This window comes from Antechinus flavipes, chromosome 3, assembly GCF_016432865.1.
Source record: "Antechinus flavipes isolate AdamAnt ecotype Samford, QLD, Australia chromosome 3, AdamAnt_v2, whole genome shotgun sequence".
In the NCBI taxonomy this organism is placed as follows: Eukaryota; Metazoa; Chordata; class Mammalia; order Dasyuromorphia; family Dasyuridae; genus Antechinus; species Antechinus flavipes.
In genome coordinates, this window is record NC_067400.1 from 208,379,282 (window position 1) to 208,451,370 (window position 72,089).

The window sequence follows — 72,089 nt, forward strand, 5'->3', positions numbered from 1 at the left end:
TTCAACAGGGTAGTAAAATATATAACATACATTATATTTATAATATATAATAGTAGTATATGATAGACTATTCTTAAAAGAAGTAGTCTAGAGTAACATAATATAGAATGTGAACATATTATACATAATATTAATATATAACAATATATAATAATTAATATAATGTTATATATTATGTAAACATGTTATATATTTGTATATATCATGTTTATATCAACATCAATGTATATTTGATACCAATATTTAATGTTTATTTACTTTTGAAGTATATATGTATATGTGATAGCTTAAAACTTCACTAAGAGTTGGAAAACCATATTTACATACACATATATCCATATATATATAAATATACCAATTTTTTGAAACAACAAATTCTACATAACAGAAATTTAGTTCATTATATATGTTCTTTTTTGTATTTTAAAATATGTATGCTCATTGATGATTTATTTCTCAATCAAAATTTAAAATATTATGAATACTTTATTCCTTTATGGGCCAGCAAGGTGGTGTAGTGGTTAAAACAGTAAGCTTGAAAATCAGGGACACTCATCTTCCTAAGTTTAAATCTGGCATCAGAAAGTTAATAGCTGTATGATCCTGTGCAAATCACTTTATCCTGTTTGCCTCAGTTTTCTTATCTATAAAATGAGCTGGAAAAGGAAATAAATAGTAAACCACTCCAGTATTTCTGCCAAGAAAATCCCAAATGGAGTAATGAAGAATCAAACTCTACTGAAAAACTACCCAACAAAAATTGTTTCCTTGTAATAATAATTTAATTATCTGAGGGCTGAAACACCTATGGTGATCATGAAGGAAAGCATGAGGGGTGAGCAAAGTTAAAAACAATAAGAAGATGGACATGTATACATATATTGTATTTAACATATACGTTATCATATTTAACATGTATTGGTCTTTCCCAACAGCCTCTTCTAATGATGAAGAAGAAAAGTATAATCCTTGTGAGATTTCCTAACAGAAATATTACAGCAGTGATCCAGAACAGCTCTTTTAAGAGATAACCATTAGAGTACATCAGTTTTTTTAAAAGTCTCAAATTATGACCAGAAACAAAGGAAGAAAATATGACCTTTGTTTAATTATTACATGAAATCACATTACTAAATGAAGTATATTGAACCTGAGGAGGTAAAGGTACTCTTTGGTTTGAGTTGTCTGGTCACCATTATTTGATTTATGTTTAAATAACAGTGTTTAATAAAACCCAGATCATTAAAAATGGGCTTGGTTGAAAGAAATATAGCCACTATTAGAATACTGAACTTATTCCCTCTGTCATTTCCCTAACCTATCTAAAGTATATCCAAACATATAACTTTCTCAATAGATCTATTTTTCTATGCTCTATCTAAAAATTGGTTACTGGTGGTCATGTTCTAAAAGTTGAAAACAGGCAAAAAAATTCATCATCATCATTAGTATTTTATATAATATTTAAGACTTACAATTACATAAATGAAGAATATATATATGTGTGTGTACATATATATATATACACATATGTGTATAAAAATGTATATACATATACATTTACATATATGCATTTATACTTATACGTGTATGTGCATATACACATTTATGTGAACGTGTGTGTATATACATATATGCAGAGAGAGACAGAGAAAGAGAGAGAGAAGAGAGACAGAGAGAGAGAGAGAGAGAGAGAGAGAGAGTGTGAAATAGAGAGAATATGTGTGTACAAATATAAGTTAATTTTGTGGAGGGAGATACTAGTAGTTAAGGGAAGGTTAGTAAAGCCTTCCGGTAGAAACTGAGCTGGTCGGAGGATACCTAAAGGGAAACAGGAGAGGAAAACTGAGTCATGATTCCAATCTTACTTGAATTCTGGGATTTGTAATTCAAAAGGACAGCATCCCTTCCTAGCCCTGAAAGAGTCACAATGATTAGATGAGAAAATATTTGTAAAGCACTTAGAATAATGTCTGGCATTCAGTAGGCACTATATAAATGCTTGTTCCCTTCCTCTCCTTATTGGTGTCTTTGACCAGGAGACAGACATCAGTCACTGTTGTGGATTTTATAAAAAGGCCACTCAATCTGTGACAAGACAGATGAGACAAATGGATCAGAGATGATTCATGTAGACAGTCATCCTGCTTATGAGAGATATTGGGAGAACAGTAGTGTGAACAGTGAAGGGATGATTGTGAAAGAAAATGGGATGGCAGTGATATAGCATCTAAGTAGAACTAAGAACTCAGATGATGATAGATGTTTGCTGTAATTGCTATTTCAAGGATCTAAGAAAGGTCTGAAAGGTTCCTTCCTCAAATTTTCTTCTTCATTTAAAAATATTTTATTGATGTTTTTTGTTTCCTATATTATCATAATTTTCTCCAGCATTCCTACTCACCCCCTTCCAAAAAGCCATCCCATATAACAATAATATTTTTTTTAAGTTAAAAAAAGAATATAGGGGAAAATATTGCTCTTCATTAATTTGCATATTATCCTTGCTAATCTCTGTAACATTTCAATTTTATTATATATGCTGCAGAAGTGAGAACATAGGCGTTCATATAATTTTTGGCTTTTCTTCTTTCTAATCCAAGTGGTTAATTCATCTTAATATTTGCTTTGAATAAATATCTATAGTCTATTGTGAAGTCTTATATTGCATGTCTGTACATTTAGGCCACACTGAACAAAGGGGAATGGAGAAAACTAAGGCCTAAATGGAAATTTGGCTATTCAGTCATTTAAGTCATGAAGTGGTTTAGTCATTTTTCAGCTGTTTCCAACTCTTCATGACCCCATTTGGAGTTTTCTTGGCAAAGATACTAGAGTGGTTTGCCATTTCCTTCTCCAATTCATTTTACAGATGAGGAAACTGAGGCAAACAGGACTAAGTGACTTGTCCAGGATTGCAAAGCTAGTGTCTGAAGCTGGATCTGAACTTAAGAAGAGGAATTTCCCTGACTCCAAGCTTGGCATTCTATCCACTGTACTACTAGCTGGAAATAAGCAGAATTCAAATAGAGCAGGGATCCAAATGTCTGTCTGAATGTTAGGAATTTTCTGGAAGACGCTGAATTATTGTCACTTTAAAGTAACTTTTTTTATATAAATTCTATAACTTAGTAGAGAAAGTGACCCATCTGGATTGTGAAGCTATTTTGTCCTTAGGCTAAATAAACTCAACTGCTGCTGCATTTATTACATGTTTATTATGTCCTAAGTATATTGTGCTATTAACTCCACATACAAAGAAAGGGGAAAAAAACAGGCTAGTTCATATTCTAATAAATGATAAAAAATGCAAATTTTGGGTTGTTTAGGGATTTTTAAATTGTGTCCAACTCTTCATGACTCCATTTGGGGTTTTTTTGGCAAGGATATTGGAGTAAAGGATACTATTTCCTTCTCCAGCTCATTTAATGGATGAGAAAATGGAGGCCAATTGAGTTAAGTGACTTATTCAGAGTCATAACAATTATTAAGTGTCTAAGGATTTCAAGATAAGTCTCCCTGACTCCAGGTCCAGCACTCTATCCACTGTACTACTTAGCTGCCCCATATGCAGGTAACTAACGAGAGAGAGAGAAAGAGAAAGAAAAAGAGAGGGGGGGGGAGATCAGGGGGAGACAGAGAGAGGGAGAGAAACAGAGAGAGAGAGTGGGGGGAGAGATCGGGGGGGAGGGAGGACAGAGAGAGGGAGAGAGACAGAGAGGAAAGAGAAACAGAGAGATAGACAGAGACAGAAAGAGAGGAAGAGGAAAAGGGAGAGAGGGGAAAAGAGAAAAGAGAGGGGGGAAAGAGAAAGTGTAATGTTCTCTCTAAAATGTAATGTTCTCTGTTCAGGTTTTCTTGGGGTCTCTAGAGGCAGTAATCACCACAAGTACAGCCAGGTGTTAAAAATCCAAATCCTTTATTGCCTCTTTCAAAGTTTTGTCTCCTTTCCTGGAAACCGGTTAGCTTTCTTAGACGCCTACCTCTCTCCTTGGTTCTAAGAACTTGAGCTCCTGCCTCCTTCTCTGCCCTTTGAATCTCTCTGAATCCAAAGGTTTGTGCTTCAGCCTCCAGACATCACAAAGGTGGAGGATGGAATAAATCTGTCTTAGCCTCCAAGAGCTTCTAGTGCCCTTGTCTTTTCTGGCCCTGAGAGCTTCTTGCTTATATGCTCTACGCTGAGTATAAACCAATCATTATATCACTAGGAAACCATTATTTATTGTAGGATTAAATTAATGCTAAACTAGATTTAACCATTGTCTCCTCAATTCCACTTAGTACCTTGTTTCAAGTTCTGGCCCATAACATCTACCGCTTCCTTTTGTTTTTAGAACATACCGTGTTTCCCCGATAATAAAACACTTATTATTTTTTTGGACAGAAAAACACCAGAGGGCTTATTTTCAGGGGAGGGCTTATATTAATGAACATTGACAGCAATTTTAATAAACAGGTAAATGTGAACAAAAAAAAGTACCTTTATTCAATAATGATCATGTCATCTTCTTCAACAACATCGTCATAAGTGTCCATACCCTGAACTCCGTCCTGGATGTCTTGCGCCTCTATTTCCTTCAGAAGAAGTGGACCCAATCTGTCATGTCCAGCAATATAGCTCTCTTTAAATGAACATGTCTTGTCCAGATAACCTGCTCGTAGTGCCTTGGCGACACAGCTGTCAGTAATTTTATCCCATGACTTATTCACCCAAGTCATGATTTCTTGCAGACAGGGCTTCACAAAGTTTCCACGCTGATTTCTTTCCATTTTATTTTCAATGTAGTCATTGACTTCCATGCGCAAATGGTCCTTGAATGGCTTGTTTATTGCAATATCAAGGGTCTGGAGATAGGCAGTCATTCCTGCAGGAATCATTACTTTATCTATTTTTCTCTCTGCAAGGAAGTTCTTCATTTCTTTAGCGCGGTGAGTGCTGGCTGAGTTCTTATTTTATCCCCCATCATGCCCCCTGAGTTCTTCTTTTATCCTCCATCATGCCCCTTTTATCCTCCGTCATGCCCCCTCACTCCCACTTACATACCGGGTTTTTATGTTGTCCTGCCTCAGCTCTCCTCCATGGCACTGCTCTCAATGGTGCCAGCAAGCAAATCACTGGGGAAGAACAGGATGACGCGCTCACTGCTGCAGCTCTGATTGGATGCAGCTCGGAGCGCGGCGTGCATTTCACCCGGGGTGTGGGTGGGGGAGAGGGTGCATACAGAGGGTACCATAATGTAGCATGTAGCGCAGGGGATCAGCTTCACTACAGCAGCAATCTCAATAGGGCTTATTTTTTGAGGAAGTCTTATTTTAGAGGAATCTTACACAGTAAGGGGAGGGCTTATTTTCGGGATAGGTCTTATTATCGGGGAAACACGGTAGGTGGTCATGACCTCCCTGACTTCTCAAGGAGTTGAGAACCCCCAAAAAAGGAGGTGATCATGCCCTCCCTGATTCCTCAAAAAAGGGGTGAAAACACCATAAAAGGAGGTGATCATGCCCTCCCTGACATCTCAGGGAGATGAAAACACCAAAGGAAATGGGAAATAAAATCAGATTAGCAAGTTTCTGAAGGGTCTCACTCTTAAAACAGGTATACATAAATCCATCAATATGAGAGGTATTACATAAATTACATAAACACATAGTAACACAAGCTAGTAGTGATGAAACAAATAACATGAATAACATGCAGAATTATACATGTCCATAAGTCCTAGAAATAGTCCAAAAGGAATCTACTGCCCATTAGTTCATGTACCAGGAATCCAATAATTCCTGCAAGTTTTGAAGTTCTGTAACAGTCTCATCAACAATTTTTTATCTCAGGAAATCCAATGATTCCTGCTGGTTTTGAAATTCTGCAACAGTCTCATTAATAGCCATGTTCTTTCAGTATCAGGTGTTTTTTAGATCTTCTTTGTTTCCAGGTTTTTCTCTCTTTCTGTCTCTTTCCAGGTGCTCATTGGCACCTCTCTGATTCCTTCTGCATCTGTAGAAATAGAAGCAAACCCTTTCTCCCAAGCAGTTAACCTATCTACTCCCTTCTATTTACCACTTTCTGGATCTCTTCACATCATCTGGCAATTACATTGGAGCTGCTCACACTGAACACTGCCCTTCTGTTGGGTTAAAAAACTATATTCTCCCCAATTGTAATCCCTTTCTGCCTTCTGATTATTTTTTTGCTGATTGATCATATCCTGAACTTCTAAAGACTCTCTGGGTGTAAACTTGGCTGCCATCATTCCCCATCTGTTTTTTGAGGTTTTGGAGCTGGGTCCTGCCTTACATTTCCCTGGGTCAATCTATATTCTGAGGCTCAGTGGAAAGCTCAGTTGCATTTTGGACATAGGGTTTTAGGTCTTCTCTCAGCCTGTCCTCTCACTCTATCTCTATACTTACATTGGGTTTTCAGATGCCCAATTTTTCCACATTGAAAGCATCAGGGAGTCTCTCTAGAAGTCCCTTGCCAAGAGGGACCCTGTCTTCCTATGTTCATCATCATAACCTGGGTATAATAAGCATTTGTGCCCACTGTGGCACAGAGTCTTATGATCTCCTCTAAAGGAGCGTCTTTGTGGAGTCCCTATATAATTCTTCAGCAAACCTCATTAGCATTTTCCTTAGCCAGTTGTCTTATCATAATTCTTGTAGCTGCATTTTCTCCAATGGTTCTTGTGACAGCTGTCTGCAGATGTCCCACAAAATCTGCAAAGGGTTCATTGGGACTTTGCTCTATTTTTGTGAAGGCTTCCCCTCAATCTTTTCCTGGGAGGCTGCCCCAAGCTTTTGTAGCAGTAGAAGCAATTGGCTCATATGCTGCTATGGGATAATTAATCTGTGCTAAATTGTCTATGTACTGATCTTCACTTGCTAGTTGATCAAAACTGATATGTTAACTTTTTTTGCCTATTTCATTGGCCTTGAATCCTACATAATTCATGATACTCCAAAAGCCACAAGTTTTGTCCAGATTCTAAACATGCCCTTGCTATGGATTTCCAGTCATTAGGAGTTAGAATTTCATAAGCCAAGCTATCTAGTAACATCTTAACATAAGATGATGTGGCCCCATAAAGATTTTCCAGATCAAAAGGAGTGTACCTTCTCCTTTATTGACCTGAAGAATCAAGCTCTTCAATCACAGGGTATGCATTTATTAAAACAGATATATCCTGTCCTTTTTTAGCCTTAACCAGTGCCTTTTGAAATTTTGTCATAGGCTGCTTCATAGGTGGTGCTGATTGTGTTATTGCTTCTCTCCCTCTCCCTTCTTCCTCCACCCATGAAGGGTTAATTGAGGGGGGAGGGTCATGAGATGGGAGAATGATCTAATGGCTTCTACTGTGAAGCATCACATTTAGAATTGTATTTAACTCCTTATCTGATTCTTTATCGTTTTCACCTAGTTTGTCTGGCACCTCCCCCTCCTGTTCTTTCTTCTTTTTTCTTATTTTAATACTTATAAAATTTCTTTAAAAGCCAGTTGTATTAAATTATATGTATAAAATGTTTCTTTGGAAATTGATTCAGGTCCATTATCACTGTAGTATTCATATAGTTGCTCTCCTACTAATTTCCTCTCATCTGGATCCAATTCTTTTTACTTAGAGAACTAAGGAGATGTAAACTGTTTCTAAAGGTTCAATGATCTGCTCTCAAATTATAATCAAACCTTGGCTTTTCCTAAGTCTGACAATGCTCTCTACACATTTTCCTTGAATTGGAAAAGAAGGCTGTTTTCTAAACATCTGTCCCATTTCAGCTGGAATACTATTTTAGCCCTTTACAAAGTTTCCTTTTTGTATTCACCCTAATTTCTGGGTCATAAATAAAGGTTCTTGGCCCCACCTTGGGCGCTAAAATGTAATATTCTCTCTAAAATGTAATGTTCTCTGTGAAGGTTTTTTTGGAGTCTCTGGAAGCAGCCTTCCTTACAGTTCAGTAATCACCACAAGTACAGCCAGGTGTTAAAAGTCCAAATCCTTTATTGCCTCTTTCAAAGTCTTGTCTCCTTTTCTGGAGCCCGGTTAGCATTCTTAGAGACCTCTCTCCTTGGTTCTGAGAGCTTGAGGTCTTGCCTCCTTCTCTACCCTCTGAATCTCTCTGAATCCAAAGGTTTGTGCTTCAGCCTCCAGCCACCACAAAGGTGGACGATGGAATGAATCTGTGTCAGCCTCTGAGAGCTTCTAGTGCGCGTATCTTTTCTGGCCCTCAGAGTTTCTTGCTTACATGCTCTACACTGAGTATAAACCAATCATTATATCACTAAGAAACCATTATTTATTGTAGGATTAAATCAATGCTAAACTAGATTTAACCATTGTCTCCTCAATTCCACTTAGTTTCAACTTCTGGCCCATAACAAGAAAGAGAGAGAGGAGAGACAGTGACAGAGACAAAGATAGATTGGTATAAAGAAATAGATAAGCAGAAATGGAGTATTCAGGAGATGTTGCAAAAGTGAAGTACACAGGCCTTGAAAACATCTTGGATATGGTGGGGTAATAGATAGTAGATGGTGAGGAGTCCAGGGTCTCTTAGGCTGTGAACATGAGGAATTGGTTGGATGGTGTTGCTCCCCCCCCCCCCCCATTATAATAGGGAAAGTAGGAGGTGGAGAAGTTTTAAAGGGAAAAACAGACAAATTGTGATTGAGTTACACCATCTCTTATTTGCTGTTCTTCATACAAAATACTGCCAACATCCTGATACTGCCAACTCTCTGATCCAGGTCCTTATCAACTCATGCCTGTAATAATCTACTGGTGAGTAGGTCTGTCTCAGGTCTCTCCCCACTCCAATTCTTCTATTCTCCAAAGTGGTTTTGTACTAAAGTATAAGAATTTTAGTGGCTCTCACTTTCAAGTTCAACTAAAAATCACTTAAGTGATTCTTTCATAGTCCAATTCCTTCCAGGGCCCATGGGTTTGACAATACTGGCTGCCCTACATTGACACCTACTGGTAACAAATGGTTATAGAGAGGTTCATGCTAATATGGAAATGTTTTTCATGATTGCACATGCATAACCTATATCGAATTGTTTACTGTTTTAGGGAAGAGGGGAGGGAGAGAATCTGGAACTAAAAACTATTTTTACATGCAATTGAATTGAGTAAAAGTATTTTTTTACAAAATTCATGGGACACCTAGATGATGAGTTCAAATCCAGCCTCAGACACTTAACAATTCTAGTTGTGTGATCTTGGATAAGTCACTTAACTCCAATTGCCTTGCCATAAATAAATGAAATAAAAGTAACCTAAACAGCACCCCCCCAAAACAAACCCCAAATTCATGAGACTTACAACAAATCATTGTTGACAACAGTAGACATAAATAGTACCAAATATCCTAAATGTATAATCCAGAATCGCCCTCCCCTCAAAGCACATTTATTTTAAGATTTTTTACAGTAGCATTACATGTAATGGCCTAAAGTTTTTAAGTAACTTAAACACGGGCATGGCTCAGTGAATAGAGTGCCAGGCCTAGAGTTAGGATTTCCTCAATCTTCCGATGTGACCAACAAATAAAACTCCTTTACAATTTCACCTACCCTGTCCTTTGGCCTTAAAGTGCATGACTCCAGCCTTGATTCTCTGTAATCTAAACTGGCCATCATCTTACAGTTTTTCACTTGATATTTCTTAACATGGCAGCTTTGCACTGGCTATCCCTCAATTGGAATGCATTTCTTCATTACCTCTTAACATTTTATTTTCAAGATTTAGCTCAAGTGCCATCTTTTATATGAACATTGGCTGTTATTAGGCCTTACCAACCTTGTTAGCTTCTATTTATTGTGTTTATGCTTACTTTTGTTCATTTTAATTCCCCAGATTAAACATAAATCCTTTTTTCTTCATCCTTTGATTTCTTTGGAGTATAAACCCAGTAGTGTTATTGCTAGGTCAAAAGGATATGTAAATTTAATGACCTTAGGGGCATTATTCCAAATAGCAAGAAAAAATAACTCCTCTTATAAACATCTATTGTCCAGTAAAATAAATTCCAGCATTGGTCTTTTCTAAAAAATGTCTCCATCTGTATTTTCATCACCTCTCTCCAGGACCTATGTTTTCTGGAATTTTTGATGTTTAGTCATAATGCTGACTGAAATTGTTTTGACAGTATTGCTGGTATTATTAGTTCTTTTTCTGGGAAAAAATATTTTTATCATTTTCTAAAGCATGGTTGTATTCCATTATTACATATACTGTAACTTCAGCCACTTGCTAATTGATGAATATCTCCATTCTTCACCCACAACAGAAACCTACTCTCTCTCTCGCTCTCTCTCTCTCTCTATATATATATTCTTCTTTTATTTTCTATAGGCCTACTAATGGTATTATTGAGGCAAAAGATATGTACAGTTATGTTAGCTTTTTCAACCTTTAATTTTTTCATTTAAATCCGTTTCCTACTTCCTTTTTCCAATTAAAAATAACAATTTTTTATTAACAGGTATATTCAAGCAAAGCAAATTCCCACATTGGTCACATTTTTTAAAAAAAAGTTTTAATTATTAGGAGGTTGGTCAACTCTTATAAAAGGATAATATGAATAAATTTTTTAAAAATCACCTTAATTTCTGAATGTATTTTTATTCACCATCCCCTACCCACTAAGCTTGTTTTGTAATGAAGAAAAAAAAGCAATTCAGCAAAACCAGCACATCAAACAAGTCTAACATATCCAATATTCCACACCTAGTCTCCCACATATGAAAAAGGAATATATTTTCCCATGTCCTTTAAAATTAAACTCAGTCTTCAGAATTAGTAGTGTTCAGTTAGTTTTTCATCAACCATAAACATATTCTCATATTGTAAATCTGAATAAACTAAAAAAAATATGGGTTTTTCCCAGGCATTTGGAATTTTGCTAAATTATATAAATTTGTGTTCTATTATATGAGCCCAGTAGAGGAGAGAGCTTAAAAATGCTTGCTGAATGACTAATTCTGAACATAATAGACAAATAGTACTTTTATTTTTATGGAAACGGACAAGACAGATTTTCTCTCATTAGGATACATTTTCTAGACTATAGGGAAATTTTAATATGTGAAGTGTTTAGTCATTCAGCAAGCATTTTAAGTGTGTCCTCTACTAGGCTCTAGAAATAAAAAAAGACAATGAAAAATCCTTGCCCTCGAGAAGCTTATGTTCAATATGGGGAATTAAAATGTACAAAAATAAGCATAAACACAAAAAATAGAAACTAATGAGGTGGTAAGGCCTATAGCAAACATTGGTTCATGCGATATGGTACTTGAACTAAATCTTGAAAATAAAATGCCAAGAGGTAATGAAGAAATGCATTCCAACTGAGGGGTAGCCAGTGCAAAGCTGCAGTGTTAAGACAAGAAATATCAAGTGAAAAACTATAATATGATGGCCAGTTTAGATTACAGAGAATCAAGGTTGGAGTCATGTATTTTAAGGCCAAAAGACAGTGTAGGTGAAATTGTAAAGGAGTTTTATTTTTATGATGGCCAGTTTAGATTACAGAGAATCAAGGTTGGAGTCATGTATTTTAAGGCCAAAAGACAGTGTAGGTGAAATTGTAAAGGAGTTTTATTTATTGGTTACATCTGAAGATTGAGGAAATCCTAACTCCAGGCCTGGCACTCGATTCACTGAACCATGCCCATGTTTAAGTTACTTAAAAACTTTAGACCATTACATGTAATGCTACTATAAAAAAATCTTAAAATAGATGTGCTTTGAGGGGAGGGCAATTCTGGATTTAGGATATTTGATACTTTTAGGGTTCATTTAGGATATTTGATACTATTTATGTCTATAATTTTTAAGAGGTAGCACCTACTACTATTGTCAACAATGATTTGTAAGTCTCATGAATTTAGGTTTTTTTTTTTTGCGGGGGGTGCTGTTTAGGTTATTTTTATTTCATTTATTTATTTAGGGCAAGGCAATAAGTGACTTGCTCAGGATCGCACAGCTAGAATTGTTAAGTGTCTGAGTCTGGATTTGAACTCATCATCTAGGGGTCTCATGAATTTTGTAAAAAAATATTTTTACCCAATTCAATTGCATGTAAAAAATAGTTTTGTTTTTTTTTTAAGTTCCAGATTCTCTCCCTCCCCTCTTCCCTAAGATAGTAAACAATTCGATATAGGTTATGCATGTGCAATCATGAAAAGGACCCATGTATTTAAAAAAAAATAACTTCTTTTTTGGGGGGAAGGACCAAAAACATGGAGGTACCCATCAACTAGAGGGTAGTTGAGTAAATTGCAGTATATGAATGTGCAGAATATGAGTACTGTTGTTCTACAAAAAGAGAATCAAATAAATAAAAGCAAATGAATAATTCATACAATAATATTTTTAAGAAATAATTCTGAAAGACTTTTTAAAAAAATGACCAATAAGAATCCTAGGGCAATGATCAGAGGAAATGATGGCATTGAAGTTGCTGAATGAGACACACATTATACATGAGCACTGTAGTCATTTGTTTTGCTTGAATATGCACATGTTACAAAAATTGTTTTTCTTTTCCCTTTCCTTCAACACAATTTGGGGAAGAGAGGTATAGGGACAAAAATTCTTATTAGCTAAAAAAAATAATAAAAGAAGTTAGATTAGATAATCTCTTTGGATTCTTCTAGCTCTAAAGTCTATAATTTGATCCAGTATGTTTTCATATTTAAATTGGAAGTACATGATTTCAACAAGCCAAATTTTAGGATCCTACAGAGTGAAACAAACCAAAAGCAGATAAAACCTATATTGCAAAGAACAAGGAAATGAAAACTAAAGCAATTCAAGAACGAAGGAAAAATTAAAGCAACCTCAAAGACACAGAATAAATAGAGGTAATCCAGGATAAGAGGGTTAAATATAATTGTTGAATTTGACTCTGTTGTTCATTCACTTAACTAATTAATTTACTAGAAAAGAAAGACTCATCAGGAGAGCAAGTCAAACAAAGGCTTAAATTCTTGAAGTATATCATCATGTCCAACTTATTTAATGGCAGGTTTTCCATGGATGTCTTCCAGCACTGGGAAGTGGGTTTTTGTTTGTTTGTTTGTTTGTTTTTTTGCAACTCTTGTTTTAAAGAAAGGACAATTTGGGGGTGGAGGGATGGGGATAGGAGAGAACAGGGCATTGCCTAAGCTTTAATAAGACTCCAGAACCATAAAAATGTCTTATAAAATGAGCAATTTGCAACATAATTTTATTGAAAATACTTGAGTACAATATTAGAGGAAATAACAGGAAATTCATTTTGTAACAGTAACCTGATCAACACAAGCACCACAAACAATACAATTCTTGGACATTAACAATAGCTAATAAAGGAAAGATATGGTATAAATACTTACTGATTGACAGTTTTGAGGAGAGCAACTTTGGTATGATCATGGTTCCCTATATATATTATTTGGAAAGTGATATAAGCTGATTCTGCATGCATGTAGCAGAACTGAATGCAAGACTTGGCTAATTTCATCTACTATGAGCCAAATCTAGAGAGTCCCACAGAAAACAGGAAACCTAAAAATACCAATGTTTTCTTTTGAGGCAATCTTTACAGACTAACTGATCTTTCACGTGTATCTGATTCTACTTATATATGTAAACACAGCCATATTTATCATCATAAATTTATTTTAAAAAACCCAGCAAAAACAAAAATGTTAAATAGAAGATAAAACAATAGTTCCTCATCAGAGTGGGTTAGTTATATAGATTTCATCCTGTTTTGTGCTAGAGGATAAAATCAGTTCTGAACATTTTCATTTCAATGGGTTGGTTTCAAGTATTCTGAATGGTAGATATACTAATCCCACTGCACTCCAACAACATTGACATAAACAACTATTAAATATTTTGGAATACCTTGTATAAGTAGTCAAAGTAACGTATTTGGTCCCTTCTTTTAACACATTAGATAAACTCAGGAATCAGAAAGTCAATGCTATCAAGCTACCAGTTTATGGATCTGCCCATTTAAACTGTATTGCATAGATTTCCTGCCAGATTACTTTAGAATTATTTTTAGAAACTATTTTCCTGCATAGAAAGATGCAGTAAGACTGATGTCAACAACTGAAATGTCAGGTAAATTATTATTTTTAGACCTGCTAACCTAAAATAATATTCTTTCAATGCTAGAATAGAAAATTTTAAATAATGCTATTAAAAAAAAAAAGATAACAAAGTTGATTATTTTCAACTAAATGATGGGAAAATGGCATTCCTTTTCATTAAAGTTGGTCTGCATAACCGTATATAACTTTTTTTTGGTCTGAATTACACAGACTTATTATCTAGCCGAAGTGCATTAAGAAACAAGACCAGATAATGTTCAGGATTTTCAGGGAGAGTGAGGGAGAGAAGAAAAGGTGGCGCTGTTTTAATATTGTTTCCTTTGACTTCTGATTTAGAAAAAAAATGGCATAAGCCAAAAATGTAAAAAAATATGATTTTAATGAGTTCTTTAACTGACACTTTTGAGAATAACCAGGTATCATTCTAATCAAACATTTAATATTTATTTGAAAATACTTTTTTCCAGATTTCCTTTATTACTGCCTTCTAGGTAAATGTTTTAACTTTCCTGGAGATGTTTAACTATTTTAGACTACAAAAACACAAGTACACTAACCACAAAAAAAGGGAAAGAGGCATTATATAAACATACACTTAATAATCCTGATGATTCTAAACTTTACTCAAGTCAAAGAGAAGAATTAAAAGACTGAATAGGTTTAGTGGATTTAAGCCCTAAATGTTGCCTTAATCAAGTATAAGTATACATTACTCTATGTTTAATAATGTGAAAGTCCCAATGATTCAGAATCCAATCATTGAAATGTCAATTTTTCTTGGCTGCAAAAGAAAAAAAAATTAAAAGCAAAAGTTGCAACTAAACGCTATATAGAAGAATACTATAAGAAAGAATGGAGTGTGCATTTTTAAAGAATTAGCATTTTTTTGTGCAATTTTCTTTTTCAATTTGTAATGCACTAGTCAGAATTTGTCAGAACATTTAATTTAGAGATTAGAGTCTGACAAAGATTATATCCAGAAAATTCTTAATAATTCTAATATCAGAAATAATTTTCAGAAACGAGCAGAAATTCACAGCACTATGACAGCCAACTTAAATGTGATACACAAAACTACATTCATTTACACTACGTTGTCCTTAACTGATTTGTCTACAAGCTTCCATCAGCAATGAGTCAATGAACATCATTAAGCTGATCAAAACTTTGTTTAAATTAGGTAAAGCCCAAGAAATTAATCTGAACTCTAACAAAAAAAGTCAATATTCAAAGTATTCTACAATTCTCTAAAATAATGTTTATTCTGAATAAAAGATCTAATTCTATATAGCAGGGGTTTTACCCAAATGCCCACAGGCATTTTTATTAAATAAAAGTAGTACATGAAATGCTTTAATATAGGGTTACCTCTGACAAACCCAGATATATAAAACTAAAAATCTTCTGAAATGTAATTACACTCTTACAATTGCAGCTCCAATGTAACGTAAGAGTACAGGAAAAGTAGGGAAATGCTGACATTTCCCATACAAGCCAATTCATTAAAAAGGGGGAAAAGGGGGGCTGCAGGGGAGAAGGGTTAAGAGGATTCAGGAGAGGAGAAAAAAAAGAATCTCAAAGCACACACAATTGAAGCTTTAATAAACATTAATTGTCATACTGTCGAGTCCCAATAATTAAAACAAAAACAGACTGGCTGTACACAGCCTATAGGAAGGCTATGATCTGGAGTTATAATGGAACATGACTGAACAGGTAAGACACAGATTCACCATTGTGTGTTCTCCGTATGGCTTCAGCCAATATCATTGAAATGTCAATAACCTAAACAGCAAAAAGAAACAGAACAAAGAAGATGAGGGCAATCATAGAATCAAGTTTACTTTAAAATAAGAAGGCCTACTAATATAGGTTTCTTTAGGGAATATAAGAAAATCTTTAAAAAATGGCTTCCTTTCTACTATAATTTTCTAGAAAGGTCAAACTAATTTAATTAAATTCCTTAATGATGTTAATTGTTAACATTCAGTTTGTAGATACTTTTTAAGAGCTAAGAGCTTTTTTGGGGAAAGGGAGAAAAGCACAAAGAAATCATAGTCTTAATCAACACTAAAACTAAATTTGTATGGAAGCTAGTAAGATTTTATTTCTATTTACTAAAAAAAAAATGGAACGTTCTTCTCTCCTAGGTCAACTCAATTTTACTATGAATCTAAAGGTGAAACAAGTGTTCTTCCTCACAGACAAGTAGAGTATATATTATAACCTAATAATCTGTTGCTGTAGGAATACTAATATTTTGTATATTAGGTTTTAAATAGTCAAGAAAAATTTTAAATGATTCAGTAAATGTTCATTCTTCCAAGAAATGAACAGAAATCATACAATTTTTAAGATGGAACTAAAAAACTGGAGAGGAAAGGGACTGACTAGTTATTTCCTCTTCCCACACTAAGACCTTAAGAATATAAATGATTTAGTGAAGGTCAAACAAGTTAAGAATAAAAATCGATTTTGAATTAAGGTCTTCTGATTTCAAAACCAAAACTCTTTCCACTATACCTGGATTTTAGAGCAGTGCTTCATTTTGTCCTCTTGTGGAATTGTATTTGTGACCACCACAGCCTCAAATGCAGCATTATTAATCCTGGAAATAGCTGGTCCAGAGAAGATTCCGTGAGTCAGAATAGCATAAACTTTGGTGGCTCCCGCAGAAAGTAATCTATAGAATGTCAGGAGGAAAAAACAAAATAAAACACATACACCATCATGAATCCTGTTAGCATTTTCTCCCCCTCTTAATGAGACAGCTTTATTACTATTTGGAAGATTACAGTATCACATAAAAAAATTTAAATCTTAAAGGACACATTAAAAAAACAAACAAACCCCCAGACCTGTGAAGTTTTCAATATGGGGAGGGTTCTAGTCCATATAGATTGGTACCTAGCTCTACAATTTGTAGTCTTAAGAGACTGACCAAGAACACTGAAAGCTTAAATAATGTGTCCAGGGCCAGCCGAGTAGGTCAGAAGTTCTCTGATTCTTTTTTTTTTTTTTTGCGCTGAGGCAATTGGGGTTAAGTGACTTGCCCAGGGTCACACAGCCAGGAAGTGCTAAATATCTGAGGCCAGATTTGAATTCAGGTCCTCCTGATTTTAGGGCTGGTGTTCTATCCACTACACTAACTAGCTGCCTTGGTCCTTTTGAGTCTTAAAGGTAGCTCTCTAACAACTATTAAATGACTGTAGCTAACGCAACTGAATTAAAAAAAAAATTAGACATAAAATGCAAGTTGAACCTCCTAAGAGGTAACAGCCTAAGATTTTATAAGGAAAACATACCTGAAAAAAGAAATAAGAGAACTTACGAATGCTATATGCATAGAAATGAAACTAAATATCTCTCAGTGGAATGCCACTGGCTTCTTCACCTGCAACCACCAGGTTGGATATTAGGCAATGCACTGGAGGAATATTGGAAATTCACAAAAATGATAGACAAAGGAATAGAGGAGAGTTATGTGATCTTCACTAGGGGAAGAAATAAAACCACTGATCCTTGAAATGGGTTAAGATTTACTACATTCACATTCAAGTTTGATTTTTATGTGCTTTGAACTTGGGAATAAATTGTGTTTTCTCCATGAGAATGGATCTTTAATTTGATAAGTCAAAAGGAAAATGATATTTACATTAGTCATTACTATCATATTATTTTGTACTTCATTTTATAGTCTTTTTTCAAGTGCCTTATAGGCCATGTCTTTTTTTTGTTTTTGTTTTTTAACTAACAATGTAAATTCCCTGAGAAGAGGAACTATTTTTTATTATACTTCTTCTGAGTACACTCACATAGTTCAATGCTAAATACAGAGCAAGTACTTAGCAAATAATCATTAGCCAATTAAATCAAGTTGCTTTTATTAGGAAATGCTGAGAGATGTGACCACCCCACTTTCATTCTTGAACTTTTTCCTGAGTCAGGGCACTGGATATACTGCAGCAGTGAATGAAACCTCTGCATCATTCAAGGGAGGTTGTAGTCACACTTGGGCTGTTACAAGGAGGGTGCCACCTAATTCAAAAGTAACTGATTAGATAGGGAGGATGGTGCCACAGCCCTGCATATTAAAACTGGAGGTGGAAATCCACAAGCCTAAGGAAAGAAAGCATGGGGGTGGGGGTGAGCATTTGAGTAAAGGCAAAGAGTCATAATGATAGTGAAATCTACTATTAACAAGCGAATAGAGAGAAAATGTCATTAATCTATGGGGCACAGAGTCAGGGATCAAATCAACCAATCCCTGAATATACATTCTTGAGTAACATACAGATATTGCAACAATATATATACAAAGTAAATCTGAGGTAATTTTTTTGGGGAGGAGGAGACACAGAAGAAACACAACGATATGCCATGGAGAAAGTAGTGCTTCAGCTAAGCTTTGAAGGAAGCCAGGGAAGTGAAGGGATGCATTTCAGGAAGGGGAAGAGAGGGTCAGGATAGAAAGATACTTTCAGAGAGAAGTTGTTGATTGGAACAACGAGTGCAAGAAGAGGGGTACAGATAATAAATCTGGCTAAGTAGACAGGAATCAGACTGTAGAAAGCTTTAAATGCTAAATGGAAAAGACTATATTTAAAAAGTTGTGACATGATCAGACCCCTAAGTCTGCAGCTTTGTTGAGGATGAATTATAAAGGAAAGACACTGGAGATAGCAATGAAAAGTCTCCTGCAGTGGTCCAGACAAAGGTGATGAGGACCCGAACTAGATAGTAAGTGAAGATATGGATGAGATATGCTTTGACAGTAGAACTGAAAACATGGCAGATTTAACAAGATTTGGCAAGATGAATGAAAATGGAACTGATAATAAGGCTGTCAACTTGAGTTACTGAGATGATGACAGTATCCTCAATATCCAACATCCATTCTTAATAAAATCACTTGAGAGTATAAAAATAAATAGACTTTTCCCTAAAATAATCAGTAGCATCTATTTAAAATCATCAGTAAGCATCATATGTAATGGGGACAAATTGCAACCATTCCCAATAAGATCAGGAGTGAAACAAGGTTGCCCGCTATCACCGTTATGATTCAATATTGTATTAAAAATGCTAGCTTTGGCAATTAGAGTTGAGAAAGAGATTAAAGGAATTAGAGTAGGTAATGAGGAAACTCTTTGAATGAATGAAATGAATGAAAATCACTCTTTGCTGATGGTATACTTAGAGAACTCCAGAGATTCTATTAAAAAGTTATTAAAAATAATCCACACCTTTAGCAAAGTGGCAGGATACAAAATAAACCCACATAAGTCATCAGCATTCTTATATATCACTAACAAAATCCAACAGAGTTACTACTGACAATATAAAATACTTAGGAATCTATCTGCTAAGGGAAAATCAGAAACTTTATGAGCAAAACTACAAAACTTTCCACACAAATTAAGTCTGAGCTAACCAACTAGAAAAATATTAAATGCACTTGGATAAAGCGAGCAAATATAATAAAGATGACAATACTACCTAAACTAATCTATTTATTTAGCACTATACCAATCAGACTCCCATGACCTAGGAAAAATAACAACAAAGTTCATATGAAAAAACAAAAGATCAAGAATTTCAAGGGAATTAATGAAAAAAAAATCAAATGAAGATGGCCTAGCTGTACCAGATCTAAAATTACATTATAAAGCAGCAGTTAACAAAACCATTTGATTTTGGCTAAGAAAAAGATTAGTTGATCAGTGGAATAGGTTAGGTTCAAAGGACAAAACAGTCAATAACTTTTAATACTCTAATGTTTGACAAACTCAAAGACCCCAGCTTTTGGGATAAGAACTCATTGTTTGACAAAAATTGCTGGAAAAATTGGAAACAAATATGGCAGAAACTAGGCATTGACCCACACTTAACACTGTACACCAAGATAAGGTCAAAATGGGTTTATGACCTAGGCATAAAGAATGATATTATAAATAAATTGGAAGAGCCTAAGATAGTTTACCTCTCAGACCTGTGGAAGAGGAAGGAATTTATGACCAAAGAAGAACTACAGATCATTACTGATCACAAAATAGAAAAATATGATTATATCAAATTGAAAAGTTTTGCACAAACAAAACTAAAGATTAGAAGGGAAGCAATAAACTTGGAAAACATTTTTACAGTCAAAGGTTCTTATAAAGTCCTCATTTCCAAAATGTATAGAGAATTGACTCTATAAGAAATCAAGCCATTCTCCAATTGATAAAAGGTCAAAGGATATGAACAGATAATTTTCAGACAAAGAAATTGGCTAGAATGACAGGGAAAGATAATGCAGAATGTTGGAGGGGATGTGGGAAAACAGGGACACTAATACATTGTTGGTGGAACTGTGAATACACCCAACCACTCTGGAGAGCAATTTGGAACTATGCTCAAAAAGTTATCACACTGTGCATACCCTTTGATCCAGAAGTGTTACTATTGGGCTTATGTCCTAAAGGATCTTAAAGAAAGGAAAGGGACTTGTATGTGCAAGAATGTTTGTGGCAGCCCTTTTTGTAGTGGCCAGAAATTGGAAACTGAGTAGATACCCATCAATTGGGAAAATGGCTGAATAAATTCTGGCATATGAATATTATGGAATATTACTGTTTGCTAAGAAATGACCAGGATGATTTCAGAAAGGCCTAGAGAGACTTACACGAACTGATGCTGAGTGAAATGAGCAGGACCAGGAGATCATTATATACTTCAACAACAATACTATATGATGATAAGTTCTGATGGACCTGGCCATCTTCAGCAATGAGATGAACCAAATCAGTTCCAATAGAGCAGTAATGAACTGAACCAACTACACCCAGCGAAAGAACTCTGGGAGATGACTAAGAACCATTACACAGAATTCCCAATCCCTATATTTTTGTCTGCCTGCATTTTTAATTTCCTTCACAGACTAATTGTATACTATTTCAGAGTCTGATCCTTTTTGTATAACTAATAACAGTTTGGACATGTATACTTATTTTGTATTTAATTTATACTTTAACATATTTAACATATATTGGTCATCCTGCCATCTAGGGGAGGGGATGGGGGGAAGGAGGGGAAAAATTGCAACAAAAGGTTTGGCAATTTGTCAATGCTGCAAAATTACCCATGCATATAACTTGTAAATAAAAAGCTATTAATAATTTAAAAAAAAAGATATGGAAAAACTGGGACACTGATACATTGTTGGTGGAACTGTGAACAAATCCAACCATTTTGGATAACAATTTGGAATTATACTCAAAAAGTTAAAAAAACATGCATAACCTTTGGCCCAGCAGTGTTTCTACTGGGCCTATATCCCAAAGTGATCTTAAAGGAGGGAAAGGGACCCACTTGTGCAAAAATGTTTATGGCAGCCCTTTTTGTAGTGGCTAGAAACTAGAAACTGAATGAATACCCATCAACTGGAGAATGGCTGAATAAATTATGGTATAAGAATGTTATGGAATATTATTGCTCTGTAAGAAATGATCAAACAGGATGATTTCAGAGAGGCCTGGAGAGACTTACATGAAATGATGCTAAGCGAAATGAGCAGAACCAGTAGATCATTAAACATGGCAATAACAGAAGACTATACGATAATCAATTCTGATCGATGTGGCTCTCTTCAACAATGAGTTGATTCAAAAGAGTTCCAATTATTCAGTGAAACAGATTTCAATTATCATGAAGTATCTGAAAATGAAGTGGACTGAGCTGGGAAGCAATAGTTTTCAAGTAGAAGATGAATAAATACTATTCAAGGATAATATAAAAGATTCCCACTGAGCTGGGAGATGAAGTAGGTAATATTTTATTTGTATATGATAAATCTGGGGGGACAGGGGAAGGAATCTGAAAGATTCTTAGTTTCATTTTTTCCTGTGTTTGAGATGAGCATAATTAAGAACTACTGAAAGCCCAGGTGTGGGTATGATTTTAAAAAAAAAAAAAAAAGGCAAACATATTGTAACAGACATGAAACAGCCCAATACTTCCTGTGGGTTCAAGATTGTTAATCCATCAACAAATGAACAGCACAAGACATGGAGCTTTTAAAAATGCTAACATGTAAAGTTTCTATTTCATATCTTGATTTCTAAAATTCACACTTACTTATCTGCAGCATGGCATATAGTGCCACAGGTGTCTGCCATGTCATCTACAAGGATGGCTACACGATCCTTCACATCACCAACCAAAACCATCCTGTCAACCTCATTTGCCTTCTTTCTTTCTTTGTGAATCAAAGCAAACTCCACATTCAATCTGTCAGCAATTGATGTCACTCTATAAGAAAGAAAAAACAGATAATGGGTTATAAGGACATTCAAATAAAGGCTATTTAAAAATCCAGTTCATGTATTCTGATGGAAGTGGATCTCTTTGATAAAAAAGATCTAATTCAGTTTCAATTGATCAAGGATGGACAGAAGCAGCTACATCCAAAGAAAGAACACTGGGAAATGAATATAAACTGCTTGCATTTTTGTTTTTCTTCCCGGGTTATTTATACCTTCTGAATCCAATTCTCCCTGTGCAACAAGAGAACTGTTCAGTTCTGCACACATATATTGTTATCTAGGATACACTGTAACCTATTTAACATGTATAGGACTGCTTGCCATCTGGGGGAGGGGGTGGAGGGAAGGAGGGGAAAAATCGCAATAAAAGTGAGTACAAGGGATAATGTAAAAAAATTACCCTGGCATGGGTTCTGTCAATAAAAAGTTATTTAAAAAATAAATAAAGATCCAGTTCATACTGATGCTGAGTGAAATGAGCAGAACCAGGAGATTATATACTTCAAAAATGATATTGCCCAAAAAATTATCAAATTGTGCATACCCTTTGATCCAGCAGTGTTTCTATTGGGCTTATATTCCAAAGAAATACTAAAGAAGGGAAAGGGACCTGTATGTGCCAAAATGTTTGTAGCAGCCCTGTTTGTAGTGGCTAGAAATTGGAAAATGAATGGATGCCCATCAATTGGAGAATGGCTGGGTAAATTGTGGTATATGAATGTTATGGAATATTATTGTTCTGTAAGAAATGACCAGCAGGATGAATACAGAGAGGACTGGCGAGACTTACATGAACTGATGCTAAGTGAGATGAGCAGAACCAGGAGATCATTATACACTTCGACAACGATATTGTATGAGGACATATTTTGATGGAAGGGGATTTCTTTGACAAAGAGACCTGAGTTTCAATTGATAAATGACAGACAAAAGCAGCTACACCCAAAGAAAGAACACTGGGAAACGAATGTGAACTATCTGCATTTTTGTTTTTCTTCCCGGGTTATTTATACCTTCTGAATCCAATTCTCCCTATGCAACAAGAGAACTGTTCGGTTCTGCAAACATATATTGTATCTAGGATATACTGCAACATATCCAACATATAAAGGACTGCTTGCCATCTAGGGGTGGGGGTGGAGGGAGGAAGGGAAAAAAAATTGGAACAGAAACGAGTGTCAATATAAAGTAATTATTAAATAAAAATTTTAAAAAATGATATTGTATGAGGATGTATTCTGATGGAAGTGGATTTCTTCGACAAAGAGAAGATCTAACTCAGTTTCAATTGATCAATGATAGACAGAAGCAGCTACACCCAAAGAAAGAACACTAGGAAATGAATGTAAACTGTTTGCATTTTTGTTTTTTTTCTTGGGTTATTTTTACCTTCTGAATCCAATTCTCCCTGTGCAACAAGAGAACTGTATGCTTCTGCACACATATATTGTACCTAAGATATACTGTGACACATTTAACACGTATAGGACTGCTTGCCGTCTCGGGAAGGAGATGGAGGGAGGGAGAGGAAAAGTCGGAACAGAAGTGAGTGCAAGGGATAATGTTGTAAAAAATTACCCAGGCATGGGTTCTGTCAAAAAGGTTACAATTATTTAAAAAAAAAAATTCAGTTCATAATTCTACTTAAATCAAGAAAGAATGGAAAAATGTGGGCTGCACAAATATGATAAAAATATGTATGGTAGCAGTGATGGTGGTGTTTATGCTATTCAGAACACTTGGAACAACATCTATTTATTTGGAGGTCAAGTGTCACTCGGAGGCTTTTTGCTTCACTTTGCTCAGAAAATGCCTTTACACTAATCTTTAAAAATAATTAATGCCTTTTTATTTTACATCATATTCATTTCCTTTTCCCAGCTCCCAAATAATATTTGCAACATTCTACTCATAGTTCCTCATCTCTCTAAAGAAAGAAGGGATATCTATTACCATATGTTCTGATTTAAATCAGTCTTCTAGGTTGTGTCCTCTCTCTCTCTCTCTTTTTTTTTTTTTTTTTTTTTTTGCTGTTGACAGTTTTTTTTTTTTTTAAATTTTATAATAACTTTTTATTGACAGAACCCATGCCAGGGTAATTTTTTTACAACATTATCCCTAGCACTTGCTTCTGTTCTGATTTTTCCCGTTCCCCCCCCACTCCCTCCCCTAAATGGCAAGGAGTCCTATGTATGTTAAATATGTCGCAGTATATCCTAGATACAACATATGTTTGCAGAACCGAACAGTTCTCTTATTGCACAGGGAGAATTGGATTCAGAAGGTATAAATAACCCGGGAAGAAAAAACAAAAATGCAAACAGTTTACATTTATTTCCCAGTATTCTTTCTTTGGGTGTAGCTGCTTCTGTCCATCATTGATCAATTGAAATTGAGTTAGATCTTCTCTTTGTCAAAGAAATCCACTTCTATCAGAATACATCTTCATACAGTATCATTGTTGAAGTATATAATGATCTCTTGGTTCTGCTCATTTCACTCAGCATCAGTTCATGTAACTCTGTCCAAGCCTCTCTGTATTCATCCTGCTGGTCATTTCTTATAGAACAATAATATTCCATAACATTCATATACCACAATTTACTCAGCCATTCTCCAACTGATGGTCATCTATTCATTTTCCAGTTTCTAGCCACTACAAACAGGGCTGCCATAAACATTTTTGCACGTACAGGAACCTTTCCCTTCTTTAGTATCTCTTTGGGGTATAAGCCCAGAAGTAATACTGCTGGATCAAAGGGTATACATAGTTCGATAATTTTGGGGGCATAATTCCAGATTGCTCTCCAGAATGGTTGGATTCATTCACGACTTCACCAACAAAATATTCATCATTATTTTTTCCTGTCATCTTAGCCAATCTGACAGATGTGTAGTGATATCTCAGAGTTGTCTTAATTTGTATTTCTCTGATCAATAGTGATTTGGAACACTCTTTCATATGAGTGGTAATAGTTTCAATTTCATCATCTGAAAATTGTCTGTTCAAATCATTTGACCATTTATCAGTTGGAGAATGGCTTGATTTTCTTATAAATTTGAGTCAATTCTCTCTATATTTTGGAAATGAGGCCTTTATCAGAAGCTCTGTGAAGATGTTTTCACAGTTTGTTGCTTCCCTTCTAATCTTGTTTGCATTAGTTTTATTTGTACAAAGGCTTTTTAATTTGACGTAATCAAAATTTTCTATTTTGTGATCAGTAATGGTCTCTAGTTCATCTTTGGTCACAAATTTCTTTCTCTCCCCAAGTCTGAGAGAGAAACTATCCCATGTTCCTCTAATTTATTTATAATCTCGTTCTTTATGCCTAGATCATGGACCCAGTTTGATCTTATCTTGGTATACAGTGTTAAGTGTAGGTTTATGCCTAATTTCTGCCATACTAATTTCCAGCTATCCCAGCAGTTTTTATCAAATAATTAATTCTTATCCCAAAAGTTAGGATCTTTGGGTTTGTCAAACTCTAGATTGCTATAGTTGACTATTCTGTCTTGTGAACTGAACCTATTCCACTGATCAACTAATCTATTTCTTAGCCAATACCAAATGGTTCTGGTGACTGCTGCTTTATAATATAATTTTAGATCAGGTACAGCTAGGCCACCTTCATTTGATTTTTTTTTTTTCATTAATTCCCTTGAAATTCTCGACTTTTTATTGTTCCATATGAATTTTGTTGTTATTTTTTCTAGATCATTAAAATATTTTCTTGGAAGTCTAATTGGTATAGCACTAAATAAATAGATTAGTTTAGGGAGTATTGTCATCTTTATTATATTCGCTCGGCCTATCCAAGAGCACTTCATATTTTTCCAATTATTAAAGTCTGACTTTATTTGTATCGAAACTTTTTTGTAATTTTGCTCATATAATTCCTGACTTTCCATTGGTAGATAGATTCCCAAATATTTTATGCTGTTAACAGTTATTTTGAAAGGAATTTCTCTTTGTATCTCTTGCTGTTGGATTTTGTTGGTGATGTATAAAAATGCTGAGGATTTATGGGGATTTATTTTGTATCCTGCTACTTTGCTAAAGTTATGAATTATTTCTAATAGCTTTTTAGTAGAATCTCTGGGGTGCTCTAGGTATACCATCATATCATCTGCAAAGAGTGATAGTTTGGTTTCCTCATTGCCTACTCTAATTCCTTTAATCTCTTTCTCGACTCTTATTGCCGAGGCTAGTGTTTCTAATACAATATTGAATAATAATGGTGACAGTGGGCAACCTTGCTTCACTCCAGATCTTACTGGGAAAGGTTCCAGTTTTTTCCCATTGCATATGATGCTTACTGATGGTTTTAAATATATGCTCCTGACTATTTTAAGGAAAAGTCCATTTATTCCTATGCTCTCAAGTGTTTTTATTAGGAATGGATGTTGGATTTTATCAAATGCTTTTTCTGCATCTATTGAGGTGATCATATGGTTTTTTTTTGGTTGATTATTGATATAGTCAATTATGTTAATAGTTTTCCTAATATTGAACCAACCCTGCATTCCTGGTATAAATCCTACTTGATCATAGTGTATTATCCTGGGAATGATTTTCTGTAATTATTTTGCTAATATTTTATTTAAGATTTTAGCATCAATATTCATTAGGGAGATTGGTTTATAATTTTCTTTCTCTGTTTTCAGCCTACCTAGTTTAGGTATCAGTACCATGTCCGTGTAGTAAAAGTTGTTTGGTAGGACTTCTTCAATCCCTATTTTTTCAAATAGTTTATTTAGCATTGGAGTTTGTTCTTTAAATGTTTGGTAGAATTCACATGTAAATCCATCTGGTCCTGGGGATTTTTTTCTTAGGGAGTTGGTTAATAGCTTGTTCTATTTCTTTTTCTGAGATGGGACTGTTTAGGATATTTATTTCTTTCTCTGTTAGTTTGGGCAAGCTATATTTTTGGAGGTATTTTTCTATTTCATTTAAGTTTTCGAATTTATTGGCATAAAGTTGGGCAAAGTAACTCCTAATTATTGCTCTAATTTCCTCTTCGTTAGTGGCGAGTTCTCCCTTTTCATTTTTTAGACTAATAATTTGATTTTCCTCTTTCCTTTTTTAAATCAGATTTACTAAGGGTTTGTCTATTTTGTTGGTTTTTTCATAGAACCAACTCTTAGTTTTATTAATTAATTCAACAGTTTTTGTACTTTCACTTTTATTGATCTCTCCTTTTATTTCTAGAATTTCAAGTTTAGTGTTTGACTGGGGGTTTTCAATTTGTTCCTTTTCTAGCATTTTTAGTTGCAAGCCCAATTCATTGATCTTCTCTTTCTCTATTTTATGCAAATAGACCTCTAGAGATATGAAATTTCCTCTTATTACCGCTTTGGCTGCATCCCATACATTTTGGTATGATGTCTTATTATTATCGTTTTCTTGGGTGAAGTTATTATGTCTATGATTTGCTGTTTCACCCAATCATTCTTTAGTATGAGATTATTTAGTTTCCAATTATTTTTTGGTCTACTTTCCCCTGGCTTTTTGTTGAATGTAATTTTCAATGCATCTTGGTCTGAAAAGGATACATTTACTATTTCTGCCTTACTGCATTTGAGTTTGAGGTTTTTATGTCCTAATATATAGTCAATTTTTGTATAGGTTCCATGAACTGCTGAAAAGAAAGTGTACTCCTTTCTGTCTCTATTACATTTTCTCCAGAGATCTATCATATCTAATTTTTCTAGCATTCTATTTACCTCTTTGACTTCTTTCTTATTTATTTTGTGGTTTGATTTATCTAATTCTGAGAGTGCAAGGTTGAGATCTCCCACTATTATAGTTTTGCTATCTATTTCTTCTTGCAGCTCTCTTAATTTCTCTTTTAAGAAATTAGATGCTACACCACTTGGTGCATATATGTTTAATATTGATATTGCTTCATTATCTATGCTACTCTTTAGCAAGATATAGTGCCCTTCCTTATCTCTTTTAATTAGATCAATTTTTGCTTTAGCTTGATCTGAGATCAGGATGGCTACCCCTGTTTTTTTGACTTCACCTGAAGCATAGTAGATTTTGCTCCAACCTTTTACCTTTAACCTGCATGTATCTCCCTGTTTCAGATGTGTTTCCTGTAAACAACATATTGTAGGATTCTGGCTTTTAATCCATTCTGCTAACCGCTTCCTCTTTATGGGGGAGTTTACCCCATTCACATTTATGGTTAAAATTGCCAATTCTATATTACTTGCCATCTTGTTAACCCCGGTTTATGCTTTTCTCCCTTCTTTCCCCCTTCCCAGTATTAAGCTTGTGAGCACCACTTGCTTCTTACAGCTCTCCCTTTTTAGTATCCCTCTCCCCGCCTTAGAGTTCCTCCCTCTATCTTACCCCTTTCCTTCCCAGTTTCTGTATTCCCTTCCGCTTAGCTTATTTCTTCCCTTTTCACTTTTCCCTTCTCACTTTTATGAGGTGGGAGAAGTTTCACCATAAATTGAATATGTCTAAAATTTTTCTCTTAAAGCCAATTCTGAAGGCAGTAAGATACCCACTATATTCATACCCCTCCATTCTTTCTCTCAGATATAATAGGTTTCCTTTGCCTCTTCATGAGATGTAGTACCCCCACTTTACCCTTTTTCTGGTACAATATCCTTTCCACATCTAGTTTCTAGAACAAGGTATACATGTATTCTTTATACATCTTTATAGCAGAAATATAGTTCCCAAGATTTCTTTTTACCTTTTTAGGTTTCTCTTGAGTTCTATATTTGTAGATCAAACTTTTTGTTAAGTTCTGGTTTTTTCATCAAAAATAGGTGAAATTCGCTTATTTCGTTGAATGTCCATCTTCTTCCCTGGAAAAAGATGCTCATTCTAGCTGGGTAAGTTATTTTTGGTTGTATACCAAGTTCCTTAGCCTTTCAGAATACCATATTCCAGACCCTTCGATCTTTTAATGTGGATGCTGCTAGATCCTGAGTGATCCTTATTGTACCTCCTCTATATGTGAATTGGGTTTTTCTAGCCGCTTGCAGTATTTTTTCCTTCATCTGAGGGTTCTGGCATTTGGCCACTATATTCCTTGGTGTTTTGATTTTAGGATCCCTTTCAGTGGGTGATCGATGAATTCTTTCAATGTCTATTTTACCCTCTGTTTCTATGATTTCTGGGCAGTTCTCTTTGATAATTTCCTGGAAAATAGTGTCCAGGCTCTTTTTTTAATCATACTTTTATGGGAGTCCAATAATTCTCAGATTGTCTCTCCTGGATCTATTTTCCAGGTCTGTTGTTTTCCCAAGAAGGTATTTCTCATTCTTTTCCATTGTTTGATTTTTTTGGTTTTGCTTGATTGATTCTTCTTGTCTCCTCGAGTCATTCAATTCCATTTGTTCGATTCTGATTTTCAATGAAGTATTTTCTTCATTCACTTTTTAAATATCTTTTTCTAATTGTCCACTTAAGTTCTTTTGTTCTATGGAATTTTTTTCCATTTGGCCAATTTTATTTTTTAGAGAGCTATTTTCTGTTTCCAGTTCACTAATCCCATTTTTCAAGGATTTGATTTCTTTATCCACTCTGTCTTTAAATGAGTGGGATGACTTCTCCAGACTCTCTTGCCAAGCCTCCCTCTCCTTTTCCCATTTTTCTTCTAGCTCTCTTGTGAGAGCCTTTTAAATTTATTCTATGAGATTCATCTGTGCTGAGGAAGAGATGATCTCCTCTCCTGGGTATTCACCTGGAGACAGTCTGTTTTTAGTTTCCTCAGCGTTTAGAGTCTGCTCTCTATCCATATAAAAGCTGTCAAGGGTTAAGATCCTTTTCAATTTTTTGCTCATTTTGTCAGAGAAGAATCAAAGACAAACTAGCAAAGAAAAAAAAAGAAATAACCCCTAAATGGAGTCTGCTTTTTTGGGGGGGAGGGGCTGAGTAGTGTTACCGAGCTTCCTCTACAGACTGCGGGGACAGCAGCGAGGCACTAGCAGGACTGTGCAGACTGTGTAGCGCTTGCGCTCTGAGACTCCGAGAGCGTGCTGAGACACTGTGGGGGAGGGGTGGTTAAGTCCCGAGAGACTCCAGCTGTTTGGGGTTGTATTCTTCACCCCCCTCCTCCCCCCTCGCCCCCGGTGTTTTTAGCTTCTCTGCTGGGCTACTGACTTGCTCCCAGGGCAAAGTATCCAATCCTGTAGCAAAGCTCTCCCCGCAGAGACGGCTGCGATCACACCCCACCCCGCTCCGATCTGCGCGGCTGTGAGCTGCCTGCCGTGCTCTCGCTGCTGCTGCTGCCTGCCCTCAGCCTGGGCCCAATCTAAAACCGTCTCCACCCTCGAGCAAAAACAGACCTTTCCTGGCAAATTTCATGAATGTCTTCTCTTGGTAACTATTTGTGGTTTTTTTTTCAGTCAAGTATTAATTCAGAGGCTTGTAATGAAATGGATTCTGAGATTAAACACGGAGCTTACACAGTTGTGTGCCTCCTCTCTGCCATCTTGGCCAGAAGTCCCCATAGACAGTGTTTTTGCTTCTCTCCAGTAGCATTTCCACCTTCTTCCAATGCTCCCAACACACAGATACAGACAGACAAACACATACATGCTCCTTCCCTAGGTATTTCTAACTTGCTAAAGGCTGGAAAATTATATAATCAAACTTGTTAGAAAGATGTCTCAAATTGAAAGATAAATTCCATTTTAATGAAATTTTCTATTCTGAGCAAAGTTTATGAGTTTTGGGCACATACATTTTGTCACAACTATTTTAACTACTGAGGGGCCTTAAATAACTTATTTCTGTGATATAAGCAGTGTTTCAAATAGTTGAGGGTTCCCAGATAAGTAAGGTGTTAAACTGGCTTTTAAAAAGAAAAATCCTTATCAATCATAAATGGTCTAAAATTATTAACACTTGATGGCCTCCTTTACTAAAGGGCTTTTACATGACGAGAACAGCAGGAAGGAAGAAAATTATTAAAAAGAATTATTTGCCTTTATGGAGATGCAATTTTGCTGTAAGAGCTACACTACGTCATCATATCTACTTCTTTCCTTGTTGATATTATAAGGGAACTTAGTAACAAGAATCAACAAAAATTTATTAAACACAGATTATGGACACAGGCCAGTGTGCTAGATTCTAGAATATAAAATCAAAAAAACTATTATCTTCAGGGAGCTTATATTCTATTTGATTGATATGACATGTTCACAAATGGCTAAATGAAGGCCAGGCTCTACATAAGACAAGTTAATTCTAAGATTTTGAGGGAAGGTTGCACCAACAACTGAAGGACATCCAAAGAGGTGTTTTAAAGGAGGAAGTACTTGAAATGGAGCTATAAAAGACTAATTAGAAGTCTCAGGAGTGGAGTCTCAGGAGAATACAGAGGACATTCCAAGAATGAGGTGCAGTCTATACAAAAGCCTGGCAAGAGGAAATTAAATTAGAGTGTAGAATGGTTGGGCATGGGGGGAGAGGGGAAGGAGTTGGGGAGAAGAGAATATATAATCAGCTTGGAAAGAAGAGCTTTAAATTGCAAACATGAACTTTTATTTTATCTTTTGGCAACCTGAAGCCAATGAAGCTTCTTGAGTAGGGGAAAAGAACTGACAGGCCTATGTTTCAGAAACATCATATGAACATAACAGAAACAACATATGCTTCAGAAACAAGTTCAAAGATTTAAGAAGTGGAAGGAACCTTAGAAATCATCTCTAAATTCCTTCATCTCATCATCGAGGAAACTTGAACCTAAAAAGGACCAAAGTTGTCAAATGCAGCAATGATGTGGCAGACAGTGCCTAGCAGCACTCATCCTGAACATATAATTATATGCTAATTTTCCTAACCGATTTAAATGTGATAGGGATTAGCAAGCAAATTTATTAAAGAAACATGGAAATACAATAGCTAATAAGAATATTTCTGTAAAAGCAAATAGCCCAAAAAACTAGATAGCAAAAATAAAGTCTCATTTCCTGGGAAAACTACAATTCCCTTTCCCCATCTCCTATAATTTAATAGATTAATTGAAATAAGGCTGCAAATTCTATTTTTCTATTTTAGGTTTCTACTGATTCCAAATATTCAATACTAGTTTTTGAGTTACTCTTCCCAAAATAATAAACTTCCAAACATTATTTGATTTAGGCAGCTTTCTAAGGAAGAACACCATTATCAATCAACTAAGAAACAACCTTATTAGCCCTTATTGATTTTTGTAGTTCTTTAGTATCTGACTCTTTGTGCTCTCATGGAACATAGTATGGGAGGCCCTGCTAAATTCTACTGTTTCCTAAAGTCTGTCTAAATTTATGTTCACTGTTTCCACGTCATCTATACTCTTCTTATCCTCGGCCCTCTTTTTTTTCTTTCTGACTTCAATCTTGCCCAACATCAGGATTTTTTCAGCGAGACCCATCTTTTTGTTATACGACCAAAGCATTTAAGCTTCAGCTTCAGTATTTGACCTTTCAACTAAATGATTGATTTCCTTGCTGTCCAAGGAACTCTCAAAAGTCATTTTTTTCTTTTTTTAATGTAATAATAGCCTTTTATTTTTCAAAATACAAGCAAAGATAGTTTTCAACATTCATCCCTTGCAAATCCTTGTATTCCAAATTCAAAAGTCTTCCCTAGAACAATTCAAAAGTGTACATTCTATGGCATTTAGCTTTCCTTATAATTCAACTCTTACACTCACACCTTCACCAAAAACAGATATTGGACTTAAAAAGTATTTCAGTACTTCCTTTATCTATATTCTAAAACAGAAAAGATTGTTCATGCCACCATCTCCATTTCCTTCATCTTATTAGTATTTATCTTGCTTAGCAAGAGTTAGTCTAGTAACTGTTTGGTACAAATTAGTAAGGTTCCAGCTGTTTTTATAACATACTTTGTTTCCTTACAAGAGCCAAAAAAAAAAAAAAAAGAAAAAGAAAAAAGAAAAGAAAAATCTGGTCTAGATTAAAAAACAACCTCCCCCCAAAAACAAAAACCCATGCAAAAAATATTTTTAGAATGGGTTATCTTTAAAGGTCTGTATGGAACTTTAAAAATTTTTAAAATATGGGATAGAAAAGAGCAAAATAAGCCCCCCAAACACAAAAATGCCCTTCTCTTATGTTGACACAATTGCTGAATGTTTCGAAACTTGTTTAATAAAAGAAAATAACTAATGGATTAAAAGTAATCACATATTTAGAATAAAAGGATCCTTATGGATCATTTAATCCAATTTCCTCCTTTTCCAGTTGAGGAACTGAGTTCCAGAGAGTTTTATAGACTTATCCAAGACTTCAACTATAAAACCAGAACTCATTCCTAAGCTCAAAAGTATAACTTAATATGAAACTTGTTCAAAAGTTTTGAGAATAGGGGGAAGGGGGGAAATAGGCAAATTCAAAGAGAAATTGGGAAAATAAAGCCATCAACTCAAACTGGTTTTAAATAAGCAAAATTATATAACAAAAACTATAGCTTTTTAGTAAAGAACTGTATCTAAAATATCAAGCATGACAAAAACAAAACATGTAAGAACACCTTCAACTCATTCTATCATGAAGATAGAAATACAGGAACTGTATTATGCTTTCAGACTTTTTCAAAATATTGGTCAGTTATCTTCTTCTTTTTTGTCTTTAAAAATATACTCTGTTGTATGAGATGGTTCTCTGAAAAGGTAAGGGAAGTCATCCTAGAGAAAACTATGATGATATAAAAACCAAAAGATTTATAAAAATAAAAGAATTGTAATCCAAGGAAGCCTAATTGCATCCCTGGAACACACAGTGAAAAACTACTTTTAAAAATTCATTGAAGATTACAATTAAACTGTAGGAATTTGGATATATTCCTTTCACACTACCTTTTAGCTCCACCAGCATCTGGGGACACAATGATACAATTCCTCCATTCTGCAATATTTTCTCGAATCCATTGTAAGACTGCAGGTTCTGCATATAAGTTATCCACCGGAATGTCAAAAAACCCCTGTGATGAAAGTGAAAAAATTAAAGGAATTAATAAAACCCAGAGTCCCTGTAAAGGAAGATCTGGAGCTCAAAAAGCCACCACAGGACTGGCTACATGACTTGAAGCAAATCATTTACACTATTAATTTCTAGGGAAGTCTCTGAGTCTGTAAGGATCAAAGAGAAGTGATCTATATCTGTGCAAGGAGTTTCTTTTGCTGGTGAAATCACATTATTAGGTAAAAAGACATCAAGAATGCAGCTTGTAATCAAATCCTATTCCGATATTTCATCTTCAGTTAGAGATGAGCCCCTACTTCATTTATTTGAACAAAACATCATTAATTGATGCCTCTGGAAGGTTCTACATAAAAACTGAGTAGTCAGTCAGTCCCATGATAAATAATGGGCCTTTAGAATGCTGGCTAATCTAGAAGTTAAAAAAGTCCCATCATCAAAAGGTTGTTAATTAATTTTAAAGAAGCTTATAGTGTAAGAAAATCCCAAGCCATCTAGAATCTGGTATTGAGATATATTATATAGATAAACAGTGTTTTTTTTAAGTTTGTGATTAGCAATCTATTCATAGCTAGCCTAAAATCATGGGAGATGAAAAAAAGCTAACTTTTAAAGTTAAAATGCCAATCTCCAAAGGAAAGAAGATTCATAGAATGTTTTAGAATTTTAGAAAGGATCTTAGATTAAAAAACCCAAATTGGAGTCCCATCCAATTATTTTCCTTGCATAGTAACAATTCTTAAAAAAAAAAAGTTATCTGAACTTAAAATAGCCACCTATTCAGTTAGTGAAATGTGCAATAATAGATAATACCTGTATCTGAGAAGCATGGAGATCCATCGTAATGATATGATCAGCGCCAGCCACTGAAAGCATATTGGCCACAAGTTTTGCAGAAATTGGAGCACGACTCTAATTAAAAAAATATATATACATATATATTTCACAACAGGGAAAAGAAAGGAATCATAAAGAATCTGACTCTCCTCAGCTGCAAAGTCTAATATCAGACAAAACCAGTTATAGGAAAGCAGATATATAATATTTATAAAAAGGAATATTAAGGTACCCCTATTCTATTAACCAACATTTCTATCAGGAACTTCTCATTCTTTTTTTTTTTTTTATTACAGCTTTTTATTTACAAGTTATATGCATGGGTAATTTTACAGCATTATCAGGAATTTTTCTATATGATTCATGTACTCCTTTATTTTATTATGACACTCTAGAATAACTTAGCTAAAAAGCAAACAAAACTTTTTTCTACTTAATAGTTACCAACATATAGGTCCAATTTCTAAAATATATAATTAGATATTTACTTTAAATAATTTTAACTCAATGCCAAGGAGTACAGATCATATAGAAATCACTTTAGTCTAATCTCATTGTAAAGATGAGGAAAACTACAGTGAAATGCTAGCATCAGGCTATCAATATGCTTATGGGAAAAATATTGAACTCATTAATGGTTCTTACTACTACACCTGGCCCTTCATTTCATTCCAGAAGGATGTGAGGACAAAAAGGGAAAGATTAGAAAAGTGGCCTCATAAAAGCGGTGGAAGTACTTTTTGGAAAAAAATCAAGGTAGTTAGGGAAGGAGCATGATAGCAGATGAAAAGGGGGTGAGTGGGGAGAATTAGCCTGATACAAAAGGAAATATATTCAGTGCATAAGAAATAATCTGTGCTGCTAAGTGAAATGAGCAGAACCAGGAGATCATTATACACTTCAACAACGATATTGCATGAGGATGTATTCTGATGGAAGTGGATTTCTTTGACAAAGAAACCTAACTCAGTTTCAATTGATAAATGATGGACAGACGCAGCTACATCCAAAGAAAGAACACTGGGAAATGAATGTGAACTATTTGCATTTTTGTTTTTCTTCCCAAGTTATTTTTACCTTCTGAATCCAATTCTCCCTGCGCAACAAGAGAACTGTTTGGTTCTGCAAACTTATATTGTATCTAGGATATACTGCAACATATCTAACATATATAGGACTGCTTGCCATCTAGGGGAGGGGGTGAAGGGAGGGAAGGGAAAAATCGGAACAGAAGCGAGTGCAAAGGATAATGTTGTAAAAAAAATTACCCTGGCATGGATTCTGTCAATATAGTTATTATAAAATAAAATAAAATATATAAAATAAAAATTTAAAAAAAAAGAAATAATCTGTGCAACAGCACAAAAACAGGATATAGGAGTGCTCTGTGTGATGACCAGAGAGTAAGCCAGTTTGTATGGACCACAGAATTCGGGGAAGAGAGCAATGTAAAATGAATCTGAAAGAATAGGCTGGGGATAAGATGCAAAGAGTTTACAGAGCCAAGCAGAGAAGTTTATAAACCATTTTAGAGCCAATAGGGAGTCATCATTAGTTTATTGCATTGAGGAATAAGATGTACTTAAAAGAAAATCACTTTTGTGGCTATGAGGAGAATGGATTGGAGAGCCTAGGGCCAAAATCTGGCAAGTAAACAGATATATGGGGTGAAAGAGAGCAAGAAAATAAACTATAACATTATAAACCAGAAAGACTGGAAGAAAATGGCACCCTAAAAAGAAATGGGTAAAATTTTGGGAAAAAGATAATGAATTCAGTTTTGTAATAATGAGTTTGAAATGCTTATGAAATATCTAATAGGAAACTAGGTATAGGGGACTGAAATTCAGAGACTAGGACTGATAAATCTGGAAGTGACTTAGATGGCGATGCTCACTGAATCCATTGAAACAGATTTAAATTCATGGAAATGGTCACCAAGATCAGGGGCATAGAAAGAAAAAGTCCCAAGAGAGAACTTTGGAGGGAGTAGTTTCAATTGAGTGATGAGGTCAAAAGTCATCTTGCAAAATATGAAAAAGAAAGTAAGGGGACCTATGTGAATAATATCTGTGAGAAAGAAAGGTCTGCAATATACTATATATATATATATATATACATATATATATATATATATGTATGTATGTATATGCAATATACAGTAATATATTGCAAGATACAGAGGAATAAGGCAAGATGGCAATACAACTACCTATCAATATTTAGCTAACCAAACTTTGGTACCCCAATATAAAGGAATATTCCTTTGCCCTAGAAAGGATGAATAATAAGAGTTGAGAAAATATTTTTCTTCCTTCTTTACAAAAGTGAACTATGGGTATAGGATACTGTTAGGATTTAACTTGATATGTTGCTTAAGTTTTTACTGAAGTTTTTTTCTTTTCTTTTTTTTTTTAAGAATTTTTTTTTTGTTACAAATAAAGATGGGTTGGATAGAGCAGTGACTGTTGTAAAAAACAAAAAACATCCAAATTCCTAAAAGAAAAAAAGAATATGTGAGTAAGCAAAGTTGGAAAACATAGTTGAAGTAACTAGTGATAAGATACTTATGAAATTGGGGCACTACAGACTGGTTTTGTAGAAAACTGAGTTACTCTAGTTATGCATGTCATAAAAATAAACATAAGCTGCTGTTGTGAAGAATTCAGCCTAACTGGCTGTGGCTCAAAGGACAAAGGATAAGAGTAAGAAGAAATGGAAATTGAGGAAACTAGTAAGTTTATAAAATTTGTATTTTACCTACAGTCTCTACTCCATTCTTCTAATCCATAAAGATTTGGATTTTAGGAATAGATTAGCAATTAATATTAGTGTTGGAGAATTTTTGTATAGCTACTTATTTTTCTCAGCAAATGTAAAGGCTGAGTCATGTCATTCTAGGACTGATAGGACAAAAATATGTAATGAATATGATCCATAATAGTCATTAAAAAAATGCTTAAAAACAGCAGAGCTTGGCATTTCTGGGTTCTGTTATTTTGTGGGTCTGCACATGTTATTTGAGGAGACGGGGTAGTGTGGTGATTTTCTTCTTTTAAAATAATATAAAGGTTCTCTCTGGGAGAAAGCAGGTTTCTCGGGGAGGTTTTCTGGAGGCAGTCTTAGTTTCAGTCAAAGGTAATAATCACCCAAATGCAGCCAGCTGGTAAAAATACAAACGTTTATTTTCTCCTTCCAAATAGCCCGGTTAGTTGAGGCCTATCTCTCTGCTTGGTTCCAAGAACTCTTGCAGCTTGTCCTTTGCTTCTGCCTCTGCTTTCTTCAGCCACTAGTCAGCCAAGTGGAAAATGGAATGAATCTCTCTTGCCTCTGAGAGAGGGCTTCTGGCTCTCAATTTCCCAACGTGCTCTGCATCTGTCCCAGCGTGCTCCTCTCCAATCTAATTCAGCTTAATTCTCTTGACTGGGCTTATATATGACTCTTCTGAGAGAGTGGGATTATGGGTTTTCTTCCAGAGTGTTCTCTGGCCTAAGAGCTTCAAGGGAGGTGTGAATTCACAAAGTTACAAAGTTTACTTTGAGAATCTCCCATACTTGTGAACTCCAATGAATACTTAAATACTTCTTGCTTAAATGAGCTCTCTAAAGGTGTGAACACAAGCATTGTATCAATTAGTTCTACTTAGTACCTTGTTTCAGGTTCTGGCCCAAAACATCTCCTTGTAGGATTAGAGCAATCATACTGAACCATATTAAATTAGATAATTATTGTCTCTATCAACTCTAATGACTTAACACTTTGTAAAGATTCCAACAGGGTAGAAAATTGAAAAACTATCTATAAAATCGAAGAACTATTTATATAAATTTTGTATTTACTTATATGTATTTAAGTTATTGCTACTTCAGCCCCAATTCTATGTAAACTCCTTGAAAGAAGGAACTGGATTTTTTTTTTTTTTTAGAGCCCTAAAATCTGGCACAAAGTAGATGCTTGTTGGCTGCTTAGATAGGAATTATAGCTATCTTTTTATTCTGTTTGGACCATTATTTTTCTGTTGTACTCTGCAATGCAGCCAAACTGGAGAGTAATGAGGGCCTGAACAAGGATGGTGAGAATTAGAAAAGAACAGAGGATGAATGTGAAAGAAGTTTCCTAGAGGTAGAATGGTAAGGATTTGGCATGAGACTGGATAAAAGGAAAGAGCCAAAGATGGAAGACTAGATAGAATAAACAGGAACTAGTAAAGACTAAGTTTTTGAGGAAAGACAATATAACTTAGGTGTGAGGATGTTGATTTTTAGGTACATGGGGGATTATATATATATATATATATATATATAAAGTTAATTCTGGATCTAGCTGAAAATGTGAGCTTAGAAAAGAGGTCTACAGATTTAGAGGCTATTATCACAGAACTGTAAAACTCAAGACAGATCCTTAGGAAACATCAGAATTAAGAAGGCAGTAATAAGATGAGGATCCAGAGAAGCAGTGATTAGAGAGATGAGAGAATCCAGAAAGTAAATTACCTCTAAAGTCTAGGAAGAAGAAGGTACCCAGAAGGGAGTAGTGAAATGAACTATGTCTGAAGCAATAGAAAGAAGTTGAAGGGGAAAAAAGCCAGTAACCTGGGGAGAAAAAACTCATTAAGTGACTAGGAAATCAGTAATAAGCAATTTAAGTAGAGCAAAGATTCTTAACCTTGGTTTTTTTTTTCCCTTCAAATTTTGTTAACTGTATTTAAATAATTGGTTTGCTTTGTAATCATAGGTTTTCCCTTATTTTAAATATTATTCTGAAAAGGGGTCTATAAGTTTCACCAAAGTGTCAGAGGGATTTATCATACACAAACACAAACAATTATTTGGGAAAAGAGATGAGAGATTAAAGAGATAGTAGATCTCAGGAAACAGTGTTGTCTCACAAATGTAACTTCCTTGAGGGCAGGGATCATCTTACCTTTTAATAATGTTTGTATCACTAGACCTTAGCACAGAATCTACGTTTTAAGCTACTAGGTGCCCGTGGCTAGCTTGCTTCCACTTGTTTCCAGGAAGTATTAACTGGATGGGTTGTTGTGGTTATTATTATTGTTTGTCCTTCATCCAGGAAGAGAACCATGATGTCAAGGAGATGATAACATGACATGCAAGAAAGAATAAGAATATCAAAGAGAAAAGATTAACTATTGAGGGAAGGCCACAGAGAAGAAAGGAAGAAATAAGATCAAGATTGAGAATAGGAGAAAGAGTTGCTAATAATTCTCAGAAATTCTGAGGTTTGAAGGAAAGAAAAGAGAGCTAGCTCATGTCAGATAGTCATAATCATTCCATAAAAAAGCTATCTGTTCTAAGTGGAAGGAGGCTGAAAAGGAGGGTAAAGATTTGCAGCAGGTGCTGTAGAATTTAAAATTTAGAATTCATAAAAGTAGATCAGACAACCTGCTGAGCAGCACACATTTAGAAATTCTAGCAGTCCTTTCAGCTGTAAGTTCTTATGTATATTTGTGAACAGTAACAAAAGCTTTATAAAAATGAGACATAGACAAAAGATTAATTTAAAAATAGGCTAAAAATTTTAAAATGTTTTAGGACAATACATTTTAAATTATGAGTAAGTTCTTCTCAAAAAGAAGTTATAAGTAATACCAAAATCAGAAAAGGATTGTTAATTATATTAGTCCTTTTTAAAAAATGTTTTTTTCTGACAAAACATTACTGTCTTCAATAGCTGTCCTTGATCAAACCATTAAAAGGACCAAATAACGTTTAAGATAACTTCAAACTGGATTTCTTAAAGTATTTATATTGTTCAATTTCCTTAAAGAGCTTAATTCTAATCAGACCTTGTTCTAAGAAATAATGTATTTACAGAATAGGAATATGAGACTGCCTCCCTCTATCTTAATAGTTAAAAATGGGAAGGTGGCCTTAAATTCACACACAAGCACCATCTAGTGGCAAAAGATAGAAATCATGGAGTAAATGGATTCAGATAAAAAGGCAAAACTCAACTGCAAGGTAGTTCGTTTGTAGTTCTATAAACAGAATGAAAAATAACTTTCAAAGAAAGTTAAGTTAGGGGAGTTATAATGTTGGGGAAAATGTAAAGACTAGAAAATAATGATAAATTAGGCTTGAGAAAATAATAAAGCTCTTACAACAGCCTTTAAGCATTAATTACAATTTTAGAATCAAAGAATTTAAGGGGTGGATGTAATCTTGGAGATAATCTATTCCAAACTTTTCATTTTTACAGAAAACTGACAGTCAAGGGGACACAATCCTATAATTAGTTTACTAGCAAACAAGGTCTCTATTAAATCTTTTTCTCCTTTGGGGGGAAGAAAAAGGAGAAGGGTAAGAGGCCATATTGGAATTAAGAGTGTATTCCTTTTAGATTAAGAGAATGGCAGTTTCCCTAAAATTCTACAAAACAGTATCAAAGTCAGTTCTCAACTGCCCAATTTAAGATCCAAATACTCTTCATCCTAAAATCCAAAGTCTGGCTTCAGTCCTTTACTCTTTCCAATTATTTCTCCTTACTCTTTCTGCTGAACTTACTGTTGATGGAAAATGTCTCCCAGTTTCTCCTGGATCACCCTGGTGCTCATTCTCTTCTCTGGAAAATGTCTCTACCTATCTCCCTCCTCCCTCCCCCCAATTAAAAACAATTGTTTCTTGAAGGCTCAAATCTTACCCTTGGACTTGTTCCCCAGAATTCTACACTTTAACTCTTATCACTCATTAGACAATTAATAAACAACTTACTTTTCTCATATTTCTTGATCTGTTATCTAATAAACTATTTCACATGGAAGATATCTTCTGAATTAAGGGCAAAAAGATCTTATTGTACTTTCCAGTACCTCCTATAAAATCTAGCACAATTGCTTGTGTGCTAAAAATATCTGTTAACATAATAATGGTTTTCAAATAACTAAATGACTTAACTCAGTCAAAAGTACATAGAATTTTGAGCCACAATATGAGACTACAGCACAATCAAAGATTGTGAACTGGTTTTGAAATTCAAAATAATGGGATTTATAATAGTGATCTAGGCATAGACTATTTACATTATCTTATAATTGATGATATAACCACAATATTTCCCTGGTGACATCCTGACCTTAATTTTTTCCTTGCTTTATACAATCCCTTCATTCCAAATTTAAATTGGGATTCAAAAATTAAGACTTTTCCTCTCTTCACTACATTTTCTTGTGAAATTTAGCTTTATAGAGAAAAAGTGACTAACAAAATTAAGGTGTTTTAATGATCCAGAAGTAAGAAAACCAAAGCACTCAAATACGAAACTTGTAACTAAGAACTCTAAAGCTCAAAGTATAACTAGGGCCAAAATAAGCATTAGGGTTTACTAAAAAAAAAAAAAAAAAAGTAAAGGGAAATTATTTTGAAATTCATCCAAATAGTGATAGGATTTCTGATCTTAATCTTTAATTGTACCGCATGCTACCTTGCTGAGGAACAAATGAATATTGGGCGAGTGAATTCTTTAAAAACATGCTGGTCCATATATTTGTTACATATTAAGATAATAATGAAACAGATAAGTAGCTGTATTCTATGATAACATTTCTTAAAATGACAGCAATCACTAAATATATTTAAAAAAAAAAAAACAATTATTTTAGACCACTTCAGACTGATTGGTTCTGGTCAATGCATCACATGTTGAAGAGCTTTGGGATTATAGAGTCCAGATTTCAGCTACTTTTTGACTCACAAAAAGCTTGGAGTTGTTAACTGACAGTGGCTGGTGAAGGGAATGGAGCCTATGACCCTATGAGTTCAGATTGCTCCCTAGTGTCTTCTCACTGAGTTCAGATCTGAAGCTAGCTGACTTTCATTGTCCCAAAATTATGAAGAGAATGGAGCCTGCCTTAGCTCCTGATTATTCTTGGCTCCAGGTTTGTAGAATCAATGCCTCTAAGAGTAAGGAATGAATTTTGAAGAAGTCTTCAAGATCCCAGCCAGTGATAGCAGAAACAGGCTCATTTAAAAGTCATGCCACACTAGGACATAGATCAAAACAGATAATTCTGAGCTGGTTCCACCACGCCCTTCTCCCCTCTCCCCCCCCCCCCCTCCCGACCCCGAGGGAGGCGAGGGAGAGCAAGAGAGAGTAGGAACAAGGAAGAACTTTTTGGTTATGGCTTTGAAGTGTCACTGGCAGCCAGAAAACAAATTTGAAGAGTAAGTGAGGGATTCAAGTGGACGGAAGCAAGGATAAAGGCTATCTTGGGGTGACCCTAATAGCACCCTAAGGATAATGTAACAAGTCAGGCTAAGGAAGAGAGAGAAGGCCAGAGTTGCTACAATACACAATAAGTGACCTGAGGGGAAGGGATAATCTGGATGAAGACACAGATCTTGCCCAAGCCTCAAAGCTGAAAAGCAATGTTGACATAATAGAGATTAGAAACTAACTAGACTAGAAAATCTCTAGTTTGCATAAAAGTTGAGTTGTGTAAGGTACTGAATTTAGATTTTAACAAAACCACATCAAAGGAGTTTTTAATCAGAGAGTATGTGGAAGGAACATTGTGTCCAGTATTTTCTATGAGGGAGGAAATCTGGGCAGAGTAAAAGATGTTCACTGAAGGGTGACTTGGAAGGTCTCAAAACAATGTCAGAAATATTTTAAAGATCTGAAGATAATTATAATCTTTATAATTATTTTCACAGATTTAAAAGAAAAACATGGGTGAGAGAGCAGACCCAATGTTATTTTGATGAAAAGAACCAGAACTAAGAGGTGGAAGCTAAAGGGAGATAAGAGTTCAGCTCACGATGTATACTAATTATACTATTTAGGGCAGTCTCACTGAATTCCCTGTTATTCTATTATTCAGTCATTTTTAAATTTCTTTTTAGGGGAAGAAAAAGAGGTAAGGAGTTAAAAAAAAAAGTACACTAAAATTCACTATTGAAGGAGTATAAATAAACACCCTATATCTTTTCTTTCTAAAAATATTAATGTAATCTAACATTCAATGATAGAAAAAAGGTAAAGGAACCAAAAATAGCCCATCTCTTCTAAAAGTTACAAAATAGTTTTCAAAGGTATTTTTGATGAAATCTGTGGAAGAGAAAACCTGAAAAGATGCTTGGAATGCACCACATCTCTCACCTACCTTGTCTTTCTTATCTTGTCGAGCATAAGGAAAACATGGGATCACTGCGGTCACCCGAGATGATGATGCAATTTTGCAAGCATTGATCATAATGAGAAGTTCCATCAAGTTATCATTGATTTCTCCACAGCCACTCTGGATGATGTAGACATCTTCTCCCCTCACACTTTCACCAATTTCTACACTAAAAGGAAAGATGAATGTTATTTTATTACTAATAATTTTTGAGATCAGAGATTCATCAAATGGTCTTATTCATAAAAAATTGTAAGATTAAGGACAACTGAAATTCATCACATGTGGTTTCAGAATAACCAACCCAAAACTTAGATCCTTATAAAGATGAATTTTCTCCTAATCATAGAGTTAATATTGCTGTTTGTTTACATTAGATACATGGATCAGTTACACATGGAAACCTGGAAATTGAGAAGACCTGGGTTCAAATTTTCCTCATTCACACCAGGTATGTGACCTGGACAAAATCACTTAACTGCTCTGAACCCTAATTATTAAATGCTTACTATATAGTAATACATCATCTTAAGCACTGGAGATATAAAGAAAAGCAAAAGAACTCAGTTTAATGTAAAAATGGAAAGTAGAACCACTGGTACCTACCTGAGTTGTTCATAGGAACATATGAGATAAGATAGGTAGAGTTCTTGGTAGAACTTAAAGCACTATAATAAACATGTAATATTTATACAGTCTAGAAAAGGAAGCCTGTTTAAGTTGATTAACCATTGAAACAGCAAAATGATAAAACCATGGGACTTCCTACTTAGATATTTCTAAACTCTTTTAATCCTTGATGTCTCTAAAATAAAAATTCCTATTATTGTTCGGTAAGAAACGACCAACAGGATGACTTCAGAAAGGCCTGGAGAGACTTACACAAACTGATGCTGAGTGAAATGACCAGGACCAGGAGATCATTATATACTTCAACAATACTATATGATGATCAATTCTGATGGACCTGGACATCTTCAGCAATAAGATCAACCAAATCAGTTCTAATGGAGCAGTAATGAACTGAATCAGCTACCCCCAGCGAAAGAACTCTGGGAGATGACAAAGAACCATTACATCGAATTACCAATTCCTATATTTTTGCCCGCCTGCATTTTTGATTTCCTTCACAGGCTAACTGTAGAATATTTCTGAGTCCGACTCTTTTTGTACAGCAAAATAATGGTTTGGACATGTATACTTATTTTGTATTTAATTTATACTCTAATATATTTAATATGTATTGGTCATCCTGCCATCTAGGGGAGGGGTTGGGGGGAAGGAGGGGAAAAATTGGAACAAAAGGTTTGGCAATTATCAATGCTGTAAAATTACCCATGCAAATAACTTGTAAATAAAAAGCTATTAAAAATAAAATAAAATAAAAATTCCTAATTGAGAAGTGGAGATGGATTCAATACCTAGACAACTTTAAGTTGCCAAAATGCCTTAGTCAATGACTAAGTGTAGCAACTAAGACATCATCTTAGCTATTGACTTGATAACTGAATTGCATAGTTTTCACTAACAGTCCCATGCCTTTTCTTCTGATAACACTGTAGCTCTCTGCAGTTTATAAAGTGCTTTCCTAACCACTATGTCATTAGATTTTTGTGACAACTTCATCCATGATAGGCAAGTCATATATTTAGTATTCCCTGTTCCCCCTCCCCTCCCCCCCAATGAGAAAATCGAGGCTTAGAAGTTAACTAAATTGTGTAAGATGCCTAGACAAATAAGCAGAACCAAAACCAGGTCATCTGACTTCTTTTAGTCCACAGCTATCTCTGATCCAGCACTTCATAATGTTGTTTGTTGCATGCACACTGGATGATATGATTTCTTTGTTGCTATGGCAAAAAATGAAATACTCATGAAGAAAATTCATTTGACAAGCATTTTATTAAGCATCTGATGTGTCCCAGGAGCTTTTCTAGGCATGGGGCTACAAAGATAAATTTATTATTCAGTGTGCCCAACTCTTCATGGTCTATTTTTTTCATTGGGTTTTCTTGGCAAAGACACTTCCATTTTCTTCTCTAGACCATTTTTTGGGTCTGGAAGGTCGGGGTGGGTGGGTAGAGCTACAAAGATAAATAGATTCTTAAGGTTTGTTTGATTAAATAAGAGACCAATTATAAAGAGAAAAAGAAATGTAATTAATCTCAACTATTAATCAAATAGGTCATTCATTATCTTCACTACTCCCTATCTCTGATTTTATAAGTAAAGGGAATTTCAGATGAAAAAGCTCTCACCAGTGAAAATAAGAAGGGCAGGGCTGGGTTTAGCCTTAGACTTGCCTGGGGCACTAAAATTATTAAATGACTCCACTAGCTTAGGATCACAGGGAAGATTTATGTTGGAAGGTAAATTTGAATCCAGGTCTTCTTGAATCTGAATTTGACTTATATTTGTGTTTTTTTTTTCCCCTCTACATAAACTATACAAGAAAGATAACTTACTCTTTGATTAAGATATCATTCCTTCAAAATGCATTTATAAAGCTTTACATGAGCAAAAAACTGTGCTAAGTGCTTAGCAGAGAAAGATACACAGAAAATTAAAGTTTCCATAAATTTCCTTAAGACTTTGAATATATATTCCAAGCTTTTATGTAAATGAAATTACTAATTAAGAAAAAGATTTATAGCTACATACACTGAATATAAGTTTTTTGCAATTAGTATAATAACCGAGACCTAATGGGTACCTGTATAGCATGACACAAAAATAAGCTAGAAACAATATGCATGTATTTATGCTTGATGCATCCAAAGAACTAATTTCAGTTCCTGTGAGAACACATTACCTTGTGTATTGGTTCTGGGATGTAGGAAATTTAGACATCTTGGGGACATATAGACCACCTAACTAACTACACTGAGACTTCCCAAATCAATCAATCTATTATTGTAATCCCTGGCTTATTTATAAGACCAACAATATCACTAATTCAAGGAAGAAAGGACATTATCATCATGATCATCAGAACCATTTCTTGATTAAAAAAACAAAAACAAAAACAAAATACAACCAAATATAAATGATCAGTCACACAGAGAAACTAATTTTTGATTAAAAGTGAAAAGTGGCATATGACCTTGAGTGCTGTACAAAAAAATGGGCTTCAATTTCCTCATGTGTAAAAGATGAAGGGGATGGACCAATGGGCTACTAATATCCTTTCTCATGCTAGTCCCTGTCCCATGCCCATGCCCATGATAATAATTCTGTGTACCTAAGCAAAATTTCACCTTTATGAATTTAGCAGGATTCCAATAATCTTTATGACCACTAATAACTTAAATAAGTTCCAACTATGTGCCAGGCACTGTTGCTAAGAAATGAGATAAAAAGATTCACAAAAGGTAGTCTCAGCCTAGAGTCACAATCTAATTTAGATTATGTTAATAAAATGTTAACTATGGCAGTCCTACCCAAGCTGACTACTCAAACATTCTTACGGTGACCATAAAATATCTACAATATTGGTCAGCTCCTCTCAGACATGATTAATTGAAAAAGGAAGACACAGATGTCACAAACTTGTAGAGATAATAACCTATTTAGCAGAACTAGAATCCAAAGCATTTTTTAAAAGCTGTATTGATAGGACAAATCATATCAGGAGTAAATATAAAGCCCTCGTGGAGCCCAGAAAAGAATGAGCTTAAAAATTAGAAGTCAGTTCATTCAGTTCAACAAATATTATTTATTACATGGTAGGAGTTATTAAGTATAATGTATTATTTATTAAGTGCCTTAAGATGCTTATATACAACTGGAATGTGAAATACCTGAGAATTTTAGGCAAATGTGAAAAAATTCAGCAGTTCTCAAAACTTTTTGTCTCAGGACCCCTTTAGACTTTCTTTCCAAGCCATTATAAATACTAATAGCAAACATTTATAAAAGCTTGGCAAATGTTAAAACAGTTTACATATTTCATGTCATCTGATCCTCCCAACTGAAGTTGTATCACTAGTAATAGATAATACTAATATTGTCTATTAATGTGGATAATATCTATTATATGATAATAATAATGTGGAAATTGAGATTTAGATAAATGAAATAATTTTGTCTTGGTCAAGTGTTCAGAGATAGGATTTGAATCAAGGTTTTTCAAACTAATTGCCATAAAAGCATCTTCTGAAGGAAATGGTCACAGGGGCTGAGAGATTAGAACAGAGGACAGGGACTATCCTAATGAGCATAAGCTATAGGAAGGCAGATTTCAAGATTCCCTAACAATTCGAGCGTTCCAAAATGGAAATGGGGATGTCCTGAGTTAGTCTTCAATCAGAATTAAGCCTTTGGTAAGATTATCATCTATCAAGAATGCTTTAATATGGACTTATGTTGAGGCCAATAATCTTAGGAGTAATACCCAAGTTCCCTTTTAATTCTAAAATGTTATGAACATCAAAATTTGATGGTCAATATGATTTTATTAATCAATCCATTAACTAATCCATTAATAAACTCTGATAAGTACCTCCTATTTACTACTATATATGTCCTAGGTGCAGGATACAGGTGAAACAGTGAAAAGGAGATTAAATAAAGGTAGCAGGAAGAAGTATATCAAGATTCCTCCCACAAAACACCTCCAAATAGATCTAGAAAATATCAGACTGAATCCTTATCAGGAAATTTAAAAAAAAAAAAAAAAAAAAAAGGAGATTCTTTTTTTTTTTTCTGGCTTAGGGCAATATATTAACACATACAGGAAAAGTTTGTGAATGTTGGGGATTGGATATAGACAGGGTCACAAGGCTACAAAGAGCCCAGGGACTGAAAGATGAACAAGATTAATGCACATAGGTACCACAAGATCCCAGGCTCAAAGAAAGGTATCTCAGACTTTATGCAGGAGACAGGTATGGGTGCCAATTGTAATTTGGCTGCTAACCACCCAGTTTTGGATCACAAGATCCAGGGTGGACTAAGAAGACATGTGCCTGGTGGTGACATTGTAGGGGGAGGTCCCAGGCTGTGTAATGAACACGAAATAAGTGAGGAACAAGTAGCTGCTGTGTGGTATCAACCCCACAGGTGCAGAGTGGGGGCTTAGCTCCACCATCTAGCACATTCTGGAGCCTGTAGAAGAATAACCAGGACTCCCAGAACAAAGGGAAACCTAGAGGTCTGTCACTCTGAGATATCAAAAATGTTTTTGGGGGAGGGGTAGGGACCCCCCACTGTACTGATGGTGGCTAAGTTCAACAGTAGCACAAACTCAAGTTAAGAACTTGAATGAGTGAAGGGAAAGGTAATCAGATTTAACCTGAAGTAGACCACTATGGAAGCACTCAAAGCTTTGAAGGTCACCAGAGTGAGGTATCCCTGACATGCTGGGATAACATAACACTACCCCAAAGAAAGGAGCAGCAGGACCAGTCCAGACAAAGAAGAATGAACAACCAACCAAAATCCCTACCAAAAACTGAAGACAGAGATACTTAAGACACAAACTAAGAGAAGAAAATGGCTTCAATAATACCTATAAGCAAAATCTCAAAGGGGAGAAAACAAACACTTTTGAAGGGGGAAAAAAAGCAAACAGCTAGGCATAAATTAAAACTAGAATTTCAGGGAGATAAAGCAGGAATTTTTTTTAAGAGTTAAAAAATGTTTTTATAAGTGTAGTGAGAAAAAAATGGAAATGGAAGAACTGGAAAGGGAAATAACAGCTTGGCACAAGAAGTACAAAACCTTGCCCAAGCATAAAACTCCCTAGTAATTAGAATGGACCAAATAAAAGCTGATGCTTCCTAAGACAGTAAGAAATATTAACACAAAGTCAAAATCCTGAAACTTTAGGTGAGAATCTGAAGTATTTCAGAGTGACAACAAGTGATATGGAAAATAATTCTGCAAGAAAATGTAAGGATCACTGGACTACCTGAAAATCACTACCAAATAAAAAGGCTTAGACTTTTTTTTCAAGAAATCACAAAAATACTCAGATTAGTTATATCCTGAGAACAATAAATCCAGTCACTTCCTGAAAAAGACTACCAAATAAAAATTCTCAGCAACATCAGAACCAAACCCCAGAATTTCCAGGTTAAAGAAAGAATCCTACAAGAAGCTAGAAAGAATTCAGATACTGGGGAACTATAATAAAGATCACACATGATTTAGCAGCAACAACTAAAAAGGAATAGAGAACTTGGAAAATAATATTCTAGAAAGCAAAGGATATAGGCTCACAACCAAGAATAACTTAACCAGACAAAACCAGTGTAATCTTACAGGGAAAAATATGTACCTTACATTTTTGTGATAGAATACTACTGTACTACAAGAATGGATGGAAGGAATAGTTTCAGAGAAAGATTTTTTTTTTGCAAAATATATAGAATCAAAAAGGAAAATTTATAGAAAGACAACAATACTGTAAAGTCAAATAAACCTTAGAAAAAATTTAAAATCTCTGCCCAATCACTATTCCAGAGGGTTACTTAATGAAGTATGCTATGAAAGAAGTGAAGCCTTAGAATGTAAAATAAGATGTTACGGAGGGGGTGGCGGGGGGCAGAATGTAGCCAACCTAGAAATTTCTTTAGCTTGACTACATGTTTGTATAAGGGATATTGTTTTTCTTTCTTTTTCAAGGTGGGGGGGGAGAGGATTTTGAGGGCAAATGCTCTCACCTACTGGGGATTCATGAAAGATTTCAGGAAGAAAGTGGTGCTTGAGGTAAGTCTTGAAGTTAAGAGATTCCAAGCAGCAGAAATGAAGAAAAGAGTACATCACAGATGGTAAATGGAGCAAAAGCAATAAAGTAAAGAATGTCTCTAAATCTCAACACTATTGCTGTAAGCACCAAGATGCTTCAAAGTGTAAACTATTATCTAAAACTTAAGGCCAATATTTTTCTTCACATTTTTTTTTCAAATTCAATTTCTTTCACAGGACTTTGAATATCACATAGTTTTAAATATGTATGGGGATGTGTACATTACAAATTCTAAATGAGAAAGAAATTTTTCGATAATTCAGGAAAAACCACCCTTTGATCCAGCAATACTACTGTCAACAAACTGATCTTCCCCCCAGAAATTACTTACTCTATTTTTTATTCATTTTTCTGTACACGTAGATAATATATTCCCTCTCCCATCAAAAAAAAAAAAATAATACAACAGACGGTAACTATTTTCATCCCTGCATCTTCAGCACCTGGTATTTAATACATAAATGCTCATTGAACTGAACTGACGTTGTGACTGGAAGGCTTGCCTCACTTTGTGTTTACCAAGCCAAACCAAATGAGCAGGAACTATTTGTTTTCATTATGAAGTACATTTAAACTCTTAAATAAAATCTTAAGTAAAAATCTAAAAAAAATAGTCTAGTCTAATGCTTACCCCCTTCAAACCAATTTAAATTGTATTCTAACTTGAATGATTTATGTGAAAAACCAAACCCTTTAGAGAAGCATAATTAATTATACCAACTCCATTACCTTTTCTGGCGCAAGACAAAAGCTACCATAAGTTGCTAGGCATTTTGAGAGTGCTCATTTTATGAGTCAAGACTGTAGAAGAGTTAGGCAGTTAAGCTGGTAAAGGATATTACTTTCAATTTGGAATATAAGCCACAAGAGGGAAGAAATGAGAAAGTGGGTGGCTGGAAACATGTGCAAAGAATAATTGGAGATAAACAGACAGCTTGGATAGTTATCTTACACCTTGTATTCTTTTTATGGAGATCTATTATGTACTTATCAAGATAAATTAACATTTGAGTGGGGGAAGACTTGTTAACAAAGGTTACACAGGGAACATGGAAAGATAGGGAAGAGTAAAAAAAGGACATCAGGGTATAGGACTAGAATAGTTCAAAAAGTTCAAGGTGTGGGAACGGGGGAAATAGGGCTGGCAGCTCAGGTGAAGAATAGTTTCAAACTGAATTCCTCCAGTTATTTAGAGAACCAAGTTAAAAAACAATTCTTTTTGCTATTTTTAATGACCTGGAAAAGACTGGACTTCTGTTTCAAAGCCTACAAGGCTTGAGTTTTATTATTCACAACTTGTTTCTTCTAACATCAAAAAGAAAAAAAAAATGTCAATAAGCTGTTATAAGGATTCTTGTTTTTCTTTTTTGCTGAGATGACTGGAGTTAAGTGACTTGCCCAGGGTCACACATTGAAGAAGTATCTGAGGCCCCATTTGAACTCAGGTCCTGCTGATTTCAGGGCTAGTGCTCTATCTAGTACTGAGCCATCTAGCTGCTCTGGTTTTTCCTTTTTCAATAGGAGGCAGAAGAGGTGGGAAGGAAAGAAAATAAGCACAATCAGCAAAACTGTACAGAGTGGCTGTACAATATCATTAATGCATTATAATCAAATTTCACTTTCATGCAACTATATTGTAGTCTTATTGAGCAATCACTCAAAGTACAAATGGATCATTTCCAAAATTATAACAGCAACTAGGAGCTGTAGAAGGTCCCTATGGAGACTGCATTTTACTTATATGTGTAGATGTTATTGGGTAGTGAGAGGCAAATAGAATGTAAACTCTTTGAGGACAGGGACTATTCTATCTGCAGAGAGGCATGAATATAAGCTACAATTGCCCATAGCCAGTGTATAGCAGAAGTGGGCCTTGAATCTAGGCCATTTTCAAAGTTCATTAATGATGCTTCTTGAGTGATCTGAGATTTCTTTACAATCTGGACTTGAGGACATATCTAGGTGCCTTCCAACAGCTGTTTGTTTCTCTATGATATATCTTACTCGGGAAGTGAGTGCCTTGCCTGGGTAGGACAGCCTGCTTTCAATAGGATGGTATATTTAGAACTGGCAAGTATCCTTAAGAACTCTTACAGTGTTACAGTGGCTTCAGAAAGATTGTGTGCAAGATAAGAGTTTGAACTTGGGGCTTTCAATTCTTTAGTTACACATAACTTAAAGTCTTATCAACTCTCACCCAGCCTATCCCCCTTCCATTTTTGACATAAACCAAGGAGTTTAAAGCTGAAGGAAGTAAAGACCCTATAAACGAAGTTACCTTTTACACTTTGGACCAGATAGTCCCTTGGGAGACACCTTTTTCTCTCAAAGGCTGAAGGCGGGAGGCGGGAGGAGGGGGCAGGGGTGGGTGGGTGGAGGGAGGCGAAGGATAGGCGACAGAGCAAAACAAATCAGTCAACAAGCAAAAGGCACTGTGTGTTCTGAGGACATAAAGAAAGGCCTGTCTGAGCTCAAGAAGTTCACATTCTAATGGGGGAGAGATAACATGAAAACAACAGGGACATACAAGGTACACACAGATTAGAGGATTAGGAAAGTCTTCCTGCAGAAGACAGAATTTAAACAGAGGATTGAAGAAAGCCAAGGAACCTGAGAGGAAGGTAACAGAACCTAAGCAGGCATTGAAGGCAGCTAAGTGTTAACACAGAGAAGGGTGATAGATTCTTGCTTAAGCATCTGTAGTTGATGGCAGGGTAGAGTGCTAGAGTCCTGGACCTGGAGTTAGGAAGACAGAAATTCAAATAGGACCTCAGGGCATTTACTAGTTGTTTGAACCTGGTCAAATTATTTCACCTTTGCCTCAGTTTCCTCAACTGTGAAATGAGGATAATAACAGTACGTACCCTGCAGGGCTGCTGTGAGGAATAAATGAGATATTTTTTAAAAGTGCTTAGCATAATATCTGGCACATATCAATGATCCTTCACTCTCTTCCCAGTAAGTTAATGTTAGATTGTAGAATACATGGAAGAGAATAAAGAAAAATACATGGAAAGAGTAATAAGATTGCAAAGTTAGGAAGGGTTATAAAGTACTTTCAATGCCAAACAGGACTTTACATTTAGTTCTGGAACAGGGAACTACTAGAGCTCATTTAATGGAATTAGTGATTTGGGGTGGCAGGAGGTAACATGGTCACTTTGGCAACTGAACAAAGGATGCTTTGGAGTGGGAAGAGACTTGAAGAGGAAAGACCAACTAGAGGCTCCTGCAAAAGTCTGGATGATAAGTGATAATGTCCTGTACTAGAGTTTTATAAGTGTAGAAAATGGGACATATATGAAAGATGTCACGAAGGTAGAAATGGCTATATTTCACAAAATATTGTGGAGTGGATATGTGGAGTGACCTGGAATTGAATCAAACACGAGGGATGGGGCCTTGACAATAACAGGCAAAGCAGGAAGAAGGAAGGGTTTGGAGAGGAAAATAAGTTCTGTTTTGAAATTTTGTGTTTAAGATATCCATGGGGCTTCTAATTTGAGATGTCCAACAAACATTTGGTGATGGGAACCTGGAATTCAGTCAGTAAGATCATAACTGGATAAAGAGATATAAGGATTGTCAATGGAGATGAAAATTAAACCCAGGGCAGCTGATAAAATCACCAAGCAAGATAATACAGTTTAATAAGAGAAGGGCCAAAATAGAGACTTAGCAGTCACCCAAGGCATGATATTAAAAATCAGGAGGGGTCAGACCAAGTCAGAAGAAAGCAAAGTCATAGAAATTTAGAATTTATCGGGGAGAAGGTGACGAACAGTGTCTGGCAAATCAAAGACAGTTGAAAAAAGTTTACATGATGAGGACAAAAGGTAGATGACAGGGAGTTTGGGAGTACCAACAAACTACCTGGGTTTATAGATAATAGAAAAACATTCAACCTATTAGAATAACTGAAAAAACAAGAGATAAATAACACCTCTCTTCCAAGGATATCTTGAAAATATTTGTAAAATTATAAAGCACCTGGCAAACCTCAAAGCACTTTACAGCACTATATGCCATTTATATGGTAGTGATTCTTGGACTTGGGATATTCATTGAACCACTTGTAAGGAAGTCAAAAGTAAAATGTATATCTATTTATACATATCTATATATAGCTACATATATAACTATGTATTTGTGTAAGTATAAATACACATGTGTGTATATGTATATACACACAAAGACAAACACATATGTATATAGAGACAAAGAGAGAAGGGGAGAGGAGAGAGGGAGAGAAAGAGGGAGTGACAGGAGGAGAGACAGAGAGAGAAAAAGAGATGTACTCAAAGACATCCTTTGACCAGGAAAAGCACCACTAAGTCTATACTCCAGAGACCAAAGAAAGAGAAATAGAACTCACATATACAAAAAAATTTAGTGCAGCTTTCTGGAGTGCTAAAGAAAGTAAAGAAATGTTCATCAAATGGGGAATGGCTGAACAAATGGGTATATATGAATGCTCCAAGAAATCAAGATATATTAAGCCCTAAGAAATGAAAGGTTTCAGAGAAATCTAAAAAAAAAATTAAAGTGTAGTAAAGGAAAACAAGAAGTACAATTTATACAATAAGAACTGGCAAGATAAATCCGATTTGGTTGATCCCATGCTTGGAATACTTTATCTGTTTCCTGGGTTAAATGCAGTAATTTTTCTTTTTTTAAAGTGTCCACTAAAATGCAACCTTCTGCAAGAAGCCTTTCTCAGGTCTAAGATTACTTACAAGTTATCCTGTACCAGGGAGTCTCAAACTGCTTAAAATTGTATTAAGACTTTCTGGAAGGCACTGTAGTTTGTTTTGTATTCCACAGTAAACTGAACCCAGGCGGGGTTGGATCAGAGATAAGGGGAGAATCACAAGAATCAGGGAGGACCCAGTAAGAGGTCATCAAAGGGGTCAAAAAGTGCTGAGATGATGGGGGGAGGGGCAGTTCCAGGCTTCCAGGTACCCCAAGCTATTTTTGTATTTCCAGGGTCCAGAATATAAAGTACACTTTTTAGGGCTTAATAAATGCTGGATAATTTAACTACTCTGTTGAAGGTCAAATTCCCCGAGGTCCCACCAAGTACCAGGGTATTTCCCACTTGCTGAGACTTCTGTTTTAATAATTTAAGATTTACAATATTGGACCCGGACAGGGTGGAAACTTGCCTAACTCAGACTAAATATCCTAGTTACAAAGTTTTTGTTTTTCTTCTCTACCTCTCCCCATGTTGGCGGAGGGAATAAGGGAAGGTAAATAAGGTTGGAAATAGATTCGTCTTAATAGAGGGGGTAGTTTTTAAGATGCCAACGGCTCTATAGCAGATAAGAGAGAGACGTGGAGCAGCGAAGAAGCTCCTTTTCCGCACCCGCAGCCCTCCACTCTGCCAAACAAGGGAGTGAAACGCGCTTCCGGGTTTGGGAGCTAAATTCTACAAAGGGCTTTCGGGAAACTCAAGCGAAAGAACTGTTTACAGTGGATGGGATGAAGTTCTGTGCCCAACCGGGCCACGTCTCGGGAAGCTTGTGAACAGCTCTCACTTCCATCTCCTTTCTCCATTCAAGTCACTCCACGAGGCCTCCGAGTAGGTAGCGCACGGAAGAAGAGGGCCTAGGCTCGATACTGGCTACTAGGGAGGGGGGGAAGAAGTGAAGGAGGGAACGTCACGTGCACCACCTCTGCCCTCCAGTAGAAGAGGCGGCAATGGCTCCGCCCCCCGGAAAGAGGCTCCTCCAACCGAGGCTGGAGGGAGGGATATCCGCGACAGCCCGGGCCGCTGGACTGGGGGCACGCTGCGTCTCTTCCCGCGCCGAGGCTCCCGCGCATCCTGGGCCTCTCCAACGTTCATTCACGTTCCAGGCCTCACAGGGGATAACTCCCGCCTACTCCCCTCTCTACTCCTCTGCATCTTTGCTAGTGGGGACATGCGTGACCCCCTCCCCCCGGCCTCGGTTCGATCCTCCACATAGCTCACGCCGACACATCATGGACTGAGTGGCCTCAGCATCCGCCGGGCCCGCGTGGTGCCTCCCCCCTCCCGCTCGCTCTCACCTGGTCTCCTGGTTACTGAATTTCTTGGTGACCACCTTGCCCAACTCCAGTCCCAGTCTGTCTGCCACTTTCTGAGACAGGTCCTGGTGCGAGCTGCCGCTGAACAGCACGATGTTGGGCATGGCGGGCGCGGGGCACTGGACGGCAGTGGTGGTGGCGACGGTGGCGGCTGCTTCTGCTGGTGGCGGGAGCCAGAGCGGGAGGAGGCGGTAGACGAGTCTGCAGGGGCGGGGCCGGGGCCCGGCTCCGCCTCGGCCACTGAGGAGAGGAAATGGCCCCGCAGCCGCCTCCGGGGGAGGTGCCTGGACCCGCCCCCTTCCCGCAACCTCCCCCCTACCCGCTCTTCGGGGGCGGGGCCGGAGATACGCTCCGCCCATGGGCGGGGCCTCGCAGCTTCGTATCATATCGTAGAGGATATTTAAATATACTGGGGGAAGGGCAGATCCTCGCCCCCTTTCTCCTTCTAGCCCCGCCCTCGAATGGTGGTTTATTTTATATAGAGCCAGGAAGGTTTCTGAAAGAACGACTAATCCCGGTAGTTTCAGCTCGCGTTTTATCTCACGTGTTTGAATTTATGTAACTTTTCCCTAAAGTTATTCAAAGGACTAATCGTCTAACGCTTTCGTTAAACTGCCACAGGTCTGACCGTGCACTTAGTATGCTCTTAATGTTTAAGAGGGCAGGAAGTCAAAGCAGTGCAAAAGACCGGCACCGGACTCAGGAAGACCGAAGTTCTAATTACACTTAAGACATTAACCGGATCATATAACCCTGTTTGCCTCAGTTTTCTTATCTGTAAAATAAGTTGGAGAAGGCAATGGAAATTGTATCTTTACCCAGAAAATTCTAAATGGGATTATGAAGACTCAACCAAGACTGAAACCACTCAATAACGTATACTAAAAAAGCTGGGGAACTCCAAATTAAGGACCGGAATAAGTCGATAAACGTTAAAGGCACAAAGAAGTTACGACCCTCCCCTCATCAATAAACTGCACTCGCGATCACTTTCGGGATTAAACGTTTAATCCTTCCGCGGAGTCAAAGTCTATCGTGATTTGTGCCTCTCCTCACCCAAAATAATTCAGCGATCCAGTAATTGACTCCAGGCATTTTTACCGGCTGTTTCTCAATCTTATAATTATCTTCCTTTTCACTCCTACTTTCCAATTTTCTTGAAGTCCCTGCTAAAATCCCAGCTTCTACAGGAGATCCACTGTCGCCTTTCTAGCACGTTCTTTCACTACATTATTGCCCATTTTCCTGCTTATAGCTTGTATAAATGTACATTTACCCATTGGACTGAGAGCTCCTTGCGGGCAAGGTCTGTCATTTCATTGAACTCCCAAAGATTATCAGTGTCCACATAGTTTATGTTTAATGACTGACTAGTCTTCAATTTAGCTTCCTGAGTTTGTGGGTCTCACAGTCAATAAACTTTAAGCATCCATTGTGTGCCATGCATTCACTGTGCTGAACTCTGAGTATACAGTCATTGCACCCTTAGAGATTTCAATCTAATGAAGGACAGAAAACAAACTAGAGGGTCAGAGGTGGGTTTGGGGAAGAAGGTACCCGGAGTGTTGGGCATGGTGTAGAAATCAAAGAATTCCCAAAGGAGGGAAGCCTGATGAGAAATGAAGACTTTTCAGGCACTTGGTGTAGAAGTTAGTTTTCTTCATCATGGTGTATAGTTTTTTCTTAAGCCTTCTAGGTGCCTGGATGAATAGGAGGGGTAGGGGATGATGAGAATCTGCAAGCCTTCTTCTAGAAGACGTTTTTGGAAGCTGAATTTGGAAGAACAGATTCTGAAGAAGTCCCTCCAAAGTCAGAAGACAGAGAGCAAAGGCAAGGAGATGGAAGAAGTGCCCTGTCATACACACACACACACACACACACACATCAAGACCGGAAAGGTAGAGGAAACCAGGTTGTGAACGATTTTTTTACATGCCAAAAGAATATGATATGCTATGATGCATTATATAAGATATATTATCACAGAGGCAGTAGGGAGTTACTGAAATTTATTGAGCAAGGGCAGTCAGTGACCTGTGCTTTCGGAAAATCATTCTAACAACTGTATGGAGGATGGGTCATTTGTGTATGACAAAATAGGGAGACCAATTAGAAACCTATGGTAATGGTCCAGGTAAAAGACAATATAATGAGACAGGTGAAATGCAAACAAGAATTGCCAATTAAATTGGTTATACGGAATTGGGAAGAATGAAGGCATACTCCACAGAAGTGGAGAAGGTTCAGAAGCGTTTGGGTGCAAAGATAAGGAGTTCTAGTTTTGCTTGGGTTAAATTTGATAAGAATATGAGTGTGGTTGTTGTTGTTTGTTTTCCTTTGTGTTCAAAAAGGACTGGGACCTCTAGGAGGTGACTGATTCCTTGACTTATAAGTGAGTTCTATTTAAGTGAGGTAGGGCTGTGCAATCACCAGTCTCACTCTCTGATCTGGAGCTATGTGGTTCCTGTGGCAAGATATAGATTAGGACAACTGGAGATGAAAGACTGGATCTCCTGAGAGATCTAGAGAGACATTAGGCTTGTACATGAAGCTCTTTGAATCATCTGAATAGACATCATAGTTAATAAGCTCACAGTAGCTGATGAAGTCACCAAATATAAAAGAAAAGAGTGTCCAAAAAATACACAATCTTTAGATATACTAGTAGGGGATGTATTGTGGAATGATGGAGTAGCAAAGAAAATGAGGTGCTGTCCCACAGGAATGATAAAAAGAGTATTATAAAAAATCATAGGGGAGAGAGAGTATGCAATCAACAAACACTATCAAATACTTGTGATATCAAAAAGAATAAGGATTGAGGAGAGGCTATTAGACTGGGCAGCTAAGACTTATGAGTACATGATTGCAAGCCCTCTTCATGGAATACACATGATTTAATATGTTAAATTCAGAAGTATCCTGCATATGATAAAATGATAAATCAAATTATAGTCTTCAGTCCTACTGAATCCTTGATTTTTTGTGCAACTATTTTCTCCAACACAACAGCTTACAGATGGTGAATTCTTGAATCATAAAACACCTGAGTCCTTTTAAGTCTTAACCCAAGACCCTGGTTATTAGGTCATATAGCTAGATAGTTAATAATTAACAATTAAAATATATTCTGGAAATTTTTAATGTTCTTTTTTTAGCTCCTTTTTAGCATTTTTTCTTACCCTCACATATATGCCTGCGAAGATTTCAATGCTCTTTCTTACTTGGAACTGACCTTTTAACTGGACCCACCTTCAGTCTAGAATAAAGCATTGGCAACCTAAGTAGTTTTAAGATATTTTATTCTAACTTGATCTTCTAAGAAATAAAAGGTGCTATCTGATAAATAGTATAGCTAGACTTTATATAGCACTTTAAGAAAAACAAAGCACTTTCCTCACAACAATCCCAAGGTAGAGGTGACTATGGAAACTGAGAAATAGATTGGTGAAGTTTCTTATGCATTTACACAGTTAGTGACATCTGCAGAATCTTCCTGTCTTCAAGTCCAGTCTTCTAATTTCTGTTGTGTTGCGTTTAAAAATTAGTCTCTATAGCAGACATTCTTAATCTTTTTTTGTATGATAAGTCTGATAAAGCTTTGCATCTTTTCTCAGAATGATGCTTTTAAAGACATAAAATAAAATACATATGATCACAAAGGAAACTAATTTTATTGAAAGATATCTTTGTTATGTATATACATATATGAGGCAGCTAGTTGACACAATGGATAGAATGAATCTTGTGCTCAGAGGAAGCCCTGAGTTCAAATCCAGCTTCTGAAACTCTATAGCTGTGTAATTTTGGACAAGTCCCTTAATCTAGTGGTGATCCACTGGAGGAGAAAATATTAAACCATTCAGTATTTTGCCAAGAAAACTCCATAGATAGAAGCTCATGGGGTCACAGAATCAGAACTGAACAATGTGTATATATAGATAGATGTATAACCCATGCATAATGATAGTTATGAAAGTTTCACTAACTCTAGGTTGAAAATCTTCACTCTAGATGTTTTTTGGGGGGCAGGGTGAAGTGGGATATGTCTCGTCTTTGGGAAGATTCCTCATTTTTGAATACCCACAGAAATATCCAATCCTTTGTAAAGCATTAGGTTAGAACAATGGAAGCAAATGAAAGAAATGTAAGAATACAGTGAATGCTTTGCAGTAGGCTGAGATACACTTCTCCTTTTATTAGTGAAATTGTTGTGACAATATTTCACCAAACTTCTATCAAATGGAAATAGCCTTAGGCCCTGAAGTGCATTTCTGTGCCCCATTATATTCTGAGTCATATAATTTCCTTAAGTTGAATTATAGAATTGACAAGCTAAAGGGACCTCAGAAATCATTCTAGTAAAACCACCATCTGATTCAATAATGTCTCCAATATCCTGACAAATTATCCAGTCTCTGAATGCCAGTATTAGAGAAACTCTACCAACTTGAGTAGCTCATTTTTCCTTTGTGTTTTGTGTGTCTATGTGCTTGTTGGTTTTTTTGGTGGTGGTTGTCATTGATTTTTTTTTTTTTTTTTTTTTTTAGGGCAGTGGGGAGACAGCTCTAATTGTTAAGACATTTTTCCTTATCTTAAGCTAAAATTTGCCTCCTGGTAGCTTCATAAACTGTCCATTTAGGAAAAAGCTTAGTTGTGTCCTTTATAAAAAGGCTAGCTTGAACTAGTTCAGTCCCTCTTCAATCAATCCACAGGTATTAATATAGTCCTGCTTTGGGTTTTGTTGATCTCATCAGTTCCCATGGATTTATCTTCTATATCTCTATGCAGATAATCTTCAGATTGATTTATCTAACCTTAAGCTCCTTGCTGAGCTCCAGTATGATTGCCTTAGTCCTGTAGACATTTAATCTCAACATGTCCCAAACAGAACTTATTATCTATTTCTTCAAATCTTTTCTTCCTCATTTGCCTAACTACTTTAAGGGCACCATCATTCTCCCCATCACCCAGGCTCACAATATAGGTGTCATCCTTGACTCCTCATTCTCATTCAACATTGTCAATTTGTTTCCAAGTCCTGTGGATTCTAATTTTGCAATATCTTTTGTATGTGTCTGCTCTCTACTTATAATTTTTACCCTGGTCCTCATTACTTCATACCTGGACTACTATAGTAGCTTGCAGGTTTGTTTCTTACATCAAGTCTCTTCCCAATCAAGGCCATCCTCCACCCAGCTATCCAACAGATCCAACTAAAGTACAGGTATGACCATGAAGAACTGCACAGGTTTAACTTTTATTGGATTGCTTGCTGTCTTGGAGAGTGGGGGAAAAGAGAAAGGAAAAAAATGGAACACAAGGTTTTGCAAAGGTGAATGTTGAAAACAATCTTTGCATGTATTTGGAAAAATAAAATATTGTTTAAAAACAACAACTTTGCTCCTTTCTTAATACTTTATGCCCCATTGTCCCTGGCCTTGCTCTTCCCAGCACACCATAGTGTATTTCCAAACTCCTGAATTTTTTGTTGCAATGCTCTTCTACTTCAACTTCTTTTGGCTTCTCCAGCTTCCTTCAAGACTCCATTTTGACTCAACAATACCATTAATAGGTTTATTTCCAAAAATGATTAGGGAAAAAGGAAAAGAACCTATATGTGATAAATTATTTATAGTTGTTGTCTTTGTGGTTTCAAAGAACTGGAAATGGTAGGGATATCTATCCATCAATTGAGGAATGCCTGAATAAGTTGTGGTGCATGACAAACTCTATGATCTAAGAAAAACAATATTTACATGAAAATACTTGAAATACATGAATACATGAAATACATGAATATAAAAATACATGAAAAAACAATACTTACATGAGCAAAACCATGAGAATGTTGTATACATTAACAACAATATTGTTTTAAGCACAATTGAGAAACTAAATCATTTTCATTATTATAAATACTTAAATACAAATACAGAGAACATATGAAGGAAGACCCTATCTGCATCCAGAGAAAGAACTAATAAATAGAAGTATTATAGAATGATCTTACACACATACATACTCAGACACCCTCACCCCCACATGTATATATATATATATGTTGTTGTATACATATATTTCTATCTAAAGGTAGTTATGGGGGGGGAGGAAAGCAAAAATGATATAACTTTATTATATATTTAAAAGGAACAGCAAATTGTATATAATAGACTTGCAGTATTATGTGCAATCATCTTTTAAAAATATTAAATTTAAAATTATTTTTAAACTTATGAAGATGCTTGTTTTATTCCATAAATTAAAAAAAAAGACTCCTTAAGTTCCTTGATCATTCTTCTAAAGAGACCTTTCCTTATTCTGCTTATTGCCAGTACCTTCCCTCTAAGATCAAATCCTATTTACTCTTTTATATATATCTTGTAGGCCCCATTAATGCAAAAAAAAAAAGAAAAAAAGTCCCTGAAGTGGGTCTGTTTATTCAATTTTGTACTACTCAAGATTATACTTATGCAAAATGTGGTAATTCATTACAGCCCTTTGGAAGTATGTGAATTATAATAATGAAGCCACTTCCAGTTCTATAAAAAAAGGAGACTCTTTTAAGATTAATCTGAATTATTAAGATTTTCTCCATCACTTTCTTAAGTCTAAATAATCAACAAAACATGACATGAAATCCAGATTTAGAGCAGTCAATATTTAATGCTCACACTGACAATTTGTCAATCAACATAGCTGGTTTAAGTTGGCTCTTGACCACTACCATGATTCAGGGGATTGTTTATTTGCACTGTTCTGAACCTTGCTTTACATGGTTATATATTGTCTCCCCCATTAGAATATAATCTTTTTGACACAGAGACTTTTTTTTTTTTTTTTTTTTTTTTGCTGTACTTATGTGTGGGTGTGGTTGTGGGCATGAGTGTGGGTGTGTGAGACCTTGATGTTACTACATTGACTAACTAATGCCTACCAAGTAAGCTAGTTGAGCACTAAAGATAGACAATAGTAACAGTTACTTCCCTTAAGCAGCTTTTATTATATCAGTAGAAACAACATATACACATGTAATACGATAGATACTAAATAAATAATACTTTGGGGGAGATAAACATAAACAAGTGCAGCTATGTGACATGGTGAATAAAATGCTTAGCCTGGAGTCAAGAAGATTCATATCCCTGAATTGAAATTTGATTTCAGATACTTAACTAGCTGTGTGACTCTGAGCAAAACGCTTCACCCCATCTGCCTCAGTGTTCTTATCTGACAATGAATCAAAAAAGGAAATAGAAAATCAGTATCTTTGCCAATAAAACCTCAAATGGGATCACGAAAAATTGGACATGACCAAAAAACAAAAATTGAATATGAAAATGAAGAGGATGAAAAGGAGAGCAGATCTAGAACTAGAAGGGAACTTCTCATGATCCAAATCCCTCATTTTCCAAATGAAGAAACTGAAGCCCACAGAGATCAAGTGACTTTCTCAAAATCACAAGTTCAGATGCTATTGAAATGACTGCATAATAATAAACATAAATACATATAAGATAATATACTAAATAATAGAAATAACTTCAGAGAGATAGACATAAACATGTGTAGTGTATATAAAATAAAACAGCATTTGGGAGAGGTTTTGTTTTGTTTTATTTTTCAAGTTTCATGTAGAAGGTTTCATTTGAGTTAGACTGAAGGATACTAGGAATTCTTAGAGGTGTAGGTGAGGAAAGATTACATTTCAGGCAAAGAGAACAGATGGTAAATGCAATATCATATATCAGGATCAGTATAAAAGCTAGTTTGGTTATGCGGAAGAGAAAATAAAAAGAGCAAACCTAGAAAGATAGGTGGAAGCTAGGTGGTAAAGGGACAGAGTTTTGCTGGAGAGAACTGCTAGTGGTTTTTGAGCAAGGAAGTGACATGATCAGAATTTAGGAATATCATTTGGCATCTATATGAAGAATGGATTGGAAGACAAGAAAGACTTGAGTCAGAGACCCCAATTAGGAGGCAATTGTGCTATAATAACATAAGCAAGAGATGTTAGTGTGTTCTGTTGTTTTTCACTTGTGTTCAACTCTTTTGACCCCATTGGAGGTTTTCTTGGCAAAGAAAATGAGTAATTTACCTTTCGTTCTCCAGTTTGTTTTACAGATAAGGAGACTGGGGCAAATAGGGTTAAATGACATGTTCAAGGCCACACAGCTAATAGGAAGCTATCTGACAGACAGATTTGAAACCAGAAAGATTAGTGAGTCTTCCTGACTCTAGGCCCAGTACCCTATCCACTGGGCCATCTAATTACCCTAAGACATTAGGTTAAGGCCCTCTGATTTAGGATAGTGATGGTGTGAATTCAGGAAAGAGAATGAATCAACCAGCAAACATTTATTTAGTGATTACTAGGTGACAAACACTGAGCATAATCTGTAGATACAAGAAAAAACACCAAAGTATCCTTGTCCTTGAGAAGGTTGTGCAAAAGATTTGATAATATAATCCACAAATTTTGGCAGCTAATTGCTTATCTGGAGTGAGGGAAAATGAAGAAGAAACCAGGGTGACTCTGAGATTATGAATTTCTCTGACTGGATTGTCTTCAACACTGAAATGCTTCAAATTATTAAAATGTTTGAATATGACTCCTGTTTGTCTTTCTTTCTCTAGGCTAAATATCTATGGTTCCTTCAGCTAAAGTTTTTATGATGAGGTTTTTCATCTTCTCACACCATTCTTCTTATTGTCCTGCATATATTTAAATTTTCAATGGTCTATCTAAAATATGGCCCTGCTGTATATTATAAAACCAGAAGCATTAGGAGGAAAAAGGATCGATTTTTATTTTTAAAAATTTATTTATTTATTTTAACATTCTTTTTAAAATAGTATTTTATTTTTACAAATACATATAAAAATAATTTTCAACATTCACCTTTTTTCTTTTATTTTGTTAAAGCTGTTTATTTTGAAAACCTATATATAGATAATTTTCAACATTCACTTTTGCAAAATCTTGTGTTTCAAATTTTTCTCTCCCTTTCCTCCTTAAGCAATCTGATATACATTAAACATGTGCAATTTTTCTAAACATATTTCCACAAAGTGATTGGGTTTTGTTTGTTTGTTTGTTTGTTTTTTGCTGAGCTAATTGGGGTCAAGTGACTTGCTCAGAGTCACACAGCCAGGAAGTATTAAAGGTCCGAGGTCTTCCTGACTTCAGGGCTGATGCTCTATCCACTGTGCCATCTAGCTGCCCCCATGATCAGTTTTTAAAAGAACTATATATTTAAACCAAAAGACTGTTGTTCAGTCCTGTCTGACTATTCATTTTAGAGTTTTCTTGGCAAAAGTATTGCAATGGTTTGCCATTTCCTTCTCTATCACATTTTACAGATGAGGGAACTGAGGTAAACAGGAAGTGACTTATCCAGGTTCACACAGCTAGTAAGTATCCAAGGCTGGACTTGAACTCAAGACAATGAGTCTTCTATTCATTGAGCTCACCTAACTACCACTAACGACCAAAAACATACAATTTGCATAAATTTATATGTGACATTTGATGGCAAGAAGACTTTTAATTTGAGGAAGGTGTTCTAGATTCCTTCTGTAGGTATAGAAATCTCTTCTCTCAATCAGCCAGCCTATTGTGAACTTTCTACACATAGTATAGTTTAATCTAAAACCTGACTTTGGCTATCTGTTTAACTAGGGTTTGTTTCTTTAGGAAACATATGACATTATGACTCTGTTTGACTAAGTTCAACTTTTATGACATTGAAAAAAACATGGGATTATTAATCTCTTTTAACTTTATAGTTTCAAAGAAAGTACAAGATTATTACAGTATGCAAAAGAATTACTTCTCCGTCACTCTGACAATTTTGTCTATAAAGTATTTCTTTACAATCCTAATTGCCATTCAAATTTAGATTTTCTTCCCCCAGAGTCCTGAGCCTATGCTTAAGTAAAATAAAACCTGGATTTTTACCTCTATAATTTCTTTATTATGGTAGATTTGTTTGAGCTACCACAGAGCTCAAAGAGGAGATATTTCTCAAATACTATCTCCTTGCCCCTAAGACAACCTATTTTTATAGAAAAATATATAAAAAATATATTTAAAAAATTCATTAGATATTGGCTATTATATATATGCCAGTACTATACTAGTCATTGAAGATGTCTTTGCCTTCAAGGATATTATTGTCTAAGAAGGAATGTGATGGGTGGAGTTTTGTGTGTGTGTGTGTGTGTGTGTGTGTGTGTGTGTGTGTGTGTATACAAAATGTAATCACTGTAGATAAAAAGTAGCTTTCCAAGAGAGGTATGTAAAAGCTAGGATAGAAGGCTTCAGGTAGAGTTTGTGCTGAAATCTGAAGGGAAGTGGAGATATTAATAGGCAGGGGTTAGGGGAGAATGTATCCCGGGCATATAATACACAATGAATAGTTAGGAAAGTTTGATTGAACCAAAAAATGCATGAAAGGGAGTAATGTGTGCATAAGTTGGAAAGATCTTTCTTTCCATCAAGTGAGGACCAGATAGGACTTTAGATGTCAAACATAGGAGTTTATATTTTTTCCTTTTGGAGCATTCCTTTGGGAATGAGTTTATTGGGGTAGAGGATTGATTTGTTTAGATTTGTGTTTTAGGAAAATCATTTAGGGAACTTTGAGGAAGATGGGTTTGAAACAGGGACAGATTTGAAGGAGGGAGACCAATTATAAGCCTATGTCACTGATCCAAGAGAGAGGTCTCCTTCTTTTGGGACTATAGTGGCAATAACAATAGGGATGTCTCCAATTCTTATTCTTATCCAGGCTAACATTTCTTGGCTTTATTTTGGTCACTATTCTTTCTGAGGCAATTAGGTAGCACAGTATATAGATCTCTGGATCTGGAGTCAGGAAGACCCTCTCAAACCCAGCCTCAGACACCTACTGTAAGAGTGATCTTAAGAAAGTCGATTAACCTTAGTTTCCTTATAGTAATAGGGGGGATAACATAGTACTAACTACCTCATAGAGTTTTTGTGAAGATCAAATGAGATAGTATTTGTAAAGAGCAGTGCCTGGAACATAAACAGAGCTAAATAAATGTTTATTCTGTTTCTCTAGAGCAATTATCTCTTATATATCTTCAGACTTTCTGGCCATTATGGAAAAAAAAAATTAATCCACTTTGGATTTGATTTCCTAGTTTGACTCTTTTCAAGAAATACTTGACAAATCTTCTCATTTTATATTATATTCTTATATGTATTACTCATAGACAGTGCCACAAATTTCTAAAATGATGATGAATGAGGCCCTTTCAACTTCATAGAAAATGTAAAAAAAAAAAATAACTCCATACTTCCTGATAGTAATTTTAATATTTCAACAAAGTCCTTTCAAAAGTAAAACAATTGTTCAATCTTTTTTCTTTCTGTTTCCCCCTTGAACTTCCCCTCTTCACTCTGAACTGTCTCTTTTTTTTTTCTCACTGAGAACCTTGAAGTAGCTTTTCTGGGTTAAACTGATAGAATATCAGGGACTAGCAGGTTCTTGTGGTATCTGATTTCTTGTTTCCTTTGCTGAATTTTTAAATTCTCCAAAACCCTATTTTTTTTTTTCCTATCATTCTCAAGTCATCTGAAACAGGGTTGGATACTATTCTTTTTCCTTTCTTAAGTTTCCTTTTGCTTAGTTGGCCTAAAAGAGGAATTGCCATGCTGCAGTGACTTGAAATGGCCATAGAAATTGATCTCCTGAAAAAGAAAAGAAACTTTTATATAGTAGAGATTCAATTTCATGTACAATCCTTTTTTTCTGTTCTACAATGTATTTGGAAATGTATTCACTTTATTGGGTGTTAAATTCAGAATAAAATAAAAAAAGAAAAACCTCAATTCTCTCTAACTTTGCAAAGCTTCAAGAGAGGTAGTAAAAGCACTGAGATAAGTGTTTACCTAAAATATTTTTAAAAATGGATTTCAATCAAAGGAAATTAGATATTAAAATGAATTTATTTAAAACCATTTTTAAAGGAGAATAATGTGGGAGGTAAGAAGATTTTTCATATTGTAAAATGCTTAATTTATATTCCAAACTCTTCCTGTCCCCTGTTTTTTTCCCAGTGTTTTATTTAAGAATATTTATTTAAGAAAACAGCAAATGTTTATCCATTCAATACTAATATACTGCTAAAATCATGCTATATTCTGTTTAATTTATTTATAATGTTATTAATTACTGTTACTGGATCATTTTGGGTTTTATAACTTAACTTTTTTTTTTTTTAAACAAAACAGAGTGTATTTAAGTTTCTTTAGGGCAAAAGTCATGCTTCATCAATCATTAACTTTAGTTACACTCCTTCAAGGGCACACTGTTTTAGCTTTAATAAAAGAGAATGACTATTAGCATTATTAGAATAAGAATTTCAATTAAAAATATGCTCTTTTGAATAACAAAGTCCTAAAATTCAAGTACGTTTTATGTAAACTAATTGGCTTAAATATATTTTGTAAAATTCGTATGGATGTCTTTAATTGAAAAAGCCAATTCTGAAGGAAAGGCTCTTCTCTGATTTGTCCAATGTGGAAAGTTCAGCAGTTTATACCTGCATTTGAACAAGGTAGATAAATAAGCTAGATACTGATGACAAAAAGATGGATTCTTGAAAGGTCTGAATTTGTTGTTAAAATGCTGCACATTGTTGCCACACTGTGTATATGTGTGTAGAATGGGTGTTGACATTGTCAGTCTGCGATAACAAAGCTCACATTTTATGCAAAAATGAAGCTAACATCCAGTGTGGCTGGAGAGCAGAGTTACTGTAATGATTAGACAAATTCACTTTTTTCCTGGGCTAACAATTTAAAGACAACAAGTGTGTGTCTTTTTTGCTTTAGAGTTGAATTTCTTTACTGTTGTTTTAGGACTTTATGTTTATATTTCTTTTATACACTTAGCACCTACAGCATAAAAACATGGATGAAAATCACAAATGGTAATAAAGTATTTTTAGTGAAGAATTTAAGTGCCAATATAATGCAAAACAAAACTGATATAGAAGTTAAATGAAGGGAATTTGCCAAAGGCAAAATATATCAAAGTGCATATTTATTGGTGTTCTTTGTTAGGATACAGAAGTCTGAGAATAAAGAAATCTGTTTAAAAAAAAAAAAACACAAACTTTAAAAATATTAAATTATAAGATCACAGGTTTCTCAAGTTAAAAGGCATTTTAGAGGTCATCTATAAATGGTCCATTACCTCATCTGGGACCCCATAGCTACCTGAAAGTCCTTTTCATTTCTCAGAGCCCCATTTTTTCTCCATTCTCCTTGAATCCTAACAGTACTGCTATCCTTCACAATTATAGCAGGTGTTCTAATTTCCTCCTTTATTCATAACTAGTTCATATGATGAGAGTTTCCTCAACTACAGTTATCCCTTCCACATCATGAATTTCTCCATTGAAGTTTCAATATATCTTGGATCAGCATAAAAAATTAAATAGGAGTTTTGAGGGAATTTTGCAGAAGCTACAGACAACACAAGAAGGTCAGCAGACAACATAGAAAAAGTTTAGAAACTCAGAATTGCAAAAAACATATGTATAGTAGTGTATAATATCAACTCAAAAATTTTTAAATAAGATATTGTAAACATCCCATAAAAGAAAAAGAAAAAAATTTAGATTCTGATAACTAAGAGAGGACCAAAAATTTTATGAGGATTTTCCAGATCTTGGAGGTGCTGTGTCTCTAACCTCCACAGTGTGGAAGAGATAACTGTATTGTGTGATAAGAAATGACAAACAAGATGGTTTCAGAAAAACCTCGGAAGACTTAACATGGATTAATTCAAAATAAATGAGTAGAAATAGGACAGTGTTGTACCCAGTAAATGCACATGTGGTAAAGTTAACTATACTCTCCTGTGATTCTTGAAAATTTCTGAGCATCATAGCCAACTCTTCCTTTCCTTTTTTTTTTTTTTTTTTGGGGGGGGGGTAAAGGGAGAGGAAGAGAAGGGTCGTGGAAGTGGGAGTGGCTTACAAGGAGGTATTCCCATTCTTTAAAACTAAAATTTATCTACTCTGAATTCCATTCCTTCCTACTTCCTCCTGTTGCAATCAGTTGTTTTCTTTTGCATCCTAAACCTTTTTCTCTCTTGCCATGGATTTTTTCAATCTTAAAAATCTTTTCTTAAACCCTTTAATCTCACTCACTACTATTCTACCTCTTTTTTCTCTGCCAGGCCTTCCAGAAAATATTAACTATACCTTGTATTTTTAATTCCAAACTACTCATTATTTTCTGAACCTAATGAAAACAAACTTCCTTCCCCATTATTCTACAGAAATTGCCCTTTCAAAGATAATGTAATGATCTAATTACCAAATCCACTGTGATTTTATCTTTATAGGCATAAGAAGCCAGTGAGGTACTTCAGGGACAGCAATAATTCCTGTCAGATCAGGATAACTGTGAGGTTCTTGAAGAACACCTGGCTTTTAGCAGTTCTCATAATTTTTTGCCCTCGAGGCAGTACCATTATTCTTGTTTTTTAGTCATGTCTAAGTCTTCCTGACCTCATATGGGAGTTTCTTGGGAAAAGGTTCTGGAGTGGTTTGCCATTTCTTTTTCCAGCTCATTTTATAGATGAAGAAATTGAGACAAACAGGGTTAAATGACTTGCCCACAGTCACATAGCTGGTAAGTGTCTCTGTGGCCAGATTTGTTCTCAGGTTCTCCTGACTGGAACTAGAAATCTATCCAGTGCATAACCTAGCTTATCATTTTCTAAAAAGCTCAAATGAGAAGGGAAGCTCCTCATCTTCATTGATGAACTACAGATAATACTAATTCTAATAATAATAAAACAGATAATCTTATATGAACAACACTTTTTAAGGTTTGCAAAATGCTTTGACACTCCACTATTACCTCATTCCATTAAAACA

General features: G+C 35.5%; 1 protein-coding gene across 2 annotated transcripts; it reads right to left on the minus strand.

Moving 5' to 3' along the window:
• Nucleotides 1-13,194: 13,194 nt before the first annotated feature.
• Nucleotides 13,195-57,479, minus strand: PRPS2 (phosphoribosyl pyrophosphate synthetase 2). Of its 2 annotated transcripts, none has more exons than XM_051984524.1 (7): nucleotides 57,144-57,479; nucleotides 44,330-44,513; nucleotides 35,182-35,280; nucleotides 34,245-34,369; nucleotides 22,223-22,396; nucleotides 16,628-16,787; nucleotides 13,195-15,889 (listed from the first exon to the last, which is right to left on the minus strand). In XM_051984524.1, the coding sequence occupies exons 1-7, from the start codon at nucleotides 57,263-57,265 to the stop codon at nucleotides 15,797-15,799; spliced, it is 957 nt and encodes a 318-aa protein (XP_051840484.1). In that variant the 5' UTR covers nucleotides 57,266-57,479; the 3' UTR covers nucleotides 13,195-15,796. The 2 variants fall into 2 exon arrangements, with proteins under 2 accessions (XP_051840484.1, XP_051840486.1); XM_051984526.1 differs by having other exon boundaries at nucleotides 44,330-44,508; nucleotides 57,144-57,236.
• Nucleotides 57,480-72,089: the final 14,610 nt, after the last annotated feature.

Excerpts from the sequence above, each read along its gene's own strand:
- PRPS2 (XM_051984524.1), bottom strand. The coding sequence starts at position 57,265 with ATGCCCAACATCGTGCTGTTCAGCGGCAGCTCGCACCAGGACCTGTCT. Across the intron at positions 22,397-34,244 it reads GATGCTGGTGGAGCTAAAAG|AGTGACATCAATTGCTGACA; the intron begins GTAGTGTGAAAG and ends TCTTTCTTATAG. Across the intron at positions 15,890-16,627 it reads AGCACTGCTCTAAAATCCAG|GTTATTGACATTTCAATGAT; the intron begins GTATAGTGGAAA and ends TTTGCTGTTTAG.